A 72089-nucleotide genomic window follows, 5' to 3' on the forward strand; every position below is an offset into this window, starting at 1 on the left:
CTATATCCTGAGAAACTAGTTATCTAAATTTATAACTGAAGAGAAAATGAAGATGACGGGAGTTACTAAAGAGGCAACTTTTTATTCATTTACTAAAGTAAAATCATATCTTTAAGATAAAGTGGTTATCATTTATGAGTAAATTGTCACCATAATAATTAGCAACTGCCTTTGTCAACATCTCCAGGTATACCTCATTATCTAGAAAGAAAGTATAGAAGTTGCACGATATGAATAAAAATATCGCAACTTGGTGTAAGTTATGAAAAAAGGATGGGCCAAATGCCTCACTAGTACAAAATTGACCTCTAGCGTCGGTTAAAATTGACATTTAGCGTCGGCATTGTGGCGTAGTATATGAAGGGGACGCTATAGGTGAGTCTCTTGGGTGTCAGTTACACCCGACGCTTAAAAGTAGTATAGACAACGGTTTTCTAAAGAACAAACGCTTAAAGTGCGATGCTAAAAATCATATCTGTACTAGGGCCTGTAGCAAAACTCTAGGATTTATTGTAGAAATTTGGCAATATATTTGACCTGTTCTCTGTGCTTAAGCTGTATTTCAAAAGTAGTTATAAGTACATCTTTTGTATTTTCACTACAGTCCAACAAAGAAATATATTAGTTCAGGGATCAGATAGAACTCGCTATTCATCCAAGGAACGGAAATATTTGTTGTGCAAGACATGCCTGTACAATAACAAGACTAAGTCAAATTGACAACCCTGAGTAAGTTGTATTGTAATCTTAGTTTGCATTTTGTATTTGTAATATTTAAAGTCTGTAAAAATGTCAAAGAGCATACTTGAGTCTTTTTCTGTAAACATTATCAAGCCTAAGAATTCAATCTGGAAGAAGATCATGCCTCAGAAGAATTATGAAGAAGCTTGGAGTTGAATAAATCTGTTTTGAGAAAAATGTTCTAAGTCAAGATCTCTACAAGTCACAGATTTAGTGTTATAAAGAAGTCATTCGAGAACTCCAGAATGACTTATAGAGAACTCAGGAAAGCTACTAGAGAACTTAGATGTATCGACAAGCCAGATTGAAGAAATGAAGATTGGAGATATCGACAAGTCATTTCTTTACTAGAGAACTCAGAGTTATCGACAAACCAAAGTTTACTAGAGAACTCAGAGTTATTGACAAGTCAAATTTCACTAGAGAACTCAGAGATATCGACAAGTCAAAATTCACTAGAGAACTCTAAGTTATCGACAAGTTAAATTTCACTAGAGAACTCTGAGTTATCGATAAGTCAACAAGTCACTAGAGAACTCAGAGATGTCGATAAGTCAAAACGAAGATATGAAGATGAGAGATCTCGACAAGCTAAATTCTCTTGTACAGAACTCAGAGACCTCTACAAGTCAAATTTACTATGGAGTATTAGAGATCTCGATAAGTCAATATGCTTATCGAGATGTCAAGATCTCTATAGGCCAAACTGGAGATCTCGAGGTAAAACCTCAAAGTACAAATTGCAGACCAGTTCAATATCCAAGATTAACAATCAACAAACAATCCAATCAGCTGGATTGACAAGTCTACAAAAAGCAGCTTGAAGAGTGTGCATGATCAAGGGTGAAGATTAACTGACAAAGGAAGATCAAGGGTTACACAGTGTGCAAAGATATGCTAAGCCAGAAATGGTAGATATACTTTTCCTAAAATGGAATGATTAGTGACAGTTTACTCAAGTGAATAACATCTCTTATTATACACTGTGTAAACCAGTAGTTAACTATCATATAAAGTTAACACTGGTCCTTTGTTAGTTGTAACAATTAGATCAGGAATTCTTGTATTCTCTCAAGATTGAAGCTAAGCTCTTTAGCAACAAAGAGCCTAGAAATTTTGTAGCAACACATTCTTAATTTTAATATGAAATTGAGTTTTGAAAGCTCTGTGTTATTCATAGTCGCATGTTTAATTTTTGTTTTAACACATCTTACTACAATATTTGATTTACTTTGTTCAAAACCAAAATAGTTCAAGAAAAGCATAAAAACACTAAAATACATTCACCCCCCGCCTCTGTGTGTAATTCATTACCTAACAAGTGGTATCAGAGCAAAATCTGAAAGTAAACAGATTTAAGATCTTGGAAGAATGAATACACAGAAAATCAGTAGCATCAAAATCCCTACATTTGATAAAACTAACTACACTCTATGGAAGAAGAAAATGTTGTTGTTTATCGGATGGCCAATCCACTCTACATTCAGATTCTAAAAAATGGGTCCTTCATTCCTATGGTTAGAGTTGAGGAATATAAAGATGGAGACATGGTCATCCCAGCTCATTATGCTCCAAAAGATCCTTCTGAGTACACTAAGCCTGAGAAAGAAAAAGTTTCCCTGGATAGTGGCTTGCAGCTGATATTGATAGAGTCACTTGACAATGTAATGTACACCAACATTGTCAAATGTGACACTTCCAAATAGATCTGGGAAAAGATTGAAATACTCTGTGAAGGAACTGAGGAAGTTAGGTCAAATTAAAGAAGGATACTGATCTCACAGTATGAGGGTTTCATGGCTAAGACAAAAGAAAGTATCACTGATGTGTTTGAAAGGTTTAACAAGCTGAGAAATGACTTGCAGCTGCATGATAAATATTATGAAGCTGAAGAGGTGAACTTGAAGTTTTTGCTCACACTTCCTGACCATTTGGAACAGAAAATTTTAGCAATCAGAGAAGGGAGAGATCTAAGCAGGATAATTCTGGAAGTTCTTTATGGAATCTAAAAAACATATGAATTAGAAATGATTCAAAGGAAATCATTTAGAGCTGGTCAAGGGCATGTTATGGATGGTTCTAGTGCTCTAATTGTCAATGATGGCCAGACCTCTAATGATGAGCCAAGATCTCAAACTCCAGTTGCCTCAACAAGTAAACAAAGAAACAATGACTCTCAGGAACAAGTCATACTGGAACTGGAAGAAGATGAGTTCTACACCCTTGATGAACTTGATGAGCTAGATCAGTCAATGGCCTATTTATCAAAAAAATTCTCTAATATTAGAGTAAAGAAGCCAAGATTCTTCAAGGGTAAAGGAAAGTCTTTCAACAAAGACAACAGCTGGAACGGAAAAGGGAAATACACATCTGATAGAAAAAATGGTTACAAAACTGGATCTGTTGACAGATCAAAGATAAGGTGCTACAATTGTGATGAACTAGGACATTTAGCTACAAAATGCAGGAAACCCAAAAAAGAAAAGAAAAACAAAGCTTATCTTGAACTGAAAGCAAAGTATGAGGCTCTTATGAAAAAACAGCAAAATAAAGCTTATATTATAGAGGGAAAGAGTTGGGATGATTCTGATAATGATGATGATGATGATGATGAATTTGGAAATTATGCACTAATGTCCTTCGAGCAAGGAGAATCATCCTCATCTAAATCACAGGTACCAACTCTTACCACCATTGATTTAAATGTGAGTCAATATAAGAAAACTGTAGAGAAGATGAGCACATAAATGTTTCACATTTACACAAGTATGGTTGTTTTAAATGAAGAAGTTAGCAGACTAACAAAGATAAATGAGAAGCTTGAAAATGAGAAACAAGAAGCTGAATTGTTGTTGGTAGAGCTTGAAGCTGTAAGACAAGAAAATGCATATCTAAAGAACAAGCTCAAGTGTGCAAGTGAAATTGAAGCAGTGTTAAGGGAGAAGCTGGAAAAGAATGAGGTCAAGTTGAAGTCCTTCAAGAATGCATCTGAGTTGGTTGGAAAATACCATGAGAAAAACAAGCCATGTGCAAATATTGCTATTGGTCTTGATTATGATGCCTTGAACAACAAGAAGAAAGATATAGGTGACAAAGGAAAAGCAACATAAAATGAAAATGTTCCAGCAATGCTGAAGAAGGTTGTATCACCTATTTATAAGGCATGTGAAGTTAACTTCAGTGAAGAAGAGTTGATTATCAAGCAAGAAATTGCTGATGAAGATAATGAGAAGAAAAATGAAGAAGCTGTTATTATTATTAAAAGTTTCAGTTAAAGTTGTTGGAACATTTAGATTATTATTAAAAACTGGTGTTTATTTGGATTTATTTGAGACCTTTATTGCACCGTCTTTTAGACGAAATCTTATTTCTATTTCCTGTTTGGACAAATATGGCTACACTTGTTCTTTTGGAAATAATAAAGTGTGTTTCTCTTTAAATTCAAATGTGGTTGCCACCGGTTCTTTAATTGATAATCTTTATTTGCTTGATACTGTTACTTTTAACAATGAAATTTTGCACTCAAGTGCAAGAGGTACAAAACGTAAGTTAACTGAGAATTCTACTATATTATAGTACAAGCGATTAAGTCATATCTCTAAACAGAGAATTCAGAGGCTTGTGAATGATAGAATTCTTGATCCCTTAGATTTAAGTGAATTTCAAGTCTGTGTTGAATCTATTAAGAGAAAACAAATAAACTCGAGAAAGTTAGGTGCCAATAGAGCTACAAGTGTCTTGGAACTGATTCATACCGATATATGTGGACCATTCCCTACAGCCTTTTGGAACGGTCAATGGTATTTTATCACGTTCATAGATGATTACTCTAGGTATGGTTACCTATACTTGATACATGAGAAGTCACAAGCTCTGAACGTATTTAAAGAGTATAAAGCTGAAGTTGAACTTCACCTAAACAGTAGTATTAAAGCTGTCAAATCTGATCGTGGTGGTGAATACTATGGTAGATATGATGGATCAGGTGAGTAACGTCCAGGACCCTTTGCTAACTTCCTAAAGGAGTGTGGAATTGTCCCTCAGTACACTATGCCAAGAAAACTAAATATGAATGGTGTTGCTGAGAGGCGAAACCGTACTCTTAAAGATATGGTGAGAAGTATGATAAGTCATTCTTCCTTGCCTGAATCACATTGGGGAGATGCACTAAAGACTGTAATTTATATCCTTAACCGGGTTTTAACTAAAGCAGTGGCCGAAACTCCTTACAAACTTTGGACTAAGAAAACACTTAGTATTAATCATTTACATGTTTGGGGTTGTCCAACTGAGGCAAGGCCATATAGGCCAAATTAAAAGAAACTGGATTCTAGGACGGTCAGTTGCTATTTTGTTGGGTATCCGGAACGTACTCGTGGATTTAAATTTTATGATCTCGCTACTAGAACCTTCTTTGAGACTGATAATGCAAGATTTTTTGAGGATGTTGATTTTGGGAGGGAAGATATAGGTAAAAGTATTATCTTTGAAGAAGATAGTCATGATCCTATTTATGACTCTGCCGAGAGCAATGATCATATTATGATACCTATCATTGTTCAAGGCCCTCCGGTTCAAGACAACACCGAAATTCCCCATGAGGAACCAATTGAGCAAACTCAACAACCTCATGAATCACAAGAAGTGCCACGTAGGAGATCCACTAGAGAGCGAAAGAGCGCAATTCCAGATGATTATGTTATTTTTCTACAAGAACGTGAAGATGGAATTGGCATTGGGGAAGATGATCCTTTAAATCTTCAACAAGCCATGCAGAGTCCTAACTCTCAAAAGTGGATTAATGCCATGAATATAGAGATGCAATCTATAAAAGACAATGACGTTTGGGATCTTGTCGAGTTGCCTAAAGGCTCAAAACCTATTGGTTGCAAATGGGTATTTAAAACCAAAAAGGATTCGAGTGGTAACATCGAAAGATATAAGGCTCGTCTAGTCGCTAAAGGATTCACTCAAAAGAAAGGTATCGACTACAATGAGACTTTCTCTCCGGTTTCTATGAAAGACTCATTTAGTATTTTTATGGCACTTGTGGCTCATTATGATCTAGAGCTACATCAGATGGACGTAAAGACGGCATTTCTCAATAAAAACATTGGCGAGACAATTTATATGGTGCAACCAGAAAACTTTGTCATTGGAGATCCAAAGGCTGTGGTTTGCAAATTAAAAAAGTCCATCTATGGTCGCAGGCAGGCTTCTCGTGAATGGTATCACAAATTTCATCATATAATCACATCATATGGCTTCAAAATGAACTTGGTGGAACATTGTGTATATCACAAGTTCAGTGGGAGCAAATTTATCTTTCTTCTCTTATACGTTGATGACATCTTACTTGTTACTAATGATATAGGCTTCTTGCACGATACCAAGAAATTTCTCACTAGTCAATTTGAGATGAAGGACCTTGGTAATGCCTCTTTTGTATTAGGAATTCAGATACATCGAGATGACTCTCGAGGTATTCTTGGATTGTCACAAAAGAGCCATATTGAAAAGATCCTGTAAAGGTATGGCATAAAAGATTGTGCACCAATGGATAAACACGTGTCTAAGGGAGATAAATTTAGTCTCAAACAGTGTCCCAAAAATAAACTTGAGATAAGGGAAATGCAAAGGATACCATATGCATCGGCAGTGGGAAGCCTAATATATGCTCAAGTTTGTACTCATCCTGACATAACATTCATTGTTGGAATGTTGGGAAGATATTTGAGTAATCCGGGAATGGAGCAATGGAAAGTAGTGAAATGAGTCTTACGGTATTTTAAGAAAACAAAGACTATATGCTCACATACAGGAAATCAGATCATCTAGAAATCATTGGATATTCAGATTTTGACTTTGGAGGATGCAAAGATGAAAGAAAATCTACTTCGGGCTATGTCTATCTACTGGATGGTGGATCAATTTCATGGAGGTCTGCCAAACAGACGCTCATAGCTTCATCCACCATGGCTGCAGAATATATAACATGTTTTGTGGCATCCAATCAAGCTTTTTGGCTGCGAAACTTTGTCACTGGTTTGCTTATCCTTGATGGTGTAGAAAGACCATTAAAGATATTTTGTGATAATAAATCAGCAGTGGAGTATTCAAAAAATAATAGGAGCACTACAGATGCAAAACATATAGATATTAAGTTCCTAGTTGTTAAAGAAAAGATTCAGAGTTGACAGATTTCGATAGAATACATTGGCACTAACTTCATTATTGTAGATCCGCTCACTAAGGTGTTAACACCTAAGGTCTTTCACGAGCATACTGCTCATATGGGTGTTATCTTATGTGATACTTTGGTTTAGTGGGAGTTTATATTTTGGTGTTTTATGTAATAAACATTGAGTTGTTTATGTTTTGCAGAATATAGTTGATGGAATTTTATTAAATGTCACTCTACTTTTGTTCAATTTTCTTATTGTGGTTTAACATAGAGTTGAGAAAATTGGAATCAATCTCGTTAGAGATTGCCTAAGGACTAGTTGGAAATAGACATTATATAAATCACATTATAAGTAATTTCCATGCCACTTATCCATGCATTGATTCATATGGTTGAATATATTTGTGTGGTGACCCTGGAAGGTTTAGTCACATAAAGTTTGTGACGAATGCCGCCAGAATCTCATACATATATAGTAGACGAACCGAATTATTTTGGTAAAATCTAAGGACGATAAATAACATAAAGTTGCGCACTAAAGTTTTGTATAATTGATTCTGAATTCATATGAAGCCCAAGTGGGAGATTGTCATTATTATTTTTAATAATAATAATTATTTTATGGGCTACATATATATATATCAATTATATTTGCTATTTATTATATTGGGTTAAATTAAGTGATCAAATAAGAAACCCAATTAGATTTTATTTTATTGTATGGACCTAATAAGAGGATACCTAATACCAGGCCCAATTAAATTATAATGGGAGATTTAATTAGGTGGTATATAAAAGGGTTATAGTCCCCAATATATCAGGTACACGTAATGGCTTGTCTTCTACCCATCAGAGAGAGCCATTGAGAAAACTATAAGGAGTACTTGGTTGAAGAAGACAATAATCAAGAATATTATTCAGATTCAGATATTGTTACAATTATAACCTTATGGATTCAGGTATGCTTCCGCCTTTGGTTAAATCTTGATAATTAGATATGATAATTACGGTCCTTGTCTCTATTTTAGAGAATTATATGTTAATAGAATTATTAGATTCTATCAGAAGCAACTCAATCTTCCAAAGCTGAAGAGAAGCTCATGGACAAATAAAGTCCCAAGACACATGTAAAAGAAACTAAGACTGAAGATGCAAGAAAGAAGAAGAAAAATAGAAATGGTAAAATTAGGATAAACAAAAGCAACAATTTTGCTTATGTTGCAGATGCTCCAAGAAAGAAATGTGAGAAATGTGGCTCTATGAATCATCTAACTTACCTTTGTAAAAAGGTTGTTAGCAAGCCAGTTGCAAGAGCCTGCAAATATAATGAAGCAGATGCAAATGATCCCTACTCATTCTGTGACAAGTTTGATTGCATCCCTTGAAACTTGAAAGTGATGAAAAGTTGCCACAAACTGAGACTTGACCTTAAAGAAACAAAAATTGAGTCTACAACAGTTAGGGAAAATGTACAACAATCAATAAATTCCATTTTATCTGAAACTACGTATTCTACTTCTGCTAAATCAATTAATAACCGCTTGTGTAGCCTATGCGAAGCAAGCCTATATAGGGTACAAGATCGAAAAGAATGAAGAAAGTTCCCAACACTGCTTGGGTTACTAAACACACTTAAAACTCATTGTGAAAATGGTAAAATGAAGAAGGTCATATGGATCATAGACAGTGGATGTTCCAGACATTTGACAGGTGATAAGGCCCTACTATCATAATTTGAGGAGAAAGCTGTCCCTTTGGTGACCTTTGGAGACAACAACAAAGGATTCACACTGGGATATGGCAAGATTTTTTCTGGAAATATTATCATTGATGATGTAGCACTGGTAGCTGGTCTTGAAGTGAATCTTCTCAGTGTTAGCCAGTTTACAGACAAAGGCTTTGAAGCTTTATTCAACAAAGAAGAATGCACTTTTATTAGCAAGAAAACTGGTGAAATTGCTCTGAAAGGAGCAAGGAAAGGAAGCTTATTTGTTACAGACTTTGACTCAACAAATAAGGATGGAATTTGTTGCTTCTACACCAAGGCATCAGAAGAACAAAGCAAGCTATGGCATAAGAAGTTGTCTCACTTGAATTTCAAGGCAATCAACACCTTGGTCAAAAAGGAGTTGGTAAGAGACATGCCTAATCTGTAGTTTGCTCAAGTTGAAGTCTGTGAAGCTTGTCAGAAATGAAAAATGAAAAGATCAAGTCACAAGTCAAAAGCCGTGAATTCTATAAGTGCACCATTGCAACTTATTCACATGGACTTGTTTGGGCTAGTAAATATCTTATCAATTTCAAGGAACAAATATGCATTTGTGATGGTGGATGATTTCTCAAGATACACTTGGGTAGAGTTCATGCACTCTAAAGATGAGACTCCACACATCATAATTGAGCACATCAAGAAGATTGAAAAACAGGCTGAAGATCATAATTGTGTAAAGAGATTGAGAAGTGATAATGGAACAGAATTCAGGAATGCAACATTGAGTGAATTCTGCAAGAGCAAAGGCATTGTTCAAGAATTCTCATCTGCTAGAACACCTCAACAAAATGGGGTAGTTGAAAGAAAGAATAGAACTTTGGTAGAGGCTGCTAGAACAATGTTGCAAGATGCCAAGCTGCCTACAAGTTTTTGGGAAGAAGCTGTTAACACTGTATGCTAAACTCAAAATATATATCTCATTAACAAGGCCCATGGAAAATCACCTTAGTCAATCATGTCTAAGAGAAATCCTACTGTAAAACATCTTCATGTGTTTGGAAGCAAGTGTTACATCTTAAAAGACAACTCTGAATATGTGGGAAAATTTGACCCAAAGGTTTTTGAAGCAATTTTTCTGGGATATTCATTGAAAAAAATAGCCTACAAGGTCTATGTGATTGATCAAAAGAAGATTATGGAAAGCACATATGTGACTTTTGATGATGACAAGTGTCCATGATTGGAATGCCTTGATTACAATGAAGCTAAAACCCTTACATTTGAAAACTCAACATTGATAGTGATTCTGATGGAGAAGATGAAGTTAGTGCACAACAGATGATAAATGAAGAGACTACTGAACAGGAAAATCATGGGAATGGAAGCTCATCTCAAACACCTGAATTTGATAGCATAAACTCAGGGGAGAAAGAGAAGAAGGATCTACCAGTCATACCAATCATGAAGAAAATGATGAAGGCACAAGTCAACAAACTCACACATGGAAGTGGGATAAAAGTCACACTAGACAAGCAATTATTGGTGATTCTACTGCTGGTGTGAGAACTAGAAGTGCAACTGCTAATGAGTGCCTACATGCATGCTTTTTGTCTCAAGTAGAGCCTACGAAAATTGAAGAAGCTCTAATGGATCCTAATTGGATATTTGCCATGCAGGAAGAGCTAAATCAGTTTGAAAGGAACAAAGTTTGGGAGTTAGTTCCTGCACCAAAAAATAGAAGCATAATTGGAACAAAATGGGTGGTCAAGAACAAGATGGATGAAAATGGTATAGTTACCAGAAACAAGGCAAGGTTGGTTGTAAAAGGCTACTCACAAAAAATAGGAATTGATTATGATAAAACTTTTTCTCCAGTTACAATACTTGAAGCAATAAGGATTTTTCTAGCATTTGCTGCACATTCAAATTTTAAAGTGTATCAAATGGATGTCAAGAGTTCTTTTCTAAATGGTGAGTTAGAAGAAGAGGTTTATGTGCAACAGCCACCTGGCTTTGAAGATCCATAATTTCCAGATTTTGTGTACAAGTTACTTAAGGCTCTATATGGACTAAAGCAGGCACTTAGAGCTTGATATGATACATTGGAAAAATTCCTACTTAAATATGGTTTTACTAGAGGTACTATAGACAAGACTCTCTTTTACAAGAAATATGGTGAAGATATGATCCTAGTTCAGATCTATATGGATGATATCATCTTTAGTTCCACAAATGAAAAGCTTTGCCAAAGATTCTCCAGGCTTATGCAGAGTGAATATGAAATGAGTATGATGGGGGAATTAAGTTACTTTCTTGGACTTCAAGTCAGTTAAAGAAGTAATGGAATCTTCATCAGCCAAACTAAATATGTTAAAGATTTATTAAAAAAGTTTGGCATGGTTGATTGTTCACATGCATCTACACCTATGTCTATTGCAACAAAGTTGGATGAAGATAAAAAGGGCAAAAATGTAGATATTTTAAGCTATAGAGGGATGAGTGGATCATTGCTTTATTTAACTACAAGTAGACCAGACATCATGTTTGCTACATGTTTGTGTGCAAGATTTCAAGCCAATCCAAAAGAATCACATTTAATGGCTGTGAAGAGGATTTTCAGATACTTGAAGGGGATTCCAAACTTGGGATTGTGGTATCCTAAAGGAACTGGTTTTGAAGCTGTTGGCTACACAGATGCAGATTTTGCTGGATACAGGGTTGAGAGAAAGAGTACTAGTGGAAGCTGTCAATTTCTTGGACAAAGACTTCTATCTTGGTATAGCAAGAAACAACAATCTGTATCAACTTCTACAGCAAAGGTTGAATACATAGTTGTAGGAAGTTGTTGTGCTCAAGTGCTTTGGATTAAAAATCAGCTAATGTATTATGGCCTATTGTTACACAAAATCCCTATTATGTGTGACAATACTAGTGCTATATCTATAGTGGCTAATCCAGTTAATCATTCTAGAACAAAGCACATTGATGTAAGGTACCATTTTATTAGAGAACATGCTACAAATGGTACCATTGAGCTTATTTTTGTTCCAACAGAAAAACAGTTAGCTGATATTTTTACTAAACCTTTGGATGAAGCAACTTTCACTAGACTTGTAGGTGAAATTGGAATGCTTAATCCTTCATCCTAAGGCAAGAACTCAGCTAATGTGTTGCAGCAGATTAATTTCTAGTCAATCAAAATTAATTTGATTTAATTGGAAATTAACTGAAATATGAATTATAAATTTTTCATAAATCTCTGTATATTTATTTTTCAAAAACAAAAATTTTAGCTTGGAATATTTCAAATTCTAACTAAGCTACTTAGTTGTTAATTTACATATTTAATATGTGAAATTAACACAAGGCAGAATCAAATTGATCAAAAGTATATAGAGAACTGAGTTCTCGATAAGTCTAACTGACTTATCGACAGGTCATTTTAAGACTTCTCGAGTGAGTTCACGATAAGTCAATTTACTCACTTCTTGAGTGACTTCTCGATAAGCATTATTATGACTTATCGATAAGTCATTGTAGAGTTCTCTATAACTGTAAACTTACTGAGTTCTCTACAAGTATCTTTTTAGACTTATAGATAACTCCGAAGTAAAATAATTTAATTCAATAAATTATTTTGGTAAATTACTTTTGGCAAAATTATTCTGATTTTATTTTAAATTTATTCAAATAAAAATTTGAATGAAATTCAGTCCATTTCTGGACAAACTGGGTATTTATTTGACATCTCGATAAGTTAATTTTTAGTTCTCTAAAAGAGTAATTTAAAATGACTTCTCGATATGTAATTCTTCTTCAAATTGACTTCTCGATAAGTATAATCCAAACGTCTATTTTTGACTTCTCGACAAGTCATTTGCTTTTACTATAAATACCCAGACATCTCGATACATATACATACTTACATCTTTCGAGAATTCAAGTGACCTAGCTTTTCAATCCGAAACCGAATTCTCTCTCATTTTCACTCCTTTCTCACCAATTTCTCTTACCCACTAAACTTCATACTCATAACAATGGCAGCCAGTAATATTGTTCCTTTTATCCCCAAGGAGACTAGCTTTCTTGCATTTTTGGATGCAAACCAAGCACCTGAGATTTTCTAATGTTTTGTCAAGTTCCTGTCTGAGACCTACTTTGTAGATGCTCTTATTGCTAATCAAGTATTGTATTTGGATGTGTTAGGGGACTTTTAGAACATAGCTTCAACAAGGACAAGTGTACATGAGAACCAAGCTGCAATAATTGTGATAAATTGCACAATCAAGGGACAACAGGTGGAGATCTCTAAAAATGATGTTAATCAGGCATTGGGAATTCGGATTGACAAGCTGGTGGAGGCTCCAACTCAGGATGAGCTGTATGAGTTCATGGACTTCATCAATTATTTTCTGAGAAGAATTGAGCACCGGGCCAACAATGCCATTGGAGAAGATGTAAGGAAATTTTTCAACCTAGATTTATTATGTCAGCTTTAAACCATAAAGTTAATGACATACATATGCTTGAAGGAGTATAGGTCACTAATTGACAACTGTAAGCAAGTATCCAAAATTCTATTTGAATCACTTCTTACTAAGAATAAGGTTCTAGTGGGTCTTAAGTTAACACATTTCATGATGGAATGATTTAAGACCTACCCTTATTCTATGCTAGACATGAGATCCAGTGCAAGTCAACCTAACAATGGTTCCTGAGCCTGTGGAAGCACAAACATAGGCAAACCCATAGGAACCTACCCTGTATAGAGTCTGCATAGCCTGCACTTGAAGAAATTCAAGTGTATGGTCGGAGAAATAAGGATGGCACACAAAGTGAGAGCACATCTATTTAAGCTCCCTCATCTATTCAGAGGGAGCTGTCAACACTCACTTCTGAACAACAACTTCTAATCTCTCAAATTTCTTCTTCACATCCAGCACTTGAATCTATTTCTCAAGTGAAAGATAAATCAAGTGACTTGGTTCAAGAAACCTTGCTCACCACTCAGACACTACATTCAGATGGTGAGAGGCTACTAGCTGGGGTAGACCTTGATGACACCATCAAAACCAGGGGGGATTCATCAGTTTTTACTGAAGAACCCATGGATGTCTCAAATTAACCTTCATGTGCAAATCAGCCTTCACAGGCTGTTAGGTTTGAGGGTAGTACTCCTGAGGGGGAGCTATCTAAATCCTCTCCAATTTAATTGGAGGTTCCTGTACAAGGAACAACTCCCCTCAAAACCCTAGCAGAAATCACATTAGTAGTTGATGTTAGGAGTATAATTACTAATGACCCTGCTATGGGATAGGCTAATTTATCACATTCACGTGATAGTGCTTTGCAAGAAGCACAAGGGTTTGAGACTGGTGCACATGACAGTAACCCAGTCAAATCCCCTCCAATTCAATTGGAGGTTCCCACAACTAGTGTGGAACAACAACTGGTCATAAACACAGAGCAATCTGTGAGTAAAACTATGACTTCAGTCACAGGTGGTTCTGATCCCTCAACATCTCAACCTTCAACCTCACAACCTCAACCACAACACTTAATCTCCCAGTGGCTTCAAGAAACCATACATCAACCATCCACCATTGAAGATCTTAGAGTTGATCAACTTGGTGGCCTTGCACAGATATCCCAACAGCTACTCACATCCAACATGTCCAACCAGGACTACCAAGCTATCATGCTCACCTACCAGGCTGATGTTGAAGAGAACCAAGCTAAAATTATTGATGAAGCTGGTCAGGATGCTAACTATGATGCCTGGCTGGATAAGGACTTCACCATTGAAATGGATGTTGTGCTAACCAAGTTCAGGGAGGAGTACATTACTATTCTGGGCAGCAATGCTAGATCTTTAACTCCCTAAGAGGTGTATGATGCCATCAATGATGTCTACAAAGCTCAAATCAAGGCTTTCCACAATTTTAGAAAAGCACTTCAAATCACATTGAATGTACATCAAGACAAGATTATGAGGATGGTAAGGGAAAGATGGATCAAATTATCCCCTCTCAGAATGAGATCAAAAATCAATTCAAAATCTTTTCAGAACAGATGTCAAGGTATGATCCCAGTGGGATTGACAGGAGTGTTACACAACTAAAAGACTCCTTTATAGCTTTGCACAAGGTGGTTCAAGATCATATCATCAACTCAAATGACACAAGGTGGAAGCTGGATCAAATGCATACTGCAAGATACACTCCTTCCCCTTTGGTTATGGATGAAATTCAAAAACATATGTAAGCTTCACTTGGTCCATCTTCTGCTGTCTCTACATCACACTCCTCTTCACAAGACTTTCAAGCTCTTAAGACATAGGTGGCCTCTCTGGAAACCTCTAATGCATCTCTCACTGCTCAAGTTCAAGCTTTGACTACTCTGGTCAAAAGTCAACAATCGGACATTAAGATATTGGTGGACTCCCACAAGCATCTCCAAATGCGGAACTTTATTGCTTTGGGAGCCATAATGGGCAAACTCAACATTCCACTGCCCTCACTACCTGAAGACATAAGGCGTGAACTACCATCTCCTCTACTTATGCCTTTCACAAAGACTAAGGGGGAGATTGAGGCTAGGATTCAATAATTCAGGGATGCTCAAGCTAAATCCAAAGAGTCTATTCAGGTTGGTCAAAGCTCCTCAAGTGCTCAAATTGATTGGAAAAGAAAGACTCGTCAAGGCTGTAGAAGGACCAAATCAAGATCAAGAATTCAGTGAACTTCTTGCAGTCTTGAGAATGTCTCTTCAAAATAACTTCATCACATACAATAGAGCATTGGCTAAAACTATCAATCAAGTCAGGGCAGTAGTGGTGAATGTTGATAATTATCTAAAAAAGAGGATTGGGATCAATATCAATGATGGTGGTGTAGACAGATGCATTCAAGTCTCTATCTCAAATCTCAGAACTCTAAGGGCATCTGAGCTGGATGTAATGATTGACAAGGTTCATAGGGTCATTACAGAGGACACTCAGCTCCTCAATGAACTCAAAAATGCACAGATAGCAGCTTTTCCTGAAGCCTATCTATATCCAAGCAAAGGAGTAACCTACATATGCCCACAAACCAAGAAGAATAAAATCCGAAATATGACCAAGAATTGTATGAGAGGGAACATGAGACTGATCATGACTATTCAATCTGACTTGAAGTATAAAAAGATCAAGAAAATTGAAGATGAAGAAATGATCAGAATTCTTGAAAGGTATCTCGGAAATGTTGACACCATGTTGCAACCCACTCAGTTTAATCTAAGAAGTGACAAGGATGATGATGAGCAGAAGCATGATGAACAAAAACCATTTGGCTCAAATCCTAGTCAACCTTCAAGAGCAACTGGTAGTAACAATGAGAAGAAAGAATGAGATAAGAAAAGAGGAGAAGAGAGAAGAAGCAAGAGAAGGCATGATGGCTCAGAACCACACCAAACCCTAAACATCCAAACAACTCTAGATCAACCTTTAGCTCAACCTCAATCATCAAACCACCTCTAACCTCTAAGCCAAAATTCCTATACAAGCAAAATGCTTATACCTTCCTAAAAATTCCAATCACCACAAACCAAATATCTCTCAAGAAAATCACAAACCTACCTTTTGCAAAACCATCACACAAAACTCATTTCAATTCTGTTGGGAGAAGACCTAAGAAGGCTAAGCATACTGAAAAAGTCAAAGTTACTGAAAGGGCCATCTGGAATTGTTTCAAGCAGAATGATTTTCTACCCTTAAACTGGTGTAGTTCAGATGAAGACTATTTTCAACAAATGGCTGAGGAAATAGTTAGAGTCTGGGTTGTTACATTGAAGGAAGTAAGAATCTACTTTCAAGATGGGTCCTTCACTTTTCTTGGCAGCAATTTGATGGACACTCTCTCCTCAACAGAAATCAAGAGAGTGATAAGTTTGCTGAAGGACAAGGATACTGCGACAAGAGCATGGAGATCTTAGCTGAATGGTTGATTGCAAGGGAAGATAGAAGAACAAGGAGTAGAGCATAATATGAGGAGAAAAGGAGGAAGTATGGTGAGTAAATTAAAATGTATATTAAAAGATCTGAAGAACTCAAAGCAAAAGGGATGAGCAGAATCTCTAAAGATGGAAGATTTCTAAATGTAAAAGGTGGCTCATTTTCAAAATTCAGAATTGAAATGTTAGATGGTTATCCAAAGCAAGACAGACTCAAACTGATAGAAGCTCTAACTGGGACTCCAATCATAGAGGAACTTGAAATTATTGTGTATCTAAAGGACCTCATGTGAGAAGAATCAAAAGTTCCAGTCTTTGTCTGATACTTGTAATTATTCAAACTAAAGAAATCATCTAATGTATAATTGCTATAATTGTGTCAATTTTTTTTTAGTCTTATCTTCCATCATAACTTGGGGTTAGTCTTGTTAACAGGCATGAATTTGTGTTAAGCAATCTTCTCACAAATTGGGGGAGATTGTTGTGCAAGACATGCCTGTACAATAATAAGACTAAGTCAAATTGACAACCATGAGTAAGTTGTATTGTAATCTTAGTTTGCATTTTGTATTTGTAACATTTAAAGTCTGTAAAAATGTCAAAGAGCAGACTGAAGTCTTTTTCTGTAAACAGTATCAAGCCTAAGAATTCTATATGGAAGAAGATCAAGAAGATCATGCCTCAGAAGAATTATGAAGAAGCTTGGAGTTGAATAATTCTGTTTTGAGAAAAATGTTTTAAGTCAAGATCTCTACAAGTCACATATTTAGTGTTATAGAGAAGTCATTCGAGAACTCCAGAATGACTTATAGAGAACTCAGGAAAGCTACTAGAGAACTGAGAGATATCGACAAGCCAATTTGAAGACATGAAGATTGGAGATATCGACAAGTCATTTCTTCACTAGAGAACTCAGAGTTATCGACAAGCCAAAGTTTACTAGAGAATTCAGAGTTATCGACAAGTCAAATTTCACTAGAAAACTCAGAGATATCGACAAGTCAAAATTCATTAGAGAACTTTAAGTTATCGACAAGTCAAATTTCACTAGAGAACTCTGAGTTATCGACAAGTCAACAAGTCACTAGAGAACTCAGAGATGTCGATTAGTCAAAGTGAAGATATGAAGATGAGAGATCTCGACAAGCTAAATTCTCTTATAGAGAACTCAGAGACTTCTACAAGTCAAATTTACTATGGAGTATTAGAGATCTCGATAAGTTAATATACTTATCGAGATGTCAAGATCTCTATAGGCCAAACTAGAGATCTCGAGGTAAAATCTCAAAGTACAAATGGCAGACCAGTTCAATATCCAAGATTAACAATCAACAAGCAATATAATCAGCTGGATTGATAAGTCTACAAAAAACAGCTTGAAGAGTGTGCAAGATCAAGGGTGAAGATTAACTGACAAAGGAAGACCAAAGTTGACACAGTGTGCAAAGATATGCTAAGCCATAAATGGTAGATATACTTTTCCTAAAATGGAATGATTAATGACAGTTTACTCAAGTGAATAGCATCTCTTATTATACACTGTGTAAACTAGTAGTTAACTATCATATAAAGTTAACACTGGTCCTTTGTTAGTTGTAACAATTAGATCAAGAATTCGTGTATTCTCTCAAGATTGAAGCTAAGCTCTTTAGCAACAAAGAGCCTAGAAATTTTGTAGCAAAACATTCTTAATTTTAATATAAAATTAAGTGAGTTTTGAAATATTTGTGTTATTCATAGTTTCATGTTTAATTTCTGTTTTAACACATCATACTACACGATTTGATTTACTTTGTTCAAAACCAAAATAGTTCACGAAAAGCATAAAAACACTAACACACACTCACCTCCCCTGTGTGTAATTCATTACCTAACAATATTATAAACTATATAGTAATAAATAAATAATATTAACTATAACCTGCAACGGTGAGAAACCAAAATCTTAATTACGTATACAAATTCTCAACTATGGTTAATAGAGGCAGTACAACCCATTCATATTGTAAAACTTAACAAAAGTAACAGTTTTAGATATTTGTATATCAAGCTATAATTCACTGTGTACTTATGGCTAACTCATTAGAATATATAAGTATTTGAGTTCATAAATTAACATAAACTTTCATGTTAAAATATTATAATCTTCACACATTGGCGAGGTAAAGATCTTGAATTTACCTTCCTAGTGCTACTGAAACAATGACACAATTCACTTTTCTTACATTGCGGAAAGCCATTGTCTTCCTTGATTACCTTCTCTAAATCCTGGAATCCTAGAATATATAAAAATAGTTATTGTCCAGGCCAAGTTAATCTCAATTTTTTCAGAAAGATAGCTGGTAAAAACAAATTTCATAAAAAATAGTAAAGCTACCAATTTCACATATTTCAGTTATGCTGTAATTGGTAAAAGGAGTTGTGAGAGAGTTTTGAGAGCATCATGTCATGAGAACGTGTCGGCAGGTGTGTATAAATTCAACTATCGGCGATTGCAACAAAAACTTCCAGCCTATACATGTTCAGAATCCCCACAAAATGATGTTAGCGATGTATCAAAATTCAATATGCTTTTTCTAAATTACCTAAAAACGCAATCTAGAAAAAAAAGGAAACATAGCCAGAATATGAAAGAACATAGTTTTGATCAAATGGTATAACATTGGTTTACCTTAATGTATAAATTGTACGTAAAAATAAAAGCATATGCGTGTCGTAAAATTAAATGTATACCTTGATAACCACTGTTGTATGATTCATCAACACATCATCATCTCCTGTACAAACCAAATTATAAACAAAGAAAATTTATACAAAGAATAACACAAAATAACATAATATAAAGAGCAAAGAGATGAAATAAATGAAAGGACGAAAAAAGAAGTGAGCGAATAAGATTTATGTAATTTATAAATGTGTTTATAAATTGATGATTTGGTTAAATATGTAAAATTATAAAAACTTAAGCTAACATGCACATACAAACAAAACAAATTGACAATTAATCTATATATAAGCAAAACACCTTCTTAACATCCGTAGATATTCATAAAATACACATATATTTAACTAAAACTTATAAATAAACATATTTATATACATAACCATCATACTAATTATCATTTATTATTCTAATTATAGAATGTCTCATCAAATTACCAAGTTCAACATCAACATCATACTTTATGAGTAATATTACCTCTTAATTTTGACAATCAGCAAACTCATATTGTTGGTTAAAAACATGACATCTAGGCTTTCAAGCTTGGAGCAATAAGAAGAAAACAACTACCTGTGCTCATACTTAGAACTCAGGCCTCCGGAAATTTAGATATTCCTGCAAAACTCCATGTTCTTTTAGCAAAGTAATTATAATACCCACTAAAAATTTAACACAAAGGAAGTAAGAGAGAAAGGGGAAGAGAGGGAGTGATTGACTAATTTGTAGTTCTTGCAGTGACCTGTGTTGTTGGTTTAGGGATGCTTGGATGTACTCGCTTTTCTGCTATTATTTTTTTCGATTTATTGCAATATCATTGCAGCATCATGTGGTCGAGCCGGAGAAACAACTCTCAACATAATTGACAGCCACTTTAAGTTGATATTCTCTTCCTGCTTTTTTGTGCATAATAATAAAACCGAAAAAAGTCTAAACTTGCTATAAATAGACACAAAGTGCGGCGGGTAATTTATTGCTATGGATGTAAATGAACTCATATAAAATACTTTTATATATTAAAAGCACAAAATTTTCAAAAGAAGAGTGATGTACACATTTTCTAATCAACAATATAAATTTTATACCTTTAAATAATGCGAATTAAAAAATATCTACCCATTCTTTTACACTGACAATAAGATATATACAATAGATCATACAATTTGGCCTACAAATCGGTTCCATTTCTGCTATAAAGTAATATGATAGACTAACAAAACACAAAGTTAAATAAATTGTTAGCTTGACCAATGACTACGTAAAGAATATTTTTTTAAACAACATAAAGAATATTAAATTTAATTTCATCTTTACTTAAAATCAATTACATCAACTATAATCATGTAAATGCACAACATTTAATATTTCAAGTTGGGATCAGAAGCATTTCAGTAAACCTGATTTGATCATTTAGTCAAACACGAAATATGTGAAGTCTCAAGTCTCAAATTAAAAACTCCAAGAACTCTTCATCAGAAAAAATCAAGTTCTATATTTCTGCTATTAATCTCACATTCATCAATATGCAAAACTCAATCCAGAAAAACATAAAAGCATGTAGTTTGTATTACAAAAACAGATACCTCCGTTGACAATTTTGTAAACACTACTGCATAATTCATCAATATATCATAATTTCCTGTACAAATCAAAACAAATCTAAGTAAGAATATTTATACAAATATATAAAATCAATCCCAATACCAGTAAAAATAGAAAAAGAATAAGAGAGAGATAAAGAGTGAGATGTTATATATTTAAATTTTAAGAATAGAAAACGGATTAACATCAAAATATATTATATAGAGCATTAATCAATACTTAAAAACGGATTAACAACAAAACATAATACAGAGCGTTAATCAATACAAAAAACAGATTAACAACAAATACATAGAAATAATTAAAAACTCTATAAGAAATTTAATCAAACAGTTGGTTTGTGAACCGTGTGTAAGATTAAAACTGAGAAATCTCTTTATCTCACATTCATTATCCTGCAAAACACAAAATTAAAACACGATTAGATAAAAATCAAACATGATTAGATAAAACTTCAAATTAGAGTTTATATAGAGAAGTATGAGAGATCTATAACTGCAAAAAATAGAGTAGTAAAATTAGAGTACTTGTATGAAAATCATATTAGAACATATAATCTAATGAGATTTGTATAATGTAATCGATATTAGGTATTGACGAAGAATGTATACGATGTGCGAGTGATGATGGCTTACGTTCGATTCATTGTGCAGCTTTCATAAATGAAACATGATGAAAATTCGTAGAACACATGTAATCTGCAAAAAGAAAGAGAGAATAATGAGATTCCTTGATTTGAAATTTGAGAAAGTAAAACTGATTGATTATACATACGTTTGAAATTGTGTAAGTGTATGTATCTATCTAATTTAATTCCACAAATCAAGGAAAATATGAATTAGTGATAGTTTCTATGGATAAGTAATTTGAAATTCAAAAATTAACCAACTATTAATTAAGATGGGTCAAATTAAGATAATTGGATAGTACATAGATATAACAAACTATATAGAAATTGGGTCTTGGGTAAATTTTTTTACCCACGGATAAAATAAGGAGTAGTCATTAAGATATATAGATAGAGATAATAGCCTTTGCATTGATATTAAACCAGGTAGAAGTTTTGGTGGCTACTAGGGGAAGTTCTATTAAGGGGCACGGGGGACACGTGTCCCTCTAAAATAAAATTTTACATTATTTTACTATTAAAGTTTTTAAAAATATATGAAAAGTGCCCCCAAAATTGAAAAATGTAAAGTTGTATTTATAAAATATGGTCGGTGTCCCCCGAAAATTTAAATCCCTGGATCCGCCCCATGGTGGCTACAGTTGTAGCGGTAAACAATGTTACGAGGGAAATCCATACCTTAGCCCTGGATGCTAAGGTATATGATATGCTACAAGCTCGATGGACCAACTACGACCCTTCTCGAAGCTTCGGACCTCGTTATTTTTTAGGATACATTCATATATATCAGTTACACAATACACCTATGTGCATATATGTTCATAAAGTGATGTCTTACCAGATTAGGTTTTGTATGTAAAGTTATTGCTTTAGAATTTGTGATCATTTTTTTTGGTAATTTCAAGTTAAATACACTATCCTTGTTAAATTGCCATATGCTTAATTGCCTATCATATTAAAATAGACAGTGATAACATTTGAGCTCTTCAATCAAGTTTTAGTTATAAGTGGAGTTTCTCATCAAACAATTTGTTCTTTAAAAAGCAAAAGGTATTAAAGCACAAGTAAAGTAGATGTAAAGAAGTGGAAAAACAAGAATATCTATGAGAGGCGGACTTGGAGTCATTGAATCTGGAATTCCTCACACATATTAAAATCGCCATTGGTAGACTTGAGGTCAATTAAAACTTTGATTATTAACAAATGAAAGCCTCGATGTACCATATCCGTTCGGGATCATATCAGATGGGAACAGAGGTCCAAATTGTTCCATTAATGACAGGTTTGGTATTACCTACGACACTTCTACATATCCTTCCAATGCCTTCTTATTTGATGGAAACCTTGAGATTTTCGATATATCTGACACAGAATTACGCATTGATAACCATATGGTTGAAACATGCTATGATCAGCTTGGCTCTATTTACAGAACCAAAGATGCATGGGTTAATTTGGCAAGAACATACATTGTTGGAAAAATAATCTTAAACTTGTTTTAATTATTTTATTTGTTTAATGGTTTTAAATAAATTGTTTTGTTTATTTGTAATAGTCATGCATCAGTTAGATCGTTGAGCTGGTCTTTTGTGTCATGGAGTTAATGTAGGAACTGAAGGAATAAGTCTCAGACGTATAGTTGTATTAGGAGAGTTAGTTTTCAACGTGGCCCTTATTTTTAGCCACTCTAGTTGTTAAATTTCTATTCATTTGTATTACTTCTGCATTAAGAAAATAGAACAGTATGCTAGTTTTGTTCTCCCTTCTCAGGTTCATATTTTGTTTCTCTGTTATATATAAATAAAGGTTCTTCACTTGGTATCAGAGCTATATGTTCTAGGGCTTGTGAGACTCTTATAAAAATACACACACACACACACACACATATATATATATATATTATCCTTCATATTCCATGGCTTCAAACAACTTCTCAGTCTCTATTCCATTATTCAAAGGAGATTATTATAATTCATGGGCTATCAAAATGAAATCATATTTAAAAGCTATTAGTTTGTGGGAAGCAATTGAGAGTGATGTTGAGCCAATCCCTCTTCCACAAAATCCAACAGTAACCCAAATCAAAAAACGTAATGAAGAAATGGGAAGAGAAGCAAAGACACTTTCATGTCTACATTCGGCTGTGTCGGAAGAGATCTTTACAACTATTATGGGTTGTGATACTCCTAAAGAAGCATGAACAAAAATTAAGGAAGAATTTGAAGGTAACCAACAAACCAAACTGATGCAAATTGTGAACCTCAAGAGAGAGTTTGAGATGATGAGAATGAAAAGTAATGAAGGCGTCAAGGAATATGGGAGTAGGTTGATGTCCATCGTTAACCAAATCAAATTACTTGGTGGAGACTTCTCAAGTTAGAGAGTTGTGGACAAACTTTTAGTGACTCTTCCCGAGAGGTATGAAACTAAAATTTCCTCACTTGAAGATACTAAAGATCTCTCGAAATTAACTGTTTCAGAATTGATCAATTCACTTCACGTCGTGGACCAAAGGAGATCAATGAGGGAGGTAGAAATTGGAGGAAAAAATGAGGGACTCCTATTAGCTAAAGCTTCATCCTCAAAAGGCACAAGCAACAAAGTTCAATGCAACCATTGTCATAAGATGGGTCATGAAGAAAAAGACTGCTGGGACAAAGGAAAGCTACAATGTTTGAAATGCAAAAGATACGGACATCTGGCAAAGAATTGTAGATCCCAAATGGACGAAGAAGACATGACACATTTGATCGAGGGAGAACCACTCCTGTAGAGTTGTGGGTGAGAAGTGCACCCTGGAGAGAAGTATTCCAAAATTATTTCTAATGAGAAGTGCATCAAACTTGATAGTGGTGAGAAGTGCATCACAAAATGAAGAGATGGTGGTGAGAAGTGCATCACAAAATGAAGAGAAGTGCTTCATAAGTTTAAGATTATGGGGGTGAATGTTGGAAAAATAATTTTAAACTTGTTTTAATTGTTTTAAATAAATTGTTTTGTTTATTTGTAATAGTTAGGCATCAGTTAGATCGTTGAGCTGGTCTTTTGTGTCGTGGAGTTAATGTAGGAACTGAAGGAATTGTAGTTACATTAGGAGAGTTAGTTTTCAATGTGGCCCTTATTTTTAGCCTCTCTAGTTGTTCACTTCCAATTTATTTGTATTACTTCTGCATTACGCTAGTTTTGTTCTCCCTTCTCGGGTTCATATTTTGTTTCTCTGTTATATATAAATAAAGGTTCTTCATACATGTCGTTTTCTACCGCCAATGTGTTGACCGTTGTTGGTTGTGATGACTATGGTAACATCTTCCAGACTGAAGACGATATTCTGCCTAAAACTTGCAGTACCACATGCCACAATGCGGGGGAAGTCCTTAAGGACGAGTGTTCTGGTACGGGCTGTTGCCAGGTATCCGTAAATGTTCGCAAGTACTTTGATCTCTACCTCGAAAGCTATTACAACCATACAATTAACATGTCATATAATCCTTGCGGCTATGCGTTTTTGGGTGAAAAAAATGCCTTTAAATTCGGTGGTCTTTCAGATCTTCATGATACAGCCTTTTGGAATAAGACCAAAGCTACTGTCCCGATAGTACTTGACCGGGTGATTGATGAGAATATAACCTGTGCTCAAGCAAGGCAAGACTCTAATTCTTATGCTTGCAGATATAATAAAAGTCTTTACATTGATATTAAACCAGGTAGAGGTTTTGGTGGCTACCGTTGCAGCTGTAAACAAGGTTATGAGGGTAATCCATACCTCAGACCAGGATGCAAAGGTATATGCTACATTATATATAACCTGCTTTTTATATTTATTACCTGATTTAAGTAGAGCAATAAACTCGCGTGGCATGAACGATTTCTTTTCAGATATCGATGAATGTGCAGATCCAAAAAAGAATGATTGTGAGAAAAATTGCACTAATATTCCAGGCAGTTACACATGTTCTTGTCCACATGGTTATAAATTTATAATGGAGATGGCAGGATAAATGGTAGTTGTTGCATTGCTAAAAGGTCCAAGTTCCCTGTGATTAAGTTCATCTTAGGTAACAATCCTCCCCTAGTCAGAAATTGAATCAATATTTCTAAAACACTTTACTTAAAAATAATATCGACAAATTCTAAATTTTTACGTATTTATTGGTGCACTCCAGGTATGGCATTCGCTTGCATCACCTTGATCAGCGGAACCAATTGGTTATACTGCTTTATCAAGAAAAGAAAACATCTCAATTAAGAGAAAGTTCTTCCATCAAAATGGGGGTCTCCTGTTAAAACAACAAAGCGTATATAAATTCACCACAGAGCCGGATCCCTCAGGTTTTGAGCGAGTATTTAAATCCCCTTTGAAAGGAAGATCTTAAATATAAAAATGAGTTTTGGGATCCGCTCTAACTTTTAAAATCATTTCAAAGACTCGAAAACACTTTTAAGAATGTTTGGAGTAATGCTGATTTAATGACATAAATCAGTCCCGATATATTAGAATATATCTGAATATTATTATTTAAACAATATTCCCATAAGGATAATCTCTATATAAATAATTTGAAGTAGAAGTTTTAAACTCATACTTGAAATAAATATTAATTAACCAAAGATATACTTATACGAAAGTACTATCTTTATTTGAATAATCGAAAATAAGTTTGATTATCGAAACATTATTCTTTAATAAAATAAAGAATATTATTTAGTAAATAATCGGAGTCATAAGTCCTCAAATGAATATTCAAATAATATTCATTAAATAATATAAACTGAGTCATAAGTCCTCGAATGAATATTCAAGTAATATTCATTAAATAATATAAACTGAGTCATAAGTCCTCGAATGAATATTCAAAGTAATATTCATTAAATAAAATAAAGTTATCGAATAAACCTTATTCAATTAATAGTTTTGAAAACTATATCTATATATCTATATATATATATAAATATATATAATATACTCAGGAACATCGACTCCCGGTTTTAGAAAATGTTCACCTTTGGGTCCCCTATACTAAGGGTATACGCAACTACTGCTTATCTCTAGCATATGTATTATGCAACTATAAGCATTGAAATCAACAGATAGATAACCAGATTACGAAACAGACATGCATAAATATACCATATCAGCATGCTTCAATATATCGCAAAATTTGCTAATTAATTTAACATGCATCTATCACAAGATAATGCATATACATATATACATCACAACAACAGTATAACGGGTAGAAAACTTGCCTGAGCGACTGGAGGTGGTAAAAGTCCTGGGATGAGTCTGGTAACCTATAAACCACATATAAGTTGGAATTAAACCAAAGTCGTTTAAGAATCTATACTTTAACCAATTAGACTCTAACGCTCGCTTTGCGCTTAATGATTCTCTTAAGTCGCTCGAGTACCCTCGGCTCCACCATTTTTAATAAATTAACCATTAAGAGTTTTAAGGCGATTCTTTCACGAGTACCTTACCAACTGCCTAATCCACTTTATATAAATATTTCATACTCCAATTAATCATTTAAGGTTTTTAACCAATGTTTCAAAGTCAGGCGAGGGGTAATGGTTCGTTCGCGAAATGCCGTTACTTAAACGGTCGTTTCTTCTAAACCGTACATCGGATTCAAACGAACCACATATCAAAACGAAGCTCGTAACATGAACTATCTAATCATAGCAATGTTCAAAACCTAAAAGTGAGTTCACGGGTCCTAATGTTAAGAACAAAAACAGTCTAGGGTAATCGGACATTACGACGACTATGTTTACACGATTACCAATTTCGTACAACTCCAATTCAATTCACAAACAACCCACAATCATTGTTACAACCAAACTTCCTCCATGTACTACTACAACAGCCCCAACAACTCAATGTTTCCAATTTATACTACTTCCCAACCATGAACTAAAAGCTTACTTAAGTTCTTTAACTAATCAACAAGATTTACAACTCCAAACACATCACAAAACCAACACATCTCTAAGTACACAATAATCAAGCTTCTCATGAACCATTCCAAACAAAAAAACTCTAAATATACAAAAATAGGGCTAGGGTATGAGATTATACCTTCCTTGGAGAGTAAAAGTAACTAAGGAGCTTGGAATCACCCTTGAAAGTCCTTACCAAAGCTTAATCTAAACAAAAACTCAAGAACAAAATTTCAAGTTCTTGAAAAACACTATTCACCCTCTTCTTCCATGAATTTTAGGAAGAGATTGTGAAGGAATTTGAAGCTTAAACTTATAGGATATCTATATCTATGCACAAGAAACCTTAGATAATTACCTCACTAATTAATGAAGCTAGGAACTTGGATTTGGGTTTTTCTTTTCTTGCAAAATGGAAGGGGCCGAGAGCTTTTGCTTGAAAATGGGAAGTCAACTTTGTGTTTTTGGTGTTATGATTTGTTGTTGGTTGTTTTTGCCTTTTGTTTTAATTAATTACCTTTTAACCATGGTGATTTTTGTGTGGCTTGAAATCAACCACACTTCCTTCCTTTTTGGTCATGCTTAGGTCATCATTCTTATGTCATCTTCTCATGCTTGTCCTCTTCGTATTGGTTTGATGACATCATCATCACTAACCTCTTTGATTAGCTCCTAATTATTTGGCTAATGACCGCTGATCTGCTATACGGTTCGCTTAACTTTCGTTTTCGTTTATCGTTTAAGGGATCATACCCGGGATCTTATTACTTGGGTTTCCTTAACCTTTCTCAATACATTACATTCCTTTTATGATCCTCTCTTATAATCCTTGAATTTAAATCCTTTTTATCCTGTTACCTTATACTCAATTCTTTCGGTATCTGGTGGATTTTCGGGAAAATCAAAATGTTTGAATTTGGATTATGACGATCTTTACATACACTTATATACCATACAGAGTACTAATAAGATCTCAGAATAACAATAAAAGAACCTCTACATAGGGTGGCATGAAAAGTTTTCTTATTCAGCATAATCAGCAAAAATACTATTCATAAGGGTTACAAAATGTTCAAAATTTTGGGGTTATTACAGTCTCCCCTCCTTAAAAGGATTCCGTCCCGGAATCAAATAGAAAAAAAATGGGGGTACTTTTCTAGCATTGCGCTCTCTAGTTCCCAAGTTGATTCTTCCACATTATGATTCTGCCATAGCATTCTGACTAGCTTGATCACTTTGTTATGAAGCACCTGCTCCTTCTTATCCATAATCTCTACTGGTCTCTCCACGTAAGTCAGATCTGGTTGCATATCCACCTGCTCGTACTCCACTATGTGTTTGGCATCCCGATGATACTTCTGTAGCATTGACACACACAACACATTATGAACTTGTTGTAGGTTCGGGGGTAAGGCTAGCTCGTAAGCCAACTTCCCAATCCGTCTTAATATCTCAAAAGGTCCAATATATCTTGGGCTTAGTTTCCCTTTCTTTCCGAACCTCATTAACCCCTTGCAAGGGGATACTTTTAGTAGTACTAAGTCCCCTACTTCATACTCCTTGTCCTTTCGGGCTAGGTCTGTATATTTCTTCTGTCTGTCTTGGGCTGCTACCAGCCGTCCTCTGATGAGATCCTCTATGTCTTTGGTCCTTTGGACCACTTCGGGTCCGAGCATCTTCCGCTCTCCTACTTCATCCCAGTATAAGGGAGATCGACACCTTCTTCCGTACAGGGCCTCATAAGGCGGCATTTCGATGCTAGCATGAAAGCTATTGTTATAAGAAAACTCGATCAACGGCAAGTGATCATCCCAACTTCCTTCAAAGTCTATTGCACAGACTTTCAACATATCCTCTAGTGTCTGGATGGTCCTTTCACTCTGCCCATCCGTCTGGGGATGGTAAGCGGTACTCATATTTAACTTGGTCCCCACACATTCTTGAAAGCTCCTCCAAAATCTGGAGTTGAACCTGGGGTCTCGGTCTGAGACAATGGACGCTGGGACTCCATGTCGCGTCACTATTTCCTTAAGGTAAATGTCCACCAGTCTATCGACTGTGTATTTCTCATTGATAGGAATAAAATGAGCTGACTTTGTCAGTCGGTCTATAATCACCATATGGCATCATGGTTGGCTTTTGTCCTTGGTAAGCCGACAACAAAATCCATGGCTATCTGTTCCCATTTCCATTCGGGAATCTCCAGGGGTTGTAAAAGTCCACTAGGTCTCTGGTGCTCTGCCTTTACTCTTTGGCAAGTCAAGTATTTGTTTACCCATTCTGCTACGTCCCTCTTCATGTTGGGCCACCAGTAATACTCCTTCAAATCCCTATACATCTTGGTACTTCCCGGGTGAATGGAATACCTTAAGCTATGGCTTTCATCCAAAATCTCGTCTTTAAGCTCTTGAACATTCGGAACCCAAATCCGGTAGGAGTACCTCATTATCCCTTTATCATCTCTCTCAGTATGGATCCCTTCTCCAGTCATTAACTCTCTACCTTCATTCATTACTTTCTCTTGGCACAATCTAATCTTTTCCAATAACTCTGGCTGCATCGAGATCTTAAACAGCTTTTCAGTTCCGGTTCCGGTTACCTTTACTTCTATTTCCATTCTCTCGAAATCCTTTATCAATTCTTCCGAAGTCATTATCATTCTGAGTCTTTCCTTCCTACTAAGGGCATCAGCCACCACATTGGCTTTCCCCGGATGATAGAGAATCTCACAATCGTAGTCCTTGATTAGCTCTAACCATCTCCTCTGGCGCATGTTGAGCTCTTTCTGCGTAAATATGTACTTGAGGCTCATATGGTCTGTGAAAATCTCGCACTTCTCTCCATACAAGTAGTGCCTCCAAATTTTTAAGGCAAAAACTATTGTCGCGAGCTCAAGGTCATGAGTAGGATATCTAATCTCGTATTCCTTCAGTTGTCTCGACGCATACGCAATCACCTTACCGTGCTGCATAAGCACACACCCTAATCCTTTATACGACGCATCGCTATATATCAAAAAATCTCCTTTTCCGTCCGGCAATGCCAACACCAGGGCCGTTACCAACCTTTTCTTTAATTACTGAAAACTGTTCTCGCATTTTTCCGTCCATTCAAACTTCTCTGTCTTACGAGTAAGTCGTGTCAAAGGGGCTGCGATCTTCGCAAAGTCCTGTACAAATCTACGATAGTAGCTGGCCAATCCTATGAAACTTCTTACCTCTGTGGGTGTGGTTGGCCTTTCCCAATTTGAGACCGCCTCTATCTTGGAGGGGTCGACCAATACTCCTTCTTTATTGATCACATATCCTAAAAACTGTACTTCATTTCGCCATAATTCACACTTCGAGAATTTGGCAAATAACTGTTCTTCTCTGAGTATTCCTAGAGCTATCCTCAAATACTCTGCATGTTCTGCCTCGGTCCTTGAGTAGATTAAAATATCATCGATAAAAACTATCACACACTTGTCCAAGTACTTCTTAAATACTCTGTTCATTAAATCCAAGAAAGCCGCTGGGGCGTTGGTTAATCCAAAGGACATTACCAAGAACTCATAGTGCCCATACCTGGTACGGAACGCGGTCTTGGGAATATCTTCGGGTTTAATCTTTAGTTGGTGATATCCAGTTCTCAGGTCAATCTTGGAAAAATAAACAGCATCCTTTAGCTGGTCGAATAGATCGTCTATTCTAGGTAATGGGTACCTGTTCTTTATGGTGAGCTTGTTCAACTCTCGGTAGTCGATGCACAGCCTCATGCTCCCATCTTTCTTCTTAACAAATAACACTGGTGCTCCCCACGGAGACACACTGGGTCTTATCATACCCTTATCCAAAAGTTCCTGTAATTGGGTAGCTAATTCCTTCATTTCTAATGGGGCTAACCGGTAAGGTGCTTTTGAAACTGGCGCCGTCCCTGGGGCCAACTCAATAGCAAATTCAATCACTCTATCGGGTGGTAATCCCGAAAGGTCTTGTGGGAATACATCTTCAAATTCGTTGACTACCGAAATATCTTGTAAGTTGGGCACCTCCTTCTGCGTGTCCACCACATAGGCTAGGTAAGCCTCATTTCCTTTTCGTAGCATCCTTTTGGCCTGGGCCATGGTCAAAAATTTCTGCGTCTGCCTCTTTCCTCTAAATATGACTTCTTTCTTTCCTGGGATATTCAACTTAACTTTATTCCCCTTACAGTCTATCTGAGCATCATTGCTAGATAGCCAGTCCATTCCCAAAATTACATCAAACTCCCCTAATTTAAAAGGAATCAGATCAAGACTAAAAGATTGTTCCCCTATGCCTAACTCACGGGCGGGGTGAATCTGGTTAACAGGAATAACTTCATGATTGGCTATTTCTACTCGTAAGGGTTCTATCAAGGGTTCAGCCTTAAGTCTTAATTTAAGCGCAAAGTCTCTTGATATAAAAGATTTAGTTGCTCCCGAATTAAATAAAACATTTGCACTAGCTGAATTTAGAGAAAGGGTACCTGCTATGACATCTGAGTCTTTCATAGCATCCTGGACTGTCATGTTGAAAGTCCTCGCAGTAGGTGGCTTATTAGAAGCAGCTCTGCTTGCTCCTGAAGCTACTGGTTTGTTCATTGGGCATTCCCTCTTCCAATGACCCGGGCGTCCACACTGATGACAAGTGGTGGTTGGAATGACAGCAGGGGTTGATGAAGGGCACTTAGTTGAATAGTGACCCTCTCGACCGCACTTAAAGCAGGTTACTGGCTTTCCTTTACACTCCCCAGTATGCATCCTTCCACAAGTGTTACAGGCTGGCAATGGGGGTCGAGACTGGTTGGAATAGGACATTCTTGACTTCTGGCCGCTCTGGCTCACATTCACACTCATTGGCCGCTTAAACCCAGTGTTCTTTCCCGGTAGGGACACTGCTCCCCTATTAACTCTAGTTGGGAAGCTCCCTCCTGCGGAACCTCCACACATGCTCATACTTTTCCTCTTTATTCCCTTCTTCTCTCTTTCCTTCTGCATCTGTTCACTTCCAGCTTCTACAATTGTTGCCTTTTGCACCAGAGTGGCATAATCCGTAAGCTCAAGGATTGCCACCCTATTCTGAATCCACGATTTCAGTCCCTGCTGAAACCTCCTAGCTTTCTTTTCCTCGGTGCTCACAAACTCCGACACAAACCTTGATAACTCGGTAAATTTTGCTTCGTACTCTACTATAGATAAGTTATTCTGCTTTAGCTCCAAGAACTTGAGCTCCATCTGGTTCTCCATAAACCTCGGGAAATACTTTCCCAAAAATAACTGACTGAACCTCTCCCATGTTATAATAACATATATCTCCATGTTTTTCTTGGCCTCCCACCAGTAGTTGGCCTCTCCTTTCAGAAGGTAGGTAGCAAATACAGTCTTCTGTGCCTCATCAGTACTCAGAATCTCAAAGGATTTCTCCATTTCCTTTAACCATGCCCTTGCCTCAACTGGGTTGGCTGATCCGTGGAACTCAGGGGGCTTAAGGGACTTGAAATCCCTGAAGGAGTTTGCCACAACATTGTTATTTCCTTGAGGGGGTGGGTTGGGTTGACGTTCTAAGTTCTGCCTTAGTAGTTGCATGAACTGTCCCATGGGATCCATGCCTGGGTTTGGTACTGGTTGCTCAACCTCAGTTTCTCCTTCTTCAGCCTCTATCTCAAATCCTTCAACATCATATGTTTCCTCCTCCTCTTCATACAGGGAGTCATCATGTTCAACATAATCATCATCTTCCTCTTCACTGTGTTCTTGGTTTCTATCGTCCTGGTTATGGCTTCCCTGGTCCTCAGATCCAGGGTTCGCCCTAGTTCCAATCTTTCTTGGCGGCATGATACTGATAAAATTTTTTGGGAAATTCAATGTTAGGTCACAATCATACACAACATTGTGCCTTGCACAGTTTCTATAATGGGGAGAATGTATCTCGCAATTCTATTATATTATGACAGTTCTAATAAGAAGTGCAGTAATAATAATGATAAAAACAGTGATCTCGTCACTAAGGAACTGAACTGAAAGGAAACAAATATATACATAATGCGAAAATACATAGTTTGATCTGGTCAAAAGTACAATAGTGCTACAGCCATCTGCCCAAAAGTGATACACAAGAGTCTATCTGTCTAGTCAGAGAAAGGGATGTTATATACAAGTCAACTATCCCGGAAAATTGGCTCTTACTATGGCCTCGACTAACTAGACGACTAGACTATCCCATCACCGGTCCTGAATCACACACCGGAGCGAGTCAGCTCCCACACCCTTTCCATCGCATAACGGAAGATATAGTCAGCCTGCCGTCTGGAGATCCTACCATGCCTGTCCCCCTGGAGTGATCGGAGTCTCGCTCGGGCCGTGAGCTCTATCCCTGTCAGCTCCCTCCTCAAGGATCGGGGTATAATAGCTCTAGTCTCATAAGCTCGGGCACGCCTACCCGCCCTCTCCGCATCCAACTCCCTCCTGACCTCATCCAGTCGGGCCTCAGCAACAGCCACTCGGGTCCTTAGTACATCCTGAACATAGCCGTGAGCTAACAAAGACTGCCTATGGGCAGGGTCGAGAGGTGGTGAATCCGGAGCCGCTGGGGGTGCCTCCTCGGTCTGCCTAGGCTCGGAAGTATGGGTCTCAGAGTTGTCATCATAAGGGCTCAAAGATAGTGGTGGAGGGGTAGGAGCTCTGACCACCAGGAGTGAGGGTAAAGGGGTACCAGTGTACTCTACCATAGCTCCGACATGCTCCTCAGCTACTAGGACCTCATCCGGGTCCTCCTCATCTGAAATCACCACAACCTCCGTCTCTGACTCCTCTAAGGGGTCCTCCTCCTCCTCCTCCTCCTCCTCCATCTCAGGCTCCTCCTGATCCTCGGCATCTAGCAGTGCCTCATCATGCTCACGCTCGAACATCTCTGGGTCCTCTATCTCATGAGCCTACACATTAAACGAGCTAAGTTACTATCATGATACTTATAAGGGTTCCCGTAAGGGTTTTAACTGTCAGTGCTACTTTAAGTAGTCCGACTATGAACTTGGCAAGAGTTCTTATTATCTTTGTGAGTTTATTATTATATCGTCGCATCATCTCTGAGGTTTATAATGCTTAGCTCGGATACCATTTCTGTAACACCCCCAGATCTGGGGTCGTTACGGTCTTCCTTTCCACAATATCACTTAACTTAATTAATAATAAATAACCTCATGCTGTGACCCCACACTAACACATACCACAACCCGTTATAGTCTCAGAGATGAAATTGAAATAAGTACAAGTCCTTGAATCCACAATTTAAAAGTTATTACAACCCAAAATGATTACTTGATAAGTTTACAGTTAATTGCCATTATCTGCCACAAGTTATAATTATACATAATTGGTTCCCAAAAGTAGAATGCCTGATCAACCAATAGATCTACCTCTGCAGCTATAGCAGCTAGAACATCAACGGGAAGACGCGGGACGCTTCCCACGCGCTTGCGCTGGGTCTGCTTGAGTCCGGCCATCTTTCCTAACTGTTGTTGTGTGATGAAGAAATGAAGCAAGAGTGAGCATTACAGCTCGCAAGATAATATATAGTGTAAACAATAATGCAAGTATCTAAATGGATAACTTACTGGAAACCTTTATCAAGTGTAAGGTAATTACTTACTGGATATAAGCTTAAAGGAAGATGAAGTTACCAATTACTTCACTATACTTATTTCATTTTATAAAGCTACTTGAACTACCACTGTTCAAAGTATTATAGGTTTCAAATGGTCATCCCATAGATGAGACCACAAGTTAAGACTTGAATAGATTCAATCTTTGATATATTATTGAATGACATGAAGTTACGAGATACTTTATTTAGTCCCGATATATATATCCACATATATATCTCTTATACATTTCGTGGAAACCTCTTTTATGTAAAGTATGAACAGAGTTTGTAACTTCCAATGAATTTTGGAAAGGAAAAGAATTTTGGCATAAACCCGATATCTTGCTGATCAGGCAAAGATACCAATAAGTAACCTTTTCTACTAGTAGATGGACGAATTCCCCACTGGTCATCACCCTGGCTGCAATAGGACCTTATGCTGGACTGCCACTCAGCCACTTACGCATTTGATGGACTCCCGCTGAGCCACTTACACTTTCATGGACGCCCACTGAGCCCATGTTGCTTATGCCGACTCAATAGATGGACTTACTTCCCGAACGTTGGGTAAGTAATCAATTCATTCATCAAAACAGCAACCTTGTTGCGAAATATAAATACACCACAGAGCCAGATCCCTCAGGTTTTGAGCGAGTATTTAAATCCCCTTTGAAAGGAAGATCTTAAATATAAAAATGAGTTTTGGGATCCGCTCTAACTTTTAAAATCATTTCAAAGACTCGAAAACACTTTTAAGAATGTTTGGAGTAATGCTGATTTAATGACATAAATCAGTCCCGATATATTAGAAAATATCTGAATATTATTATTTAAACAATATTCCCATAAGGATAATCTCTATATAAATAATTTGAAGTAGAAGTTTTAAACTCATACTTGAAATGAATATTAAATAACCAAAGATATACTTATACGAAAGTACTATCTTTATTTGAATAATCGAAAATAAGTTTGATTATCGAAACATTATTTTTTAATAAAATAAAGAATATTATTTAGTAAATAATCGGAGTCACAAGTCCTCAAATGAATATTCAAATAATATTCATTAAATAATATAAACTGAGTCATAAGTCCTCGAATGAATATTCAAGTAATATTCATTAAATAATATAAATTGAGTCATAAGTCCTCGAATGAATATTCAAAGTAATATTCATTAAATAAAATAAAGTTATCGAATAAACCTTATTCAATTAATAGTTTTCAAAACTATATCTACATATATATATATATATAAATATATATAATATACTCAGGAACATCGACTCCCGGTTTTAGAAAATGTTCACCTTTGGGTCCCTTATACTAAGGGTATACGCAACTACTGCTTATCTCTAGCATAGGTATTATGCAACTATAAGCATTGAAATCAACAGATAGATAACCAGATTACGAAACAGACATGCATATATATACCATATCAGCATGCTTCAATATATCGTAAAATTTGCTAATTAACCAACATGCATCTATCACAAGATAATGCATATACATATATACATCACAACAACAGTATAACGGGTAGAAAACTTGCCTGAGCGACTGGGGGTGGTAAAAGTCCTGGGCTGAGTCTGGTAACCTATAAACCACATATAAGTTGGAATTAAACCAAAGTCGCTTAAGAATCTATACTTTAACCAATTAGACTCTAACGCTCGCTTTGCGCTTAATGATTCTCTTAAGTCGCTCGAGTACCCTCGGCTCCACCATTTTTAATAAATTAACCATTAAGAGTTTTAAGGCGATTCTTTCGCGAGTACCTTACCAACTGCCTAATCCACTTTACATAAATGTTTCATACTCCAGTTAGTCATTTATGGTCTTTAACCAATGTTTCAAATTCAGGCGAGGGGTAATGGTTCGTTCGCGAAACGCCGTTACTTAAAACGGTCGTTTCTCCTAAACCGTACATCGGATTCAAACGAATCACATATCAAAACGAAGCTCGTAACATGAACTATCTAATCATGGAAATGGTCAAAACCTAGCAGTAAGTTCACGGGTCCTAATGTTAAGAACAAAAACAGTCTAGGGTAATCGGACATTACGACGGCTATGTTTACGCGATTACCAATTTCGTACAACTCCAATTCAATTCACAAACAACCCACAATCATTGTTACAACCAAACTTCCTCCATATACTACTACAACAGCCCCAACAACTCAATATTTCCAATTTATACTATTTCCCAACCATGAACTAAAAGCTTACTTAAGTTCTTTAACTAATCAACAAGATTTACAACTCCAAACACATCACAAAAAAACACATCTCTAAGTACACAATAATCAAGCTTCTCATGAACCATTCCAAACACAAAAACTCTAAATATACAAAAGTAGGGCTAGGGTATGAGATTATATCTTCCTTGGTGAGTAAAAGTAACTAAGGAGCTTGGAATCACCCTTGAAAGTCCTTACCGAAGCTTAATCTAAACAAAAACTCAAGAACAAAATTTCAAGTTCTTGAAAAATACTATTCACCCTCTTCTTCCATGAATTTTAGGAAGAGATTGTGAAGGAATTTGAAGCTTAAACTTATAGGATATCTATATCTATGCACAAGGAACCTTAGATAATTACCTCACTAATTAATGAAGCTTGGAACTTGGATTTGGGTTTTTCTTTTCTTGCAAAATGGAAGGGGCCGAGAGCTTTTGATTGAAAATAGGAAGTCAACTTTGTGTTTTTGGTGTTATGATTTGTTGTTGGTTGTTTTTGCCTTTTGTTTTAATTAATTACCTTTTAACCATGGTGATTTTTGTGTGGCTTGAAATCAACCACACTTCCTTCCGTTTTGGTCATGCTTAGGTCATCATTCTTATGTCATCTTCCCATGCTTATCCTCTTCTTATTGGTTTGATGACATCATCATCACTAACCTCTTTGATTAGCTCCTAATTACTTGGCTAATGACCGCTGATCTGCTATACGGTTCGCTTAACTTTCGTTTTCGTTTATCGTTTGAGGGATCATACCCGGGATCTTATTACTTGGGTTTCCTTAACCTTTCTCAATACATTATATTCCTTTTATGATCCTCTCTTATAATCCTTGAATTTAAATCCTTTTTATCCTGTTACCTTATACTCAATTCTTTTGGTATCTGGTGGATTTTCGGGAAAATCAAAGTGTTCGAATTTGGATTCTGACGATCTTTACATACACTTATATACCATACCAGTGTACTAATAAGATCTCAGAATAACAATAAAAGAACCCCTACATAGGGTGGCATGAAAAGTTTTCTTATTCAGCATAATCAGCAAAAACACTATTCATAAGGGTTACAAAAAGTTCAAAATTTTGGGGTTATTACAGTGTATATATGTGTGTATATTAGAAATGAAGTAACCCCTAATACTATTTTTGTTCAGCCTTTAATAAGCTTCCTATTAGGATTTAGGGGTTTGTATCTTTGATCTGGACTGTGGGCTATCTAGACGGTGAAGATGTTGTCACGTGTCTTGGGGTCTTTCAGAGTTATTGCTTGACGGATCCTAGGCTCTTCTTATTGGACCCTGGGCTCTTATTAATGAGCTTGTATTATTATGGGCTATCACATCATAGGTTACACCGATACAGGTCATCAATTATATACCAGATGATTGGAAATGAATAATATAGTGATGAAAGCCTAAAATGAACCTAGTAGAAATCCTACTAATTGATTGAGTATAGGGAAAAATGTATTAGGAAATATATTACCATGAGATAATTTTTTCTTTTTATTTTTCTTTTCTTTGATCATTACCCAAAGTAATATGGATTACATGTAGGTACAATATTTGTTTGCCTCTCCTTTATCGTTGGAAGTAATTGGTTATACTGCGTCAATAAGAAAAGAAAACATGCTCAATTAAGGGATGAGTTTTTTCGACAAAATGGTGGTCTGCTGTTAAAAAACAAAGCACTTCAAATGACAGTGAGGCTGTTAAGTCAACAAAACTTTTCACTGATGAAGAACTAAAGAAAGCAACAAATAACTATGCCTCTGACAAGATCATTGGACAAGGTGGTTACGGTATAGTCTTTAGAGGGGTTCTACCTGATCAACGTGTAGTTGCAATTAAAAGGTCCAAAGTAATGGATAGAAGTCAAATAGAACAGTTTATCAATGAGATGGTGATTCTTACACAGGTTAATCACAGAAATGTGATAAAACTTCTGGGATGTTGTTTAGAGTGTGAAGTACCTCTGTTGGTGTATGAGTTTGTCTCAAATGGTACCTTATTAGATCATGTCCACGATATAGATCAAGGCATGTCATGGTTATCTTTGGAAAATCGACTGAGAATCGCTGCAGAATCTTCTGGTGCCCTTGCATATCTACACTCCGCAGCTTCCATACCCATCATTCACACAGATGTCAAGCTAGCCAACTTTTTACTTGATGATAATCATGTAGCCAAAAGTGAATACTTCCACACAGGCCAGTTGACGGACAAAAGTGATGTTTACAATTTTGGAGTGGTCCTTGCGGAGCTCTTAACTGGTAGAAAACCACTTTGCATGCAGAGATCCCCAGAAGACAGGAACTTAGCTACACATTTCATAACTTCTGTAAAAGAAAATCGTATTTTCCAAATCCTAGAGCCTGGAATACTGAAAGAAGGAACATTAGAGAAACTTGAAACCGATGCAGAACTTGTGAAGAGGTGCCTCAGCCTTGATGGTGAAGAAAGACCTACAATGAAGGAGGTTACATTGGAATTAGAAAGTTTGAGGAAATTTTCTAAACATCCATGGGCTAGTCGTCATCGGCACGAGGAAACTGCAAGCTTGATAAGTAATGACAATGAACTTTCAGATCTTTATGATATTCAGCTAAGCTCTTTCAGTAATAATGGGCAAGACCTCGAACAATATAGCTCTGGTACTTCTAGTTTGTTGCTTCCATCAAGCAGCCCACGTTGAGATAGATAATCAAGTCTCCTAGCTTGCTTGTGTGATGTGTTGTATAGACTTCAAGTGAAACATGCATGATTATTAGGTTTGTAGAACCTTCAAAGTAATCTGTGCAAATTACTATGATATTTTAAAACTTAAAATAAGTGCCAGTATATTAGAAAGACATCATTATTTCTACTTTGTATATTTATGCAAGCATGTGCTTCTTTCACTGAAGTTTATTCCAGCAATCATTTTTTCGCAACATTCTGCTATGTTCACCTATTTCTATTTTGGTTTGTTTGAAATTCCAAGATCATATTTTATTTGATGGCAATTGACAAGAGCTACTATAAGTATATGCACAAGTTTTTTTCTTTTCTTTGTCTATCAGGCATTTGTTTTGCTGGAAAAGATCACGAGGTGTGAAGAACAATCTAGTTATAAGGTATGTAGCAGGGAAATGGAGGTAGCAGTTCACGTGTAAACAATTACTCCCTCCGTCCCAATTTATCTGTCTTGTTTGACTTTTTACGGTCAAATTGACCCAACTTTGACTGAAAATTTCATATAGTGGATTATCGAAAGTATTTATAAAAATTATATCATTTGAAAGGATGTTTAATGTACTTGAATAAGTATTTTTCAGCTTTTCAAAAATAATGAAAGAATAAGTTTTTGTTTACGGTCAAAATTCAGTCAATTTGACCATCAAAAATCAAATAAGACAGATAAATTGGGACGGAAAGAGTACAGTTTACAGGTACCGGAAGATGTGCCTGGAAATAACTTTCGAGTAGATAACTCGTTGGAGCTTTTAGTTGAAGTGAGAATAAATTGTGGACAGTATGTGTAATAACAAACTACAGAGGAATTGGAAGCTGAGATTTAGGAAGACTGTTATTAGCTCGAGGTCCGAGGACGTCTGCCGGAGAAGAATTAATTTATTCATCATGTTCGAGATGTCTACTCAGTCGAGGAGATTTAAGAATATTTGATTTACAGTTAAAAGTCTATTTTCCGAGGAGCAGGGGCTGAAGCTGAACAGAGAGATGGATGGAGCACATTCTTTTAGCTACTTAAAAAGTCTGAAAATTTATGCAGATGTACTGTTGTATCTTTCTATCAATTCATACTATTACACACCACAAGTTTATTAATATTTTTTGAACATAATTCTAGGATTAGTGTCAATGATATATTGTGAATTCAAATCCAAAAGTTTTATTTAGCAACAATGTATAAAAATAATTGAAAAGTATGCAAAGCATGTTCTACCAAAGATTGCATAGTTGTTTGTCTTGCTTGCTTGTGCTTGGGCGCTAGAAGCGGCCACCATTGATTCCAACACCAATCACACTATCATGAATGTCCAAAATTTTGCAAAGCCTGGATGTCAGAGTCAATGCGGAAAGCTGAAAGTACCATTTCCCTTCGGCATTCAAGTAGAAGGCCACGAAGATCGGAGTTGTTCCTTAAATTACGGATTCGATATTATCTGTAACACTTCTACTGACCCTCCCAAAGCCTTCATTAAATCTTGGAAGAACATCGAAATTTTTGACATTTCAGACAAGGAGCTGCGGATAAGTAATAATGTTGCTGCAAAGTGCTACAATCGATCTGGCCTTGTCTACAGAGAGGATCGTGTATCAACTGAAGTGGACGGAATAACATACACGTTTTCTAGTACCAATTTGTTGACTGTTGTTGGTTGTGATGATTATGTAGAATTTGTAGCAGATGCTGATCTGCGTAAAGGATGCGGTACCACATGTAGGAATGTGGAGGAAGTTGATAAAGATGGATGTTTTGGCACTGGCTGTTGCCAAGTATCTCTAAATGTTTTCAATTTCTACACAATCTTACTCAATAGCTACGAGAACCATACTACGAAAAATAACATCTGGAATTTTAACCCTTGCAGCTATGCATTTTTGGGTGAAAGAAACAGCTTCAATCATAGTCTTCTTTCAGATCTAAGCGATCCAACCTTAAAGAATAAGATCGAGGATACTGTCCCTATAGTACTCGACTGGGTGATAGATAAGAGTAAAAATTGTTCTGCAGCAGCTCAAGACCCTAATTCTTTTGCTTGCAGATATGCAAATAGCTCTTGCATTGATCCAGATGTAAGATCCGGTGGCTACCGTTGCAGTTGTGATGAAGGTTACGAGGGTAATCCATATCTGAGTCCAGGATGCAGAGGTAATTCAATGCTAGGTTTCATATTCACTTGTATTATTTGGTACCTGATTTTAGAAAGGCTACATAATCTAATGTAGTATAAATAATTTCTTTTCTTTTTTCTTTTGTAGATATTGATGAATGTGCAGATCCAACCAGGAATGATTGTGTGAAGATCTGCAATAATATTCCAGGGAATTATACATGTTCTTGTCCAGATGCTCATGATGGTAATGGCAGGAAAAGTGGAAGCGGTTGTGTTGCTAAAAACTCCGAGTTCCCCCTAATCAAGTTCATTCTAGGTAATAATCCTTCACAAGTTGGAAATTGAGTACATAAAACAAGTGAAGTTATCTCTTTAGGTAATCTATTACATTGAAGAGGATATATAATCAGAACGTGATATTACATTGAAGAGGATATATAAGTACATAGAGGTAATCTTGCCAATAGACTTTAGCGCTGCTACCTTAGAGGAATGTACTAATATAATGTTAAATTCTATCATTATCCGTTTCCCAATATATTATGGTTTGAAATTTTGCATGCAGGTATGTCATTTGGTTTCATCTCCTTAATTGTTGGAACCGGTTGGATATACTTCATTTTCAAGAAAAGAAGACATACTAAATTAAGAGAGAAGTTCTTCCAGCAAAATGGAGGTCTCTTGTTAAACCAACAAAGTACGTCCAAGGAGGGTGTTACTATTGAGTCGACAAAACTTTTCACAGATGAAGAACTAAAGAAAGCAACAAACAATTACGCCTCTGATAGGATCCTTGGACAAGGTGGTTATGGTATAGTGTTCAAAGGAATTCTACCTGATCAGCGTGTAGTTGCCATTAAAAGGTCCAAAATAATAGATAAGAGTCAAATGGAACAATTTATCAATGAGATGGTGATTCTTGCACAGGTTAACCATAGAAATGTTGTTAAACTCCTGGGGTGTTGTTTAGAGTGTGAAGTACCTCTGTTAGTTTATGAGTTTGTCTCAAATGGTACCTTATTCGAACATGTTCACAATATAAATGGAGGCAAGTCATGTCTGTCTTGGGAAAACCGGCTTAGAATTGCTGCTGAATCATCTGGCGCTCTTGCATATCTTCACTCTGCAGCTTCCATACCCGTCATTCATAAAGATGTCAAGTTAGCCAACATATTATTAGATGATCATCATGTGGCCAAAATTTCGGATTTTGGAGCATCAAGGCTTGTACCGTTGGATCGCACCCAAGTTACAACATTAGTCCAAGGGACCTTGGGTTACTTGGACCCTGAGTACTTCCACACAGGCCAGTTGACAGATAAAAGCGATGTTTATAGTTTAGGAGTGGTCCTTGCGGAGCTATTAACAGGGAGAAAGCCAATTTCTATGGATAAACTGCCTGAAGAAAGAAATCTAGCAACATATTTTATTACCTCTGTAAATGAAAAACGACTTTTTCTAATCCTAGAGCCTCGAGTGGTGAAGGAAGGGACATCAGAACAACTCGAAATTGCTGCTGAACTTGTGAAGAGGTGCTTAAGCCTTAATAGTAAAGAAAGACCTACAATGAAGGAAGTTACTATGGAATTAGAACGTTTGAGAAAATTTACAAAACATCCATGGACTAATCAACATGTCAATGAGGAGATCACCGGTTTAATAGGTCATACTGAGATTCAGTTATCAGATCTCTATGAAATTCAAACAAGTACTTACAGTAATATTGGGAGTGACTCAGAACAATATAATTCAAGCACTATCAGTTTGTTGCACCCATCAAGCATCCCTTGTTGATGTATATTTAGTTAATGTTTTGTGACTTATGTAACTGTACATTACATTTGTACAAGCCACGCTGATATTACATGTAATTTTACTTGAAAATACGGTATTTATTTTAATCTAGCTGTCTATTTGTACTTGATCAATAGGTGATGTCTATATGTGTTATGTACCTTGATGCTTGCTATTGTGTCAACAGTCGACTGCTGGTGGATTCGATCCTAATAAACTTATACTTGAACAGAGGTGAGATATACACTCAAACACTAGAAAATGATTGTTGAATGAAAGATTGCAGAATGTAATGGTCGTGCTATTCAAGTTCTACAGTATAAATGAGTGTATAATTAGAGGTATGGAACAAATGAATCGAATATGAACTGAAGTCCATGGAAGTAATGACTAACAGTGTGTTAATGCACTGGAATTACTCATTAAGAACTGAGTGTTTGTATAGTCGAATTTCCATCTTTATGATCGTTGCACAAGTCTCAAAATCCTCATCTTTTCTGCATCTCCTATTGTGTACTGAAATTTCATCTTTTTAGTGTACTGTAAAATACTTATGTTTATCATCCAAATCAAGCTATGCTTTGATCAAAAGAGTGATGTAATTTCAGATTATTATAGAGCTGTAACTTTAAAACTAGATACACCTGACATCAGTACAGTTAGGGACTTAGCTGCTGATGCTATATTGACTTGGTCTGCTCGGTAATTTTTTATTAATACCAATGTATTGGGAATAAATAGATTCAGTGTTCTTTCTAGAGCAAATTTTAAATTTGCTGCTGATGCTATATTGACTTATCATGATGTGATTCAATGCGTGTGCATGCGCGCATCAGCAGTTCTAGTCGAGTCTTGTCCGCGGACTAGAAGGTTTGATCAAAACTTAAAAGCCTGAAGCAGTCAACACAACAAGATTACATATTCATGATAGAGGTCGATTAATAGTACGAATAAATGCAAAGATGCATCACGTAGGCACTGCGCACTGGACGACTCTATGCATAGTTGAAATATTGAAAGCTAAGGGTACTGTGAGCTGTACGGCGTAAGGCAACAAGTTCCGATATAGCTGGGTAGCTAGACTTGGGGGATCTCCGTGCCTTAAAATTTGGACTTGACAAATTCGCTTATAGATATAGGAAGATGCCTATCGCTTGAAAATGATGGCAATCTTAAACGAGTGTCGTTTACTAACATTTTGAGTTGGTTATGACATTTGAGTTTTGTATTTTTGAGTTTACTTGTACATAATGTGGACAGAATCGTAGATCTATTCCACTTTTGAAATTGGATCCAGTTGTCATAACATTGCACTCTACAGACTCTATTGCAAAGGATTCAAAAAAGATTAGGCTGTTAATTCTATTGAATGATTACAGTTCTTCTAGGAGATCTACTTGGGCTGTTAATATTAGGCTGTAAATGTTTTTTAGAAACGGTAACACACACAAACTGAGGACATGCACAAACCAACTGAATTAAGTTTTTGAACTTGTTCCAATTCCAAATGACTCCGCCGGCTTCAGTAATTTTAATAAAAAGACGACAGTAACTAACATCTGAAAATGTTAGTTATTTCTTTATTTTCAGCAGATTTATTTGCTGTGTTCAGCAGCAATTATCAGCTTTAATATCGAGATCAAGCTTCTGCCAAATCATCTTAACTTCTGTGATTCTTTGGAATGTAGATGTGGATGTTCATTTGTACAAGTCTAAAGCTAAATTAGTATTACATCTGTAAACTCAAATTTGTCATACATTGTTCATATAAATTAAGTAGGTTATGCAAATGTAGTTGATCAGAGAGCAATGCATCTTGAGATACTTGGCTTGCAACTTGAAATTTAAAAAGAGCGTCTAAATAAACCAAATAAATTCAAACCTCGTTCAACATAAAGTTATCAGATATCAAAACAATGTAGTTATTAAAATATATTTGGTTAAAAAGTCAGAACACCACTGGAGTTTGTGAAATTACTTTTCTACTTGCAATTTGCATCTGAAAGTAAAATGTATGATTAATTTATCTCAAGTCTCCATAATTGATGCTTCAACAACTGATATTAATAGTCACTTGTTAATATTGCACTGGAAATTCATCATCAACTACATAGTTCGTACTACTACGTACGTTTGAATATACAAGTAAATGCAACATCCTAAACACTCTAGTGGTCTACATTGACTTGTTCAGTTGTTTAAACTATGATCAACAGCGTTAGTAATGTCTATATGTACAATTTTATAAACACCCAAATCTAACACTCCGTACAACGAACACAAAAATGTACTTGCTTCTTATCTTGGTTGCTTGTGCTCTGGGTATTGAAGGGGCCACCTCCGGATACGATACTACCTCCATTAAAACGGACAGCAATCACACTATTATGAATGTTGGAGACTTTGCAAAGCCAGGATGTCAAACTCAATGCGGAAATCTCAAAGTCCCATATCCGTTTGGTATTGTATCAAAAGGGAATGAAGAACACAATTGTTCCTTAAGCAGGGGATTCCAAATTACCTGCAACAATTCTGCCAACCCTCCCAAGGCTTTAATGAATGAATATCTCTATGAGATTTTTGATATATCAGACACCGAGCTGCGCATTGGTAACGATGTGGCTAAAAGCTGCTACAATCAATCTGGCGCATACAGTGAATATATTGTATCAAATGAAGTGGACGGGACTACGTTCAGTTATTCCAGTGCCAATGTGTTGAGTGTTGTAGGTTGTGATGACTCTGCAGATTCCTATCGAGATGGTTCTCTGCTTCCTAAAGGATGCACTACAACATGTATCAATAGAGAGGAGTTCGATGAAGACGGATGTTTTGGCACTGGCTGTTGCCAAGTACCCTTTAGCGCTCGCAATTTCTATAGGATCTCCCTCCGTAGCTTTACCAATCATAACAATAGCATCTCGCCTTGCGGCTATGCCTTTCTGGGTGAAAAAAACAGCTTCAACTTTAATGGTAGTACAGATCTTAACGATTCAGACTTCAAAAGTAAGACCGAGGCTAGGGTCCCAGTTGTACTCGACTGGGTGATTGAACAGGATACAAATTGTGCTCAAGCAGAAGTCTCTGATTCTTATGCTTGCAGGTATGCGAATACCTATTGCATTGATGTGCCTATAAGTTCCGGTGGCTACCGGTGCAGTTGTAAACAAGGCTACGAGGGTAATCCTTATCTCACCCCGGGATGCAAAGGTATGTGATTCGTTTAATTCACTTGCTTATAATATTTTGTACTTGATTGTATATAACAACTTAAATTACAGTTGTATAAACTATTTCCTCTCATTTCCTTTTCTTTTCTAGATATCGATGAATGTGCAGATCCAAACAAGAATGACTGTGCGAAGACTTGCATTAATATGCCAGGGAATTACAAATGTTCTTGCCCACCTGGTTATTACGGTGATGGTAGAAAAAATAACATGGGTTGTATTGCTGATCAAGTTCCTCGTGTGAGGTCGCAGTTTCCTTTAATCAAGTTATTAATAGGTAATAATACTTCAATATCATAAACTAAGCCTAGCTAATGTATCTTGTAGGTGAACTTCTCTTTTCACGCTTGTAAATTCCACTATTACTGAACTTTAGATCGATTCACATTTATCATTGGATTATAAGTCAGTAAGGCCCTTTGCTTTGATTACTTTGAAGAGGGAAAAGTCACAGCAACATAATACCATGATATAAAAGATAAAAGCCATCACAAGAACATTGTAGAAAACTAGAAATCCTTAAAAAAATTAGAGTGCAGATACAGTTAAATAATACAAAGTCAAGATTTACTGTTATTTATTACCCAGATCAATATGGGTTGCATGCAGGTATGTCAATCGGTTGCATCTTGTTGATAGTTGGAACGAATTGGTTATACTGCCTCATCAGAAAAAGAAAACATAATCAACTAAGGGATAAGTTCTTCCAGCAAAATGGTGGCCTCCTTTTAAAACAACAATGTAAGTCAAAGGAAGGTGTTATTATAGAGTCGACAAAACTTTTTACAGATGAAGAACTGAAGAAAGCAACAAATAACTATGCCTCTGACACGATACTTGGACAGGGAGGTTATGGCATAGTGTTCAAAGGTATTTTACTTGATCAACGTGTAGTTGCAATCAAAAAATCCAAAATTATGGACAAGACTCAAATAGAGCAATTTATCAATGAGATGATAATTCTTACACAAGTTAACCACAGAAATGTGGTTAAATTTCTGGGGTGTTGTCTAGAGTGTGAAGTACCACTGTTGGTTTATGAGTTTGTCTCAAATGGTACCTTATTCGAACATGTTCACAATATAAATGGAGGCGCGTCATGGTTATCTTTAGAAAATCGGCTGAGAATTGCTGCTGAATCTTCAGGCGCGCTGGCATATCTTCACTCGGCAACTTCCATTCCCGTCATTCACAGAGATGTCAAGCTAGCTAACATTTTACTAGATGATAATCGTGTAGCCAAAATTTCAGATTTTGGAGCATCGAGACTTGTACCTTTAGATCAAACCCAAGTGACGACATTGGTCCAAGGAACCTTGGGTTATCTGGACCCTGAATACTTCCACACAGGCCAGTTGACAGACAAAAGTGATGTTTATAGTTTTGGAGTGGTCCTGGCGGAGCTTTTGACAGGGAGAAAACCAATTTGCATGGAAAGATCACCTGAAGACAGAAACATAGCTACATATTTTATCACCTCTGTGAATGAGAATCGACTTTTTCAAATACTAGAGCCTCGATTGGTGAAGGAAGGGACGTTAGAGCAACTTGAAATAGCTGGTCAGCTAGTGAAGAGGTGTCTTAGCCTTAATGGTAGAGAAAGGCCTACAATGAAGGAAGTTACTGCGGAAATAGAAAGTTTGAGAAAGTATTCTAAACATCCTTGGGCTAATCAACAGGGCATCGAAGAGGCAACGAGTTTAATAGGTCGTACAGAGATTCAACACTCAGATCTTTATGAAATTCAACTAAATTCTTACAATGATTTTGGGCATGGATCCAGACAGTATAGCTCAAGTAGTAGTACTATTAGTTTGTTGCACCCATCAAACAGCCGTCGTTGAAATATCTCAAGTTCCCTGATTTCTGTAAAATATTGTTCATCTATATCTGGTTTTGCATATGTATTTAATCTGTGTAATGACGTATTTCTAGATTACTGGATTGTGTAATTTGATAATTATGTGGAATATAAATACCTGTGTATATAATACAAATAAATTCTGTTTATGACATTTATAGTTGAATCTTTGATTTCAGCTTTTATATAAACACTTATATTGAGAAATACGAACCTCGATTCCAACAGGGTATATATATTATAGTGACTGCGTTAGTAACTAGCCATTAATCTTCATCTAGTGATTGCCACACTAATCAGTAATCACAATGCAACACTATACAAGAGCTGGCACATGCAGTAAAAAAAATATGTAACTGGAAGTGAAAAAGGCACCACAAGCATCTCACGTTATCACTTAATCCTGATAAGAACGTTACCAGTCAGAATTTCCGATTTACTTTGTGATTGGTTTTTTATATTTATTTCCTTTTTTTATCCCGAGCCTTTCAGTAAATTGAGTTTGCGTGGCTTAGGACAAATCTAAGACAGGACATTGTACAAGATGTCGTGTTTCATGCTTCTATAATCCCAACTCGCAATGTTATTGGCAAAGAGACTCGCAACATACTCAAGTTTAACCTTACATATTTTGCCTTGTCACACATGTATTGCTCTTTGTATAAAATTTGAGAAGAAAATGCTATATTCGTTTAATAAGGGGGGAAAAATCTCGAATAAAACCTTGGTCAACCTGCATCTGTGAAGCTTTAATTCAATGTCATTCAGACCATATGGGCACACATTTTACTGAGTCTAATTAGATGATTAAGTTGACTGAGCTTCAAGTGAACTAGATTGATAGATTCTTGATAGAATTGGTATGATAGTAATCAAGACTGGGATATAGACATTTAACTGTAAGAATGGAACTACTGTTGAAAAGTATGTACCTCTTAAATTAGGCAAAGTCCCACAGGTAGACTTGCCGGGTCATTTTGCCTTTATAAACTTGTTTTTCAATTTTTTCTACTTTAAGAGAAGAATAAAATCGTTATAAATTTGTCAGAAGTCTGGTGAATGTTTTACTGACTTCTTGAGGCAGAATTTCATATGATTTGTTGCAAGTTCTTGAGCTGATGAAATATGTAAATATAACATTTCCAGCTCCGAAAAGCTTTCATGGATTGGACTGAAAAGTTGCCATTTGCTAACTTATTAGTAACAGTTTAGGCAGGACAAAACTACGTTTATACTAGTGTCATTTAGATGTCTAATCAAGAACACCTTCCATTAACTGGAGGATGATGACAGCTATGCATTCTTTCTTCTTCGCCTACTTGTTCAATTGTTAAGTGTTGACCTAAGTTCTATCAAGACAAGAACTCACAATTCAGAGGTTCAAAAAGAGAGGCAACGCACCACCGATAATTCTGAATACAAGACTTTGATATTCCATATTCACTTAGTAAACTGAATAGAAATATGCACTTGCTTATATTGCTTGTTTTTGCTTGGGGGCTAGAAGCTGCCCCTTTTGGATATAATAGCACTAACAACACTATTTTGAAGGTCGGAGTGTTTGCTAAGCCAGGATGTCAAAGCCAATGCGGAAACCTCAAAGTAGCATATCCGTTTGGAATCATATCAGAAGGGGATCAAGATCTGAATTGTTCCATGAATTCCTGGTTTGATATTACCTGCAACACAACTGTCAACCCTCCCAAGGCCTTCATAGAACTTAACGATGCTCACTTCGAGGTATTTGATATATCAGACTCTGAACTGCGCATTAGTAACCTCGGGGCCGAAGCGTGCTATGATCTATCTCCGTCACTTTACACGAGCTATTACACGTCACTTGATCTGGGGAACACTTCATACACGTATTCTGGCGCAAATGTGTTGACCGTTGTTGGTTGTGATGATTGGGCAAACTTCTACCAGGCTGAAGACGAAGATTTGCCTACAGGATGCACTACCATCTGTCACAATGAGAAGGAAGTCAGGAAAGACGAGTGTTCTGGAAGTGGCTGTTGCCAAGTAACCGTTAATGCTCTCAAGTACTATTATGTTGACCTCGGTACCTATGGCAACCATACAGACAACATTTCATCTTTTAACCCTTGCGGCTATGCATTTTTGGGTGAAAAAAAGCGCTTCAATTTTCTTGGTCTTTCAGATCTTAAAGATGTCGCAGCCTTAAACAATAAGATCGAGACTACTGTACCTATAGTACTCGACTGGGTGATTGATGAAAATAGAACTTGTGCTCAAGCAGCTCAGCACTCTAATTCTTTTGCTTGCAGATATGCACATACCTACTGTATTGACGGAGGTAAAAGTTCAGGTGGCTACCGTTGCAGCTGTAATCAAGGTTACGAGGGTAATCCATATCTTAGCCCAGGATGCAAAGGTAACTAAATGCTACAGTTATGTTCCTTTGATTAACTGTTGCCTTCATTTAATAAAAATCATTTTTTTTCGCTTTTCCAGATATAGATGAATGTGCAGATCCAAACAACAATCAATGTGAGAAGACATGCATTAATACTTTAGGTAATTATACATGTTCTTGTCCGCATGGTTATGACGGCGATGGCAGGAAAGATGGCAGTGGTTGCGTTGCTAGAAGTTCCAAGTTCCCCCTGATCAAGTTCATATTAGGTATTTATAAGTGGTAAATTGGACACAGTATTTTGACAGCTGCCTTAGGAACAACGCAGTAGAAATTCTGTCAATTGATTATACTGCAAATATATACTGAAAGGAATTTAGATTATTTAGCATAAGGTAAAATTATTCTTTATTTACTGTTCAAAGTATTATAACTTGCTTGCAGGTTTGTCATTTAGTTGCATCTCATTATTCGTTGGAACTATTACCTCATACTGCATCGTTCAGAAAAGAAAACATACTCAATTAAGAGAGAAGTTCTTCGAGCAAAATGGAGGTCTCCTATTTAAACAACAGAGCAATTCAAAGGACGGAAGTGCTGTTGATTCAACTAAACTTTTTACAGACAAGGAACTGAAGAAAGCAACAAATAACTATGCCTCTGATAGGATTATTGGACAAGGTGGTTATGGTATAGTGTTCAAAGGAATTCTACCTGATCAACGTGTAGTTGCTATCAAAAGGTCAAAAACAATTGATAAGAGTCAAGTGGAGCAATTCATTAATGAGATGGTTATTCTTACACAAGTTAACCACAGGAATGTGGTGAAACTCCTGGGGTGTTGTTTAGAGTGTGAAGTACCTCTGTTAGTTTATGAGTTTGTCTCAAATGGTACCTTATTCCATCATGTCCACAACACGGATGGAAGGATGTCATGGTTATCTTTGGAGAATCGGCTGAGAATTGCTGCTGAATGTTCTAGTGCACTTGCATATCTTCACTCTGCAGCTTCCATACCCGTCATTCATAGAGATGTCAAGTTAGCCAACATTTTACTGGATGATCATCATGTGGCCAAAATTTCAGATTTCGGAGCATCAAGGCTTGTACCATTGAATCAAACCCAAGTGACTACATTAGTCCAAGGGACCTTGGGCTACTTAGACCCTGAATACATTCACAAAGGCCACTTGACAGCCAAAAGTGATGTTTATAGTTTTGGCGTGGTCCTTGCCGAGCTCTTAACCGGGAAAAAACCAATTTCCTATATGAGATCCCTTGAAGACAGACACTTAGCTACATTTTTTGTCACCGCTGTAGATGAACATCGAATTTTTCAAATACTGGATCCTAGAGTAGTGCGTGAAGGGACATTCGAGCAACTCGAAGCAGCTGCTCGACTTGTGAAGAGGTGTCTTAGCCTTTATTGTAAAGAAAGGCCTACAATGAAGGAAGTTACAATGGAAATAGAAAGACTGAGAATATTCAACAAGCATCTATGGGCAATTCAACATGGCAATGAAGAGACCACACGCTTTATAGATCGGATGGACGTTCAGCATTCGGATCTCTATGAAATTCAACCAAGTTCAAATCATAACATAAGGGATACCCCGGAACAGTATAACTCAAGTCCTGTCAGTTTGTTGCATTACAGCCCTCGTTGAGATATATCGAGTGTTGCGATTTGCTTAGTATACATGACAATTGCAGGCCTTAAGTTATAGTATTATATATCATTATATCTGCATGTATAGCTTATGATACATTGTTTACTTGTATGAGTTGGATACTTTTCTGCAAATGTATAAGATAGAAAGAAGTGGTGTAAAATTTCGTATCATATTTCATAATCTTGTAAAATATGTAAGGAGTAAATAAATCAATGTAATTGCACTGGAGATTCAGTGGAATCTGAAACAATTGAGGACAAATGATTGACAGTAATTGTATATATTTATTGGTTAAGAAGGAAATGAAGAAAATGAGTTATTGAGTTACTTAAAACAAACTATTAACATCTAGCCAAAGGAGTTGGTTGACAGCCACCCCATACGAATGTGGAGAGATCCATGTAGCCTGGAAATTACGAGCAATTTGTGTCTGGATCATAATGTTAATCCACCACGTTCATCAGAAGCTGGTCAACTGGCAGGTCCTAAACCAATTAGTCGTCAAACACTTCTCATATATGTTGATTGCTCTCGTACCGCTTCTGGAATATTTATGTTAAATTTCATTTTAAACTGTCAACTTGTTTTTAAAGGGAACAATTATAGTATTTCATAAAAACTTGTCGAACTGAAACACATCCGTTTGTAGTTTTCCTTAAAATTACACTGCCGTTTTCTAACCGTATATTGCTAATGCTACGGGTCATTTTCATCCATTTCATAATTTTCTCCGCCCATTTACATTTGGCAAAACTGTATGTTAAACAAAGATTAGTTCTATTAATCAAATAAATAAAACAAAAAGGTGCACTCAAACATGGCTCAGATTGTATTGTAATAGGCCAGAAGCAATACTCATCCATTGAATAGTCTTCAACTAATCTGAGCGATGACCTATGTCAAGATAAGGACTTTCCGATCAACTTGATTTTGCCGACGAGCCTTCAAGTCCGTGCAACTCCTTACTAGTATACTCCATACGATGAAAATGAAGATGCACCTGCTTTTTGTCTTGATTTGTGCGTGGGGTCTAGAAGCTTCCACTTCCACTTCAGGATATAATACCACTAGTCACAGTATTATGAATGTTGGAGACTTTGCTAAGCCGGGATGTGAAAGCCAATGTGGAAACTTGAAAGTGCCATATCCCTTTGGCATCCAATCAGAGGGGAACGATGTCCCGAGTTGTTCCATAAATTACGAGTTTGAAATTATCTGCGACACTTCTACCAACCCTCCGAAGGCTTTTATAAAAACTTGGAACAACATTGAGATTTTTGATATATCAGACAACGAGATGCGCATTAGTAACGTTGTGGCTGAAAACTGTTATGATCAATCTGGTTCTTACAGAAATAATTCTGTTTCAACTGAATTGGACGGAACTACATTCACGTTTTCTAGCGCAAATGTGTTGACTGTAGTGGGCTGTGATGACTATGTAGACATCTTTAAGGGCTCCTCTCTGCCTAAAGGCTGCGGTACCACATGTCTGACTGAGAAGGAAATAGATAAAGACGGGTGTTTTGGCACTGGTTGTTGCCAAGTATCCATTAATATTCTCGATTTCTACATAATCTACCTCCTTAGCTATCAGAACCACACTACAAATAACATCACGTCTTTTAACCCTTGCAGCTATGCTTTTTTGGGTGAAAAAGACAGCTTTGATTTTAGTCTTCTTTCAAATCTTAAAGATGCAACTTTGAAGAATAAGATCCTGGACACTGTCCCTATAGTACTGGACTGGGTCATTGATAAGAATACAACGTGTGCTCAAGCAACTCAAGACTCTAATACTTTTGCTTGCAGATATGCAAATAGCCATTGCATTGACGCAGGCATAAGATCTGGTGGCTATCGTTGCACTTGTAACCAAGGTTACGAAGGTAATCCATATCTCAGCCCAGGATGCAAAGGTAACTAATTTCTACAATTTATAGGTAACGTTTAATTAACTGAAAAAATGTAAATCCGTATTACAAGGAGAAAAGTACCCCCGAGGCTACCCTAATAGAGGTCAACCAGCTACTAAATCCCTAAAGAAGAATCATAGGAAAAAGCCAATACAAAAAACTGCCCAAGCTATCTTCCAAAATCTCCTTGTGGTAAAATAGGAAAAGATGAACCTGGGTTATGCTACAATAACACATTCCTAACTATGTTAATGGCCAAAGAAGCAACCACAAGCAAATCCTTACTCCCGCTATTATGAAACTGTCAATTCCCATAAACCAAGGCAGCAAGAGATAGACTTGTACTTAAAGTACAACAACTTGATTTACGAGATATGAATCATTTCTTTTTTCCTTTCTTCTTTTCTAGATATCGATGAATGTGCAGATCCTACCAAGAACGATTGTCAGAAGACTTGCATTAATATTCCAGGGGATTACAACTGTTCTTGTCCACGTGATTATAACGGTGATGGCAGGAAAAGTGGCAGTGGTTGTGCTGCTAAAAGGCTGTCCAGGTTTCCCTTGATCAAGTTCATTATAGGTAACAATCCTTCATGAGTCATAAACTGAGTCCATTTTTATGTATAAGATCTACCGTCAGAGAACTCATCTCTCCGCAAATAAGCTAATTAGCTGTTCAGTTTAAAAATTCTACCATTACTGTGCTGCCATGAGTTGGTTGAAGCCGTGGTTTTCTTTTTTTAATGAAGAGTGATAAATCACGGGGAGATGGTACTTTGATTTATAAAAAAGCAATAGCAACAATGAAGTAGTGCAGATCCATCATAAGAATCTTGTAAGTAAAATCATGTGTTCTCTCTTTATTCATCAACCAATATATTGTAAATTGCATGCAGGTGCGTCACTTGGTTGCATCTTCATAATCGTTGGAACTCATTGGCTATACTATGTAATTAAGAAAAGAAAACATACTCAATTAAGAGAGAAGTTCTTCAAACAAAATGGCGGTCTCCTGTTAAAACAACAAAGTCTTTCAAAGGAGGGTGTTACGGTTGAGTCAACAAAACTTTTCACAAGTGAAGAGTTGAAGAAAGCAACGAATAATTATGCCTCTGACAGAATCCTTGGACAAGGTGGCTATGGTATAGTTTTTAAAGGATTTTTACCTGAACAACGTGTTGTTGCAATTAAAAGGTCCAAAATAATGGATAAGAATCAAATAGAGCAATTTATCAATGAGATGGTGATTCTTACACAAGTTAACCACAGAAATGTGGTTAAACTTCTTGGGTGTTGTTTAGAGTGTGAAGTACCTCTGTTGGTTTATGAGTTCGTCTCCAATGGTACCTTATATGATCATGTCCACAAGATAGATGGAGGCATGTCATGGTTATCACTAGAAAACCGGTTGAGAATTGCTGCTGAAACTTCAGGTGCCCTTGCATATCTTCACTCGGCAGCATCCATACCCGTTATTCATAGAGATGTCAAGTTAGCCAATATTTTACTGGATGATCGGAATGTGGCCAAAATTTCTGATTTTGGAGCATCGAGGCTTGTATCCTTGGACCAAACCCAAGTGACTACATTAGTCCAAGGGACCTTAGGGTACTTGGACCCTGAATACTTCCACTCAGGCCAATTGACCGACAAAAGTGATGTTTATAGTTTTGGAGTTGTCCTTGCAGAGCTTTTAACAGGAAGAAAACCAATTTGCATGGAGAGATCCTCTGCAGACCAAAACCTGGCTACATATTTTATCGCCTCTGTAAATAAACATCAGATTTTTCAAATCCTAGAGCCTCGAGTGGTGAAGGAAGGAACGTTGGAGCAACTCGAAACAGTTGCTCAACTTGTAAAGAGATGCCTTAGCTTGAATGGTAAAGAAAGACCTACAATGAAGGAAGTTACGATGGAAATAGAAAGTTTGAGAAAACTTACTAGACATCCATGGGCAAATCAACATCGCAATGAAGAGACCACAAGTTTAACAGGTCATACTGTGATTCAACCTTCAGACCTTTATGGAATTCAACCAGGCTCTAATAACAATGTAATTGGAAATAATACTGAACAGTATGAGTCAAGTACTATCAGTTTGTCGCCCTCGTCGACCTGCAACCCTCGTTGAGATATCTCATGTGTCAGGTGTAATTTGTGTAACACGCATAATTAGTGACTAGTGCACATGCAATTACTCTGTACAGGTCTTGTGATTAGTTAGAATTTAGTAACAACATAATCGAGGTTAAACAAGCAAAATATAATGAAAATGTATACGATAACTGATGAAACACAGTAACGGACTGATAAGTTGGGTGTCGTCAATTGAATTCAGTGATCAAGAGCATATCTAAAGCTGCTGGTCTAACTAAACTAGTGAGTTTCTTCAATTTCATGTTATGTCTTATAAATGAGAACGTTGTCGAAGAGGCCTTCATCAAGGTTATCAACATACAGAATAATTATAGGGGAAACAGGTTGTAGGAGAGGGAGATAACATAAGGCTAATGTTTTCTTAATTCCCTTTTCCCGTTTTTCTTTTATGTTCAGATGATCTCTCAGGTTTAATTTTTAACATGTCCCTGGTTATCTCTTAGCAACTGCATAATAAACTCAACCACTCATCACATATCACCCTGTTTTGTGGGAAACATTGCCAGACTAAAATGCACTTACTGTACTTGCATTATAGCTGTCTGATTGTGATACTGACATTCAAAAACTAGCTATTACTATACTGAATTTTCATAACTTTTACACTATGCATGTTTCGGTTAACTTTGACCAATTCAGTAGTTTGAGCGAGTGTAAAAATAATCAAGTTAATTTCAATCAATTTTTAGCTCCAGAAAAATAATAAAAAAATTATAATTTAATTCTTTTTTAAAAAAAGAAGATGATGAAAAATAGATACAGTGTAGATACATGAAGTGCACTTTAAAGTCTAAACATAGCATTGGTTTTGAACAAATGTGATAAAAAATTAAAATTATGATTAGATGGTATACTCCAACTTTTATAGTGAACAAATGGCATGTATAAATACTTTTTTTTTAAATAGGCATGCATAAATCCTTATTCAAAGTTTTGTTTATTGATCCTTATTCAAAGTTTTGTTTATTGATTATCTTTTGTTTCGAAATTGATATTTTAAAAAGTAAAATAAAAAAAAATTTGTCTAAAATATTTAGAAGTTTATAATAAAAGTTGAATAACATTTTTATAATAATAGAATTAATTCCCATGTAATTATAGAAATAGACCCTTATTTGGCAAACCTAATAAGTCAGCTTAACGACTTATAAGCCCGCAACAGCTTATCGACGTTTGACAAACGTCAAACCTGATAAGTCAGCTTAACGACTTATAAGCCCGCAACAGCTTATTGACGAGTGTTTATCGACTCAATGTATAAGTTGAATTTACAACTTATAAGCTGACTAGTATGTAACCCGTGTTTGGCATCGAGGTTTTATTTTTAATATTTTTTAATTAATTTATGTAAAACAATTTTTTTTAGTTCTAACAATTGTTGTGAAATGAAATAATAAACTATTCGAAAGATAGTGAAGTAAATAAAAATTAGACATTTGATGATATTAAAATTGCAAAGGTTAGTCCAGCGACTTTTAAAAGATAAATTATTTAACTCATTAAATGATTAAATAAAAGTAAATGAAATAAATTTTAGACAATAGATCACATTAAAAAGTTAAAAAACGTATGCTCGGATATAAATTGGGGTTTCATGTTCTCAGAAAAGGAGTGGGTTTAATATTTCAGGCAATAAGATTAAAATGCTACAACTTGGGTGAATTATAGAAAACTTCTTTTTACACAATATTTTTTGTACTATTTTTCTTTTATGTGGTTATGTCGCCTAAGAGGATTTGGAGAACAGGTGGTCAACTGACACATGATAGAGCAATATAAAGTTGGTCATGAGAGAAAGTAGGACTGAGAAGATACACACCAACCTTTTCCAAAGACTGTCCTTGACTTTTATTAATCGTAATTGTAAAATATACTTGCAACAACATCTGTCTCCTCTTAAATATGAAAGGCCACTTAGAGTTACTTTCATTTGATGTTATGCTAAATCTCGGAATAATATGCGTAGGTTAGATATTTTAAATGCTGAATATGCTAACTTTTATATGTGATATAATTAAACTGCTCTAATATTGAAAGATCTAGCCATTGTTCCATACATCAATTTGATTGATAATTAACTTTAAACCCATTGATAAATATCTTGGTCATATATACTTTTCTAATTGGAGTTAAGTCATAGAGGTTTGTGGTTGTTTCTGTAATTGGTGCTTTCTTGTTATATATACTATTACAGTTTCAGAATCATAAATATATCAAAGATGCCCATGTACCCTTAAACGGGTAGTTTGCTAACGGATAATGTGCAACAATATTCACATAAAGAAATGCATCTTAAATTGAACGAAACTGCAATATATTAATAGCTTAATAGTATCTAAAAATATGGGGGGGGAATTATTGTTGCCTAAAAACCATAAAAAAAAAACTTTGACAAATGTCTGGACTTGATCTTTTATTTAGGTAGTAAACGAAAAAATTCTGAAACAGACGCTTTAGATAATTTGATGTAATCTTCCCGCAGTAATTCAAAGATGAAAATGTCAGTATAGCTCATTTCTCCTACCAGTTTAGACCAAAAATGTTTATGAGTTTTAGTTCAATTGTTGAGTTATATAACTTTAAAGAAGTAGTGTGATCACATTTAATAACGCACATTCTTGACCTAAACTACATTATTGTATGAAAAAATAAATATTAGTAAATTTTAAAATTCAAAATATTTGTAAAAGTCATAAATACATGATTTCATTCATTCATCATTATTAGGACAATCATATCCAGTACTATCAAGCCTGTAAAAATAAATAATACACTAAGAATTTGTTGTTAAGAAAAACTTAGTATAGAACTAAATAATACAATTTGTTACATTCATACCAGTGCCATGAAATTCCAAACCCCAGTCTCACCCTCGTTAATATAAATTCTAGATGCTCGAGTATTAGTGATTGAAATAATATCTGAAATTAAAAACAATACATATAACATAAGTTAGGCACAGTCTAAAGTTTTAATTACATTTTTTATTTAAATATGAATAAATCTAAAGACTTACTTCTATCCATCATAATTTTTGCACTTGACAAAATAACTATGACCGACGTGTCTAAAACATCTTCGTATCAGGGTGTTATACTTTCAGTTAATTTATCCACTACATTCACTTTAACAGAGTACCTTGTAACAATTAAAATGGAACATTAAGTTTAAAATTTAAGTTATAGTATACTTAGTTAATTTATCCTATTTATAACTTATTAATTGGAACTCGCCATGATAAAGTTAAAATCTTATCAGAGGTTTGAGTCCAAATATCGGGTTCATGTTAATCATTAGTTGTAGATGTTCAACTACTCCAATAACATCTAAAAATGACATGTTGAAACATAAAAAAACAATATACTTGATATGATTTATGTATAAGATAAATGTCGAGAAATATAATCATATCAATGATGAATGACGGATTAAAAGCATATTCAACCGAATTTGTGGCTAAAGTATCACTTGCACAAATTTGTAACTGTGTGTTAATAAATTGACCACTTCGTGATTTTCATGAATTAAATAGACTACGATTGAATTTGAGAAAATGATTTTTAAGGCAGATGGAACAGGTCTGAAATTTCTAGTCGCATGTGTAGTAAGGGAATTAGATATTTCATAATATTGTCCCTCAGCAATATTAATTCCACAATATTAATTCCCAAAGCATTCCATAAGTCTACCCTAACAAAAGCCTGCATACAATTATGCTGACAAACAGAGAAAGGAAATTATTAGAAAATTATATTTTTACTATGAAGGTTTATGAAAATAATATTAAAATATGCATATGACGTGATTTACCCGATCGTCCAAAAAATTTATATTACAACCAATTGGAAAACTTTTTATTTAGTCTTGGAAGGCCACAAAATGGTAACACGAACTCTTACTCTGAAATTTGTGTTGTACATATTGAGTGAAGAGATCGAATGAAAGGTATTCGGCTCTGTAAGAAAATCGGTTTGTGAACAATATTAACAGTAAAGCCAATAGACGTGACACTAAACATAACTATGCGAGAATTAATATTAACTAAAAGTCGATTACTAACCCATAATTCTTCGAGAATCGCCAGGAAAACGTATCTTTAAAAGCTCTGAGTTACAAAATATGAACAGGTCTTACAACATGGATATTTAAATATAAAAATGCTACAAATTAAAAAGTTTATTTCACATCTAAAAATTTAATACTGAGATATGAAGATATTTTTAATTATTTATCTTTATTAATTGGGTGGAATGTAGTTTTTGATTAATTGCTGAATTCTTAAATTAAACATAAAGTTGTTATAGTCATAATATAATACAAAAAGGGTTATTACATTATTAATCACGAAGATACTAATTGAAATAATTTGGTAAAATTTGTCAAGAAATTTCATATAAAATAAACATGAAATCTTTTGCTTTTATTTTATATCAATTTACACAGCAATCGCGAAAATACTAATTGAGAAATTTTAAAAAATTAGTTTAGGAATGAAGTGTGGAACACACATCTAACCTTCATATTGATTTTTGTATATTTATTAATTAGTTATGTTTATAAAAGTAGATGGGAATTAGTTGTCAATTTTCTCTTGAGTGCATAAATACATGTATAAAGTTGTTATAGTCATATCAATATAAAAACGATTATTACATCATTAATCATCAAGATAGTAATTGCACAAATTTCTTAAAATTATTTAAGGAGTAAAGTGTATAACATATATGAAAATTTTATTTTTATTTTATATCAATTTACAAAGTAATCACCAAGATACTAATTGCGTAAATTTTAAAAAAATAATTTAACAATGAAACGTCGAAAACACATATAATCTCTTACTTTAATTTTGTATATTACATAACGTGTTACTATTATAAAAATAGGTGAAATGTAGTTGTCACTTTTCTTTTGATTTAATAAATTTTTATAGTCATAAAATTGTAGTTGTAAAATTAAGTATAAAATTGTTATAGTCATAGTATTTTTGAAAAGATTATTACATTTTTAATCACCATATACTAATTGAATTAAGTTTCTAAAATTAATTAAGGAATGTAGTGTAGAATAGACATATAATCCTTCTCTACAATTGTTTTAGTAGAACAATCTGCATTTGCCGTTTCACCGTATTACACATCATCAGAGATAAAGAACACTAAGTGGTCATCTAATTAATTTAACTGTAGTGACATAGGATATACTATATTGTGATGAAATATGTGCATGATGTGTTTGAATTGGTACTTACGTCATCGTCGATGAAGATAAGATTCAGGCCTTTAAACTCACCCCTTGTGCTGTTGAATCCAGGCCACATCCTTGTCAAGCGTACTTTGATTCTCCAACTTGTCTTATTGGATTTTAAAGAAACAATACGACACATTGCATTGTGCATATGATGAGCGAAATTATTTATTATTGGGATAAGTTTTTTAATATGAGTTGAAAATATGTGTAGAATTCTTTTTATATGATAAATATAGGTATCAACATTAATTACAGGCATAAATTACGTTGATTAGATGATGCAATAATTATATTTTTGAAAATGCTCTTTATTTCTTATTGGCTAAATTTGTTTTATGTCAAATATCATAAGATTACATGAATCGGTTGTCAGTGGTCAGAACTCAAATATCAGAGTTGATTATGGTGTAGAATTATTTATTTATAAATAAAAAATATATGTCAACATTAATTACACGCAAGATTTACGTTAATCGTATAGTTGTCATAAATGAGAGCTAACACATTAATTAAACGAAAAGATACATTCAAATATGAAGATTGAATAAATCATGCACGAGATTTATGATTGGTTAAATTTATTTTTTTGTTTGTGACTGGTTGGAAATTAAAAAAATAATTGGCAGGATTAATTACATGCAAGATTTAAGTTAACACAAATTATTCCATAATCATAGCTAAAATATTAATTATAAGAAAAGATTTAAGTAAATCATGTGTGTGATTTATGTTAATCGTATAGTTATCAGAAATGATCGCTAATACATTAATTAAAAAAAAAGATACAGTCAACTATGAAGATTGAATCTGACAAAAAAATAAAACAAATAAATTTGAATATTGAATAAATCGTGTGGTGATTTATAATTGGTTAAATTTGAATTTGTTGTTGTGATTAGTTGAAATCAAAAAATAATATTTGTCAAGATTAATTATATGCAAGATTTAAGTTAATGCGTGTTATGCCATAATCATAGCTAACACATTAATTATATGAAAAGATATAGTTAAATATGAAGATTAAGTAGATCATGCGTGTGATTTATGATTGGTTGAATTTGAATTCTTTGTTTGTGTTTGGTTGAAAATCAATCGAATATCACATTACTACATTACATGAATTTAAATTTGTTCGAATATTACACAAAAAAATTAATATAATAAAAAGAATTGATTTATATGTTACAAAATTTTAACAAAACATAAGATGATATTTTAAATGTCATATTTTTATATTTTTATAAATTATAAATACATGTTTATTTCACGGATATGATTTTAATCTACATAATAAAATATAGAGATTTGATTTATAAATTATAGAGATTTTTAAAAAAAATTGGTGAAATCCGAAATTGTTGATTTGTTAGTAATGAGAAAATCTGAAATTGTAGATTTGTAAATTAGATATTTGTTAGTAATGGAAAAAAGTTCAAAAAGAAAATGATTTTGTTAAATTTGTAAGTAATGTTTATAAGTGAAAGAGAAAAATGTATATAGTTGTCATAAATGATAGCTAACACATTAATTAAAAGAAAAGATACAATCAAATCTGAAGATTGAATAAATCAGCGTGTTTTATGATTAGTAAAATTTATAATTTTTTCTTTATGATTGGTTAGAAATCGAAAAAAATATTGTCGGGATCAATTACATCCAATATTTAAGTTAATGTGCATTATGCCGCAATCATAGCTGATATAATTAAATATGAAGATTAAATAAATCATGTGTGTGTTGTGATTGGTTAAATTTGATTTCTTTATTTGTGTTTGATTTGAAATCAATTGAATCTCACATTACTATTTTACATGAATTTAAATTTGTCTGAATAGTACACAAAAATTTGTTATTATGAAAAAAAATAATTGATATGTCACAAAATTTTAACAAAATAAAAGACAATATTACGAATATCACATTTGTTTATTATTATAAATTATAAATACATGTTTATTCCATATACACGATTTTAATCTACATAATAAAATATAGAGATTTGACTTGCAAATCATAGAGATTTAAAAAACAAAATGGTGAAATCCGGAATTGTTACTTTATAAATTATAAATTTGTTAGTAATGAGAAAATCTGCAATTGTAGATTTGTAAATTAAATATTTGTTAGTAATGGGAAAAAGATCAAAAAGGAAACTATTTTGTTAAATTTGTAAGTAATGTTAAGTTAAAAAGGGAAATATTTTTGAATTTTAATTTGAATTTGAATTAATGATAAATGTATATATATTAATTAGAAATAATACAAATAATTTATTTTTATTGTAATTATGTAAAACAAATTTTTGTAGTTCTAACAATTTACGTGAAAAAAAATAATCATCATTGCAAAATAAACTTTCAATGATAGCCATCTCCTCTTAAATATAAAAGGACACTTATAGTTGTTTTCATTTGATGTTGTGGTAAACCTCGGAATAATATGCGTAGCTCCTGCAAGACTTTCAGTAATTATCTCACATTCAGTAAATTCAATGGTTTGTGCGATTCAATGATTTCTTGGAATTTAACTCCAATAAATTTAGATTCATCATTTGGGCTATGTGCAAGTGTAAACTTTCTACGTAGATCATGGACAACTTCATAGTCTAAATCTATATAGTATTTCGAGGATTCATATGAACTAATTTGCATCATACATTTTTAAAAATATACCAAAGATAAAAAAATAGAATCGTTGTTGATAAGTTGTTAATAAGATATCTAATGATAAATATGAATGTAGATGCATGTTTCTTATTGTTGTAGGTTGTGATTTTGTAGCCGGTAATAATAATTATATGAGCATGACCTTGTAGACTTTCTACATTAGCACGTAATTTATCTGCAACCTTGTCTCACGCCGTGACCCTCGCTCACAAGCTAAAAATTTAAAAATTAATCAAAAATCATATATGAAAAAATTTGTCGATGTTAAAAAATTATATTTAATCTTATATTTACCTGCCGTCAACTATATCAAATATGAAGATATTTTGTATTCCATTCTGGGTGTGGCGCGAAGATGTTGTACCTGGACCCTCAAAAATGCCAATAACATCTGGTTTGGAGAAAGATCAGATGTTCAATTATAATAATATAAAATGAACTTAGAATATTTATTTTCTAAATAAATACCTGTAAGAATCCTCGATTCACCGACTCGTGTGTGTAAATATCCAAGAGAGACTAATTCAAACTTGTGACGGGAAATTATTTCATCCTCTTATGTTATCTGCTCCATCTTTTGTATATTTTTGGAAAAATATACATTTTTTAGTACTAACGGAAAATATACATTTTTTATTACTAACTTGGGATTGGTTGAGCTTAGATTCCGCAACAATAAAATTGGAAACCGAGTAAAGATGTTCTTCGGTAGGTTCCGTATCTTGACTGTTATAAAATTCTGGACCAACATAAGCATGAATGTGAGTTTTCTTCGTGTGACAGACACAATTAATTAAACTGTTGTATGACATATGGATACAGTATATTGTGATGAGTTATGTGCACGATATGTGGGAATTAGGGGTGTAAATGAGCCAAACTATTCGTGAGCTACTCGAGTTCGGCTCGTAAAAATTTCGAATTCGGCTTGAAAATAATCGAGCCGAGCTCGAGCTTTCTTAATTTTTAACCGAGTCGAGCTCGAGCTTCAAATTATTCGGCTCGTAAGGTTCGCGAGCCTTATCGAGCCTCTATTATTTTTAATATTTTTTATTATAAATATATTTTTATGTAAATATTTAATATTTTTTATATATTATTTATTTTTATCGAGTCGAACTCGAGCCGAACTCGAGCCAAATTGATCATAATTCGAATTTTTGTTAATATTTAGTGAATTAATTCGAGCTTTCGAGTCAAACTCGAGCCTACCGAAGATTTAACGAGCCGAGCTTCGAACATGAAATTGAAGGCTCGGTCGAGTTCGAACCCGAACTATTTTAATCGAGTTTAAGCCGAGCCTGGCGGTATTCGGCTCGGCTCGGCTCGGCTCGATTACACCCCTAGTGGGAATCAGTACATATGTCATCATCGAGGAAGATGAGATTCAGGTCTTTGAAGTCACCAGTTGTGCTGTTGAATCCAGGCCCCATCCTAGTCAAGCGTACTTTGATTCTCCAATTTGTCTTATCGGTTTTTAAAGAAGTAATACGACTTAAGCGAGAATCTTGCATTGTGCAGATGTAAGCGAAAGTGTTTGTTATTGGGAGAATTTTGTAACACCCCCAGATCCGGGGTCAGGGATCCGGGTCGTCATGGTCTTTCTTTCCATAATTATCACTTAACTTAATTAATAATAAACAACCTCATGCTGTGACCCCACACTAACATACACCACCACACGTCATAGTCTCAGAGATGAAATTGAAATAAGTACAAGTCCTTGAATCCACAATTAAAAGTTATTACAACCCAAAATGATTACTTGATAAGTTTACAGTTAATTGCCATTATCTTCCACAAGTTATAATTATACATAATTGATTCTCAAAAGTAGAATATCTGATCAACAGATAGATCTACCTCTGCAGCTATAGCAGCTATGATCTCAACGGGAAGGCGTGGGGCGCTTCCCACGCTCTTGCGCTGGGTCTGCTTGAGTCTGGCCATCTTTCCTAACTGTTGTTGTGTGATGAAGAAATGAAGCAAGAGTGAGCATTACAGCTCGCAAGATAATATATAGTGTAAACAATAACGCAAGCATCTAAATGGATAACTTGCTGGAAACCTTTATCAGGTGAAAACTAATTCCTTACTGGATATAAGCAAAAACAAGGGATGAAGTTATCAAATACTTCACTATACTTATATCATTTATAAAGCTACTTGAACTACCACTGTTCAAAGTATTATAGGTTTCAAAAGGGTCATCCCATAGATGAGACCACAAGTTAAGACTTGAATAAATTCAATCTTTAAAATATTATTGAATGAAATAAAGTTACGAGATGCTTTATTTAGTCCCGATATATATATCCACATATATATCTCTTAAACATTTCCTGGAACCTCTGTTATGTAAGGTATGAACAGAGTTTGAAACATCCAATGAATTTTGGAAAGGAAAAGAATTTTGGCATAAACCCGATATCTTGCTGATCAGGCAAAGATACCAATAAGTAACCTTTTCTACTAGTAGATGGATGAATCCCCCACCGGTCATCACCCTGGCCTCATAAGGACCTTGTGCTAGACCGCCACCCGGCCTCTTACGCGTTGATGGACTGCCACCCAGCCACTTACACTTTGATAGACCGTACCCCGGCCTGTCGCTTATGCCGACTCAATTAGATGGACTTACTTCCCGAACGTTGGGCAAGTAATCAATTCACTTGTTTTCTCAAAACAGCAACCACGTTGCGAATGTAAAATACACCACAGAGCTGGATCCCCTAGGTTTTGAGCGAGTATTTAAATCCCCTTTGAAAGGAAGATCTTAAATATAAAAAATGAGTTTTGGGGTCCACTCTAACTTTAAAAATCATTTTGAAGACTTGATAACATTGTTAAGAATGTTTGGAGTACTGCTGATTTATTAAAATAAATCAGTCCCGATATATTAGAAATATATGAATATTATTATTTAAATAATATTCTCATAAAGATAATCCTTATAAAAATAATCGAAGTAGAAGTTTTAAAACTCATACTCGAATGAATATTAAATAATCAAAGATATACTTATACGAAAGTACTATCTTTATTTGAATAATCGAAAATAAGTTTGATTATCGAAACATTATTTTTTAATAAAATAAAGAATATTATTAAATAATAAGCGGAGTCATAATACCTCGAATGGATATTATAAATAATATGCATTAAATAAAATAACGGAGTCATACATCCTCAAATGAATATCCAATTAATAATCATTAAATGTAATAAACAGAGTCATAAGTCCTCGAATGAATATTCAAATAATATTCATTAAATAAAATAAAGTTATCGAAAAAACCTTATTCGATTAATACTTTTGAAAACTATTCATATATATATATAATATACTCGGGAACATCGACTCCCGGTTTAGAAATATGTTCATCTTTTGATCCCCTATACTAAGGGTAAACTCAAATACCGCTTATCTCTAGCATATGTATTATGCAACTATAAGCATTTGAACTAACAGATATATAAATCAAGAATATGAAACAGGCATGCATATATATACCATATCACATGCTACAATATATCGCATGAATTTGCTAATAACAAATATGCATTTATCACAAGATCATGCATATACACATATACATCACAACAACAGTTATACGGGTAGAAAACTTGCCTGAGCGACTGAGGGTTACAAATGGCTCGGGACGAGTCTGGTAACCTATAAACAACATGTGAGTTGGAATTAAACCAAAGTCACTTGTAAATCTATACTTTAACCAAATTAGACTCTAACGCTCGCTTTGCGCTTACTGATTCTCTTAAGTCACTCGAGTACCCTCGACTCCACCATTTTTAATAATTTAACCATTACGAGTTTTAAGGCGATTCCTTCGCGAGTGTCTTACCAACTGCCTAACACACTTAACATAATTGTTTCATACACTAATTAACCCTTTTTAGGTCTTTAACCTATGTTTCAAACTAAGGTGAGGGGTAATGTTTCGTTCTCGAAACGTCGTTACTTAAAACGGCCGTTTCTCCTAAACCGTACATCGGAATCAAACGAACCACATATCAAAACGAAGCTCGTAACATGAACTATCTAAACATGGCAATGGTCAAAACCTAGCAGGGAGTTCTCAGGTCCTAATGTTATGAACAAAAACAGTCTAAAGTAAATCGGACATTACGACGGCTATGTTTACGCGATTTCCCAATTTTATACCATTCCAATTCAACCACCAATCAATCCCAATCCATTCCTACAACCAAAATCCATCCTCACTACATAATAACAGCCCCAATCAACTTAACATTACAATTTATACTTATTCTTAAACTTGAATTTAAACTATACTTAAGTCCTTTAACCAAACCATAAGATTTTAACATTCAATTCACCACCATTCCAACCCAAACTCTAAACCAACAAGCATTAAGCTACTCTATTACCATAACTATCAAAATCATCCTAATATAAAAAGTAAAGCTAGGGTTTGGAGATGTTATACCTTCCTTGAAGTGATGTGAATAGCTAGGAAGCCTTGAGATGTCTTTAGGATGCTTGGATCTTAAAGGAAAAATAAGAAAAATCAAGTTAAAAACCTTGAAATCACTATTCATTATCTTCTTCATTGATTTCTTGGAGAAGATTGAGAATGAATTGGAGGCTTAAACTCATAGGATAGCCATAACTATGCATAAGGAGTACTAGAGAATTATCTTACCAATTTAGGAAGCTTGGAACTTGGATTTTGAAAATTTTCTTCTTGAAAATGGAAAAAGCCGAGAGCAAGCTTCTTGGTGAAGAGAAATAAAATTTTTGTTTTGATGAAATGATTTGTTTTGGCTTGGTGGATGTAGTTTTGTTTGGATTTTTGGTTAATTACCTTATTAACCTTGTCTTTGTGTGGTTATAAACCAACCACATCTCCTCCCTCCCTATGTCATGCTTACATCACCTTATTGTGTCATCATCTCTTACTTGCCCTCTCCTTATTGGTTGGATGACCTCATCATCCCTAACCTCCTTGATTAACTTCCTAATTGTTTGCCTAATGACCGCTGATCTGTTATACGGTTCGCTTAACTTTCGTTTTCGTTTATCGTTTGAGGGATCATACCCGGGATCTTATTACTTGGGTTTCCTTAACCTTTCTCAATACATTATAATCCTTTTATGATCCTTTCTTATAATCCTTTTATTTAATTCCTTTTTATCCTGTTACCTTATACTCAATTCTTTCCGTATCTAGTGGATTTCCGGGAAAAATCAAAGTGTTCGGAATTGGATTCTGAAGATATTTACATACACTTATATACCATATAGAGTACTAATAAAATCTCAGAATATCCGTAACAGAACCCCTACATAGTGTGGCATGAAAAGTTTTCTCATTCGGCAAAAACACTATTCATAAGGGTTACAAAAAGTTCAAAATTTTGGGGGTTATTACAAATTTTTTGAATGTGGGTTGAAAATATGTGTTGAGCTCTTCATCTATGAAAATATAGTGGTCAACATTGATTACATGCATAAATTACGTTGAGTAGATTATGCAATAATTATATTTTTGAAGATAATATTTATTTCTAATTGGCTAAATTTGTTTTATGTCAAATATCATAGGATTACATAAATCGACTATAAGCGGTAAGAAATCAAAAATTTCTCAAACATCAAATTAATTTGAGTTGATTATGGTGAAGCATTATTTGTTTACAAATCATAATTAGTTGTCAAAATTAATTACACACAAAGTACAATCAAATCTGAAAACTATATCAACATTAATTACACGCATAGATGACGTTAATCGTATAACTATATTTAATTATACCTAACACTTTAAATAAATGAAAAGATACATTCAAATCTGGAGATTGAATAAATAATGCGCGTGATTATTTATACATGCATAATTAAAGCTAATGCATATTATGCCATAATCATAGCTAACTCGTTAACTATATGAAATGATACAGTTAAATATAAAGATTAAGTAAATCATGTGCGTGATTTATGACATATCAATTTTGAATTCTTTGTTTATGTTTGGTTGAAAATCAACAAAATATCACATTATTGTATTAAATGAACTTAAAATGTCATATTTTTATATTATTATAATTAATAAATTATAAATACTTGTTTATTCTGGAGATATGATTTTAATCTTTCTCATAAAATATAGAGATTTAAAAAAAATGCTGAAATCCGAAATAGTTGATTTATAAATTATAGAATTGCTACTAATGAGAAAATTCAAAATTATAGATTTGTAAGATATAGATTTGTTTGTTAGTAATGTTTAAAATTCAAAAATGAAATATTTTTGAATTTGAATTTGAATTGATGATAAAAGTATAAATATTAATCAGAGTGATTTAAGGCTAACCCAGGGTGGTACATATCATGGTTAAGTCTCTGAAAAAGGAAAGAATTTCATAAATTCTTATTGGTCGAAATTGAAACGGTGGCTTCTGATTGGCTGAAAATTATGAGAAAATCTGTGATTGGCTAACTTTTATTCTGGAGATATGATTTTAATCTTTCTCATAAAATATAGAGATTTAAAAAAAATTGCTGAAATCCGAAATAGTTGATTTATAAATTATAGATTTGCTACTAATGAGAAAATTCAAAATTGTAGATTTGTAAGATAGAGATTTGTTAGTAATGTTTAAAAGGCAAAAATAAAATATTTTTGAATTTAAATTTGAATTGATGATAAAAGTATAAATATTAATTAGAGTGATTTAAGGCTAACCCGGGGTGGTAAATATCATGGTTAAGTCTCTGAAAAAGGAAAGAATTTCATGAATTCTTATTGGTCAAAATTGAAATGGTGGCTTCTGATTGGCTGAAAATTATGAGAAAATCTGTGATTGGCTAACTATATGGTGTGTGATAAATGGCATTTTATACCACTTAGAACGTCTTATAATGGCTTGA

The 72089-nt window shown here is 34.9% G+C and overlaps 4 protein-coding genes and 1 pseudogene across 4 annotated transcripts; all 5 read left to right on the plus strand.

Moving 5' to 3' along the window:
• The first annotated feature begins 24824 nt into the window (after positions 1-24824).
• LOC141690372 (putative wall-associated receptor kinase-like 16) lies at positions 24825-40103 on the plus strand (annotated as a pseudogene).
• Positions 40104-41414: 1311 nt separating this feature from the next.
• On the plus strand, positions 41415-44043 carry LOC141690381 (putative wall-associated receptor kinase-like 16). Its single transcript, XM_074495191.1, has 3 exons — positions 41415-42284; positions 42395-42565; positions 42815-44043. Exons 1-3 carry the CDS (start codon positions 41441-41443, stop codon positions 44041-44043), a joined length of 2244 nt encoding a protein of 747 aa, XP_074351292.1. The 5' UTR covers positions 41415-41440.
• A 2286-nt stretch (positions 44044-46329) lies between these two features.
• Positions 46330-49185, plus strand: LOC141707486 (wall-associated receptor kinase 2-like). The gene is made up of 3 exons (XM_074510676.1): positions 46330-47253; positions 47365-47550; positions 47883-49185. Exons 1-3 carry the CDS (start codon positions 46431-46433, stop codon positions 49115-49117), a joined length of 2244 nt encoding a protein of 747 aa, XP_074366777.1. The 5' UTR covers positions 46330-46430; the 3' UTR covers positions 49118-49185.
• A 980-nt stretch (positions 49186-50165) lies between these two features.
• On the plus strand, positions 50166-53292 carry LOC141707485 (wall-associated receptor kinase 2-like). Its single transcript, XM_074510675.1, has 3 exons — positions 50166-51529; positions 51610-51780; positions 51956-53292. Exons 1-3 carry the CDS (start codon positions 50599-50601, stop codon positions 53176-53178), a joined length of 2325 nt encoding a protein of 774 aa, XP_074366776.1. The 5' UTR covers positions 50166-50598; the 3' UTR covers positions 53179-53292.
• Positions 53293-54166: 874 nt separating this feature from the next.
• Positions 54167-57265, plus strand: LOC141690391 (wall-associated receptor kinase 2-like). The gene is made up of 3 exons (XM_074495198.1): positions 54167-55103; positions 55510-55683; positions 56000-57265. Exons 1-3 carry the CDS (start codon positions 54167-54169, stop codon positions 57232-57234), a joined length of 2346 nt encoding a protein of 781 aa, XP_074351299.1. The 3' UTR covers positions 57235-57265.
• The last annotated feature ends 14824 nt before the right edge of the window (positions 57266-72089 follow it).

This window comes from Apium graveolens, chromosome 2 (assembly GCF_009905375.1).
Source record: "Apium graveolens cultivar Ventura chromosome 2, ASM990537v1, whole genome shotgun sequence".
NCBI classification, from domain to species: Eukaryota; Viridiplantae; Streptophyta; class Magnoliopsida; order Apiales; family Apiaceae; genus Apium; species Apium graveolens.

Coding starts and splice junctions, on each gene's coding strand:
- LOC141690381 (XM_074495191.1), top strand. CDS start 41,441: ATGAATGTCCAAAATTTTGCAAAGCCTGGATGTCAGAGTCAATGCGGA. Junction 42,285..42,394: donor TCTGAGTCCAGGATGCAGAG/GTAATTCAATGC, acceptor TTTCTTTTGTAG/ATATTGATGAATGTGCAGAT. Junction 42,566..42,814: donor CCTAATCAAGTTCATTCTAG/GTAATAATCCTT, acceptor TTTTGCATGCAG/GTATGTCATTTGGTTTCATC.
- LOC141707486 (XM_074510676.1), top strand. CDS start 46,431: ATGAATGTTGGAGACTTTGCAAAGCCAGGATGTCAAACTCAATGCGGA. Junction 47,254..47,364: donor TCTCACCCCGGGATGCAAAG/GTATGTGATTCG, acceptor TTTCTTTTCTAG/ATATCGATGAATGTGCAGAT. Junction 47,551..47,882: donor TTTAATCAAGTTATTAATAG/GTAATAATACTT, acceptor GGTTGCATGCAG/GTATGTCAATCGGTTGCATC.
- LOC141707485 (XM_074510675.1), top strand. CDS start 50,599: ATGCACTTGCTTATATTGCTTGTTTTTGCTTGGGGGCTAGAAGCTGCC. Junction 51,530..51,609: donor TCTTAGCCCAGGATGCAAAG/GTAACTAAATGC, acceptor TCGCTTTTCCAG/ATATAGATGAATGTGCAGAT. Junction 51,781..51,955: donor CCTGATCAAGTTCATATTAG/GTATTTATAAGT, acceptor ACTTGCTTGCAG/GTTTGTCATTTAGTTGCATC.
- LOC141690391 (XM_074495198.1), top strand. CDS start 54,167: ATGAAAATGAAGATGCACCTGCTTTTTGTCTTGATTTGTGCGTGGGGT. Junction 55,104..55,509: donor TCTCAGCCCAGGATGCAAAG/GTAACTAATTTC, acceptor CTTCTTTTCTAG/ATATCGATGAATGTGCAGAT. Junction 55,684..55,999: donor CTTGATCAAGTTCATTATAG/GTAACAATCCTT, acceptor AATTGCATGCAG/GTGCGTCACTTGGTTGCATC.